Source organism: Vigna angularis, chromosome 2, assembly GCF_016808095.1.
Source record: "Vigna angularis cultivar LongXiaoDou No.4 chromosome 2, ASM1680809v1, whole genome shotgun sequence".
NCBI classification, from domain to species: domain Eukaryota; kingdom Viridiplantae; phylum Streptophyta; class Magnoliopsida; order Fabales; family Fabaceae; genus Vigna; species Vigna angularis.
The window spans coordinates 40690448-40751395 of record NC_068971.1 but is presented as its reverse complement, the minus strand read 5'-3'; the positions used below and the strand labels follow the sequence as shown (position 1 = coordinate 40751395).

Below are 60948 nucleotides of genomic sequence, written 5' to 3'. Positions count from 1 at the left end.
TATTTTTATAATTAAAAAAATTATATTAATTTTAATTATAATCGATATAAAAATAACTTTTTATTTTTAAAAAACTAACTAAGTTAAATTTAATTTAATGTGGTTAACGGTATACCACGTATGATGCCAACTTATTTTCCTAATGTGTGCTACGTTTGTGTCAAGTTTGATACCAGCACGCTACACTTAAAAACTTTCATTCTTTCCACAATCACCACCACCACAACGTCGTTAAACCACCATCTTCCTCTATCATCGTTTTCATCTTCGTCACCGCAAGACCTTCGTATTGTCATGGTGAAGCAAACTTGCAAACTCAAACCACCATTAAAGTCAAATCGAAGTTCATAAACTTTCATCGCGCATCAGTTCGTCTTCCTCCACCACCATAGAGACCAAATCAGAACCTAGAAACACCAAAATCACATAATCCTAAATCTCCAATTTTCAAAAACCTTAACATCATGCGTCTTCCTTCTCATCGCAATCATCAAATCTAGAAATGCGAAAACAAACCTCGGCGCACCAATCTTCAAACCGCAACACCATCTTCCATTGCGCCACAAACAGCCAGGAGGGAGAACCCCCAAATCGCGAAACCCCCTTTTGCGCAGCCATGGGAACCTGCAGAAAACCAGACAAATCTCTAATTCAGGAACCTAGAGAACACACTAACCCTTTGTTCACTTGAATAGATTTGGAGGAGAGTGATTGAGTGGATTTAAGAGAATTTGAAGATAAAATTTTTTGTTGTTTATTTGAGTGAATTTGTAGGTAAGTGAGAGTGAATTTGGAAGCATCGTTTCTGATAATTAGTGTAGGATTTGATTGATGTGATAGATTAAAAAAATTTACTTCCAAATCCACTCTCACCTACTTCTAAATTGACTCAAATAAACAACAAAAAAATTTATTTTCAAATCCTCTCAAATCCATTCAATTATTCTCCCCCAAATCCATTTAAGTGGACAAAGCCTAAGTGAAACAAGTATCAAAAGTGGCACACAGTGGGCATGTAAGTTGACATCATACGTGGTACACCGTTAGCCACATCAGATTAAATTTAACATCGTTCGTTTTCAAAGATTAAAAGTTAGAATTTCTTAAGGTAAAGGATCAAAGCGAACTAAAATTTGGAAGAATAACGAAATCCAAAAATGCTTTATACTTGAGAAACTAAAAACATATTTAATCTTTTTCTTTAATTTGTAAACATAAACACACACTCATCCTCCAATTTTTTTTTCATTCTTCCTACACTTAACATCAAATCCCTAAATATATCATCATTTCTTCCAACCCACTCTATACTCCCCTCTCTTTTCATTCCCTCCCATAGTCTTTGCTAGAGAGGCTTGCAACCCGGAGGAGCACCCAGCAAACGCACGTGGTGGTGGCTCGATTTGCTTTGGTATGTATCAACGAAGGTGAAATAACTAGTTGCCAACATTGTCATTGTGCGTACATGGCACGATTTGTGTTGCACGTGTCTTTCGTGACATTTTTTTTCCGATTTCGTTTCAAATCTATTTGTTTTGTGGTTGGTGTCGGTCGGAATCAAAATGTAACACTAGCACCCGAAGAGGAAGAGAAGCCAAAATGAGAGGAGAAGAAAGAGAAGGTTTATTACTAAATTCATTGTTTTTCTCTTACATGTTAGCGAAAACACATGAATTATTACGCTTGTTTGTATATAATTTTTAAATATTTATAAATTATTTAAAGTTCAAATTAATAATTAAAAGAGTAAAATTGAAAAAGTGTATACAATCATAAATATAGTTATAAATAAAATAAATTTTAGATATTGAAATAAAAAATATTATAAGTAATATTATATAAATAATATTATGAGTAATTATTTAAATTTGAAAAAAGTTACTAAAATAATTAAAGAGTAAATAATTCTGTTATATTTGGAAACATGGTTACTAAATGATAATAAAGTAAATAATTCTTTTATAATGAAATAATTACTTCAATTAAAAAAAATATTTATTATAAAATGATAAAATTGAAAAATATTTTTTAATTGTGAATAATTATTTAAATTAAAAAAAGTAGTAATTAAAAAGACCTCTTTATATATAGTAATAAATTTTTATGCTTTTCAATTTTTTTCTCATTCAAGTTATCTATGTAACCTGAGGTTGCAACAATGACTTTGAAAGTGCACCTGTAATGTGAAGCTTGCTCTAGGAAATCAAGAAACACATCAAGAAAATGAAAGGTTTGTTCTGTTGTGTAAAAATAGAGGAATATACAAAAAAAAATTAATTTTATGAACAGTTAAAATATGTTAATAATGCTTAAAATCTATTAATATAAAAAATTTATCAATGACTAAAAAATCATTGATAAAATCTTTATATATAAACTTTATCGACAAAACAAAACTTATCAATAATTAACTTTTGACGAACCTATTGATAAAATCCGTTAATACATATTGAAATTTTTTTCCTATAATAACGTTAAGATATCTTAATAATTCATCTCCATAAGAGAATACGACAACAAAGTATCTAATATATAGACAATGTCCTTGAACATATTAATAATAATAAAATGTTATATATTAAACTTATTTTTTTTATTTCTATTATATGTAAGAATGTAAATTACTTAAGATTTGATTACTAAATATTTTATACCATTAAGTGTTATATTGCTATCAATTGTTACATTACAGATAATATATTATTTAGATTATTTTTACATGGTAATTTAAGGCATAAAAGTTGTATTTATCAGTCTCCATAGGATGGACGTTTCTCTTCCATTAATAAGAAAGTATTTCTCTTGTATATTGTTTCTTTTATTATCTTCAGTTCAACCACTTTCTTCAACATGAAAGGAAGTCATGTATCAATGTAAATACAAAATAATTATTCAAAGCATATCTTGAATGTTTAGCACTGCTTGACAGTTTAGACGACATTATTATTTAGAATCTACCTTTAAAAAGCAACAAGTAAATTATCATTTATAATCTTTTTATTTCAATATATGTGAAACAAACATCCAACAATATTAATTAATTAGTGTTAATTTATATGACTGTCAATGTTTAGTTCTAATGGATGTTAAATATTATTTTAGTGTACAGCATAATGATATACACATAACTTTATAAATTAAGTTTATAATTTGCCAAGATTTTAGCTAAATTAGAATTATAAACGAATTATACTAAATAAGTTAGAATTATGAACAAAACTACATTAATAAATTTATATTTCTGCATTTCCTTATTTTTTTTAGAATCAATTCCTTAGGAACTCAAACAAAATGTTTTTCTACTTCCCTTTAGAAAATTAAGTTTTTATCACTTCTCATGAGATTATATTAAAAATTTTCATAAAATGTTGAGAATACATAATAAATTTTCAATAAGAAAGGATATTATATGTTAATAAATCTCTTTAAATAAACTTTTATCACGTTGAGAAATAAATTTTAAGTTGAACTGAATTTCACAATATTGACTTATAAAATAAAGTTTATATTTATATACTACAAACTTTTATTATCATTAATCGACGTAAAGATCTCTAACATTAAAAAAGAAAATATACATTATATTTCTAACCGGAATCTCTGTGCTTTTTTTTTTATTTACTGTAGATAAATAATCATTACATGGAGAGCTTCTATATATTGAGCATAACAGCAGCAGAAGGAATGTAATAACAGCCGGATTTATGATTGGATTTTGTTTCTAACTCAGAGCATGCAAAGCATTTACAATATGATCTCGTTTTGTGTGTTTTTGGGTTGCATTAAGCAAATGAAGATCCAGTTAGTATGTCCATTCCTTTGGAAGAAATATATCAGGAGAACAACTTTGACTCTGAGAAATAACACTGCATTGCTTCATACCCTCTTTTTCATAATTTTTCTTCTTTGTTGACTCACTTCTGTACACTTGTCCGTTTCTTTCGCCATATTTGGGACCTGCATGTCATTATGGAACTTTCCTTTTATATATGGTATAAAATTTAGAGAATAAATTTCATGTAACGAAAATATTGTTTTTAACTTAAGATATTAGAATATGATATGTATAATGATATATGTTTTTTCTTAAATAAGGGTTAGATGTGAGACCTTGAGAAGGTGAAATCTGCATGCCTAATTGGTGTACTTTTAGATTTAGAGCTTGAACTACTCGAGCTGGAAGGAGGACTGGAGCACATGCTGCAAAACATTAGTGAGGTTTATTATTTTAATGTAAATTCCAATTATGTGGATGTTCACCAAAACCTAGACAAATTCCATGGCAAAATTAAAATCTAAATTTTAGCTTTACTCAAAAAACGGCCTGCTGAAAATTATTTTATAACTAAATAGCCATATCGGATTTATTCATATTAAATTTTTCTGTTCAAATTAATTTTAAAAATAATATACACCCAAGAGAGAAGAGAAATCAAGGGTGCGTATATAATTATTATTATTCTTTTATAAATAGCTTATTTCTTCCCTAAAAATGTGAATGTCTATCTAATTCTTCAATATTATAAAAAAAATGTTCCAATTTGGTCGTACTCATCCTTAGCATTTTCGTGACAATTGATGTGTACACAAATGACATTCTAGTTGAATGGAAAGTTGATTTCTTTTTTCTTTTACGATACTTGTGATGTTAACTTATTATTTTCAATTCAGTTTTTTTTTAAAATTAACCACTTTTTATCATTTTGATATGTGAAACTACTTTAAAATTTTAATTAAATATCAGATTGTATATATTAATAAAACATCATTGTCTTTCTCTATTTTCATATTCTTTTTTCTTTTTTAGTTTTTTACATTTGTTTTATTATTCATCTTGACTTTAGTCTTGTCCATATTTTCATCAAGTTGATTATTTAAAATTTAAATAAATTTCAAGGCGTGTTGAGTCCCGTGCTCAAGGTTTAATATTGAGTTTGAGAAACTCTTTTAAATATTTTTTTATCCCTTTGATAATATATATATATATATATATATATATATATATATATATATATATATATATATATATATATGAAAGTGATTGTAATGATATTTTTTGTTATGCTTAAGAAATTATTATATTTTGTTCATTCAAAGTTAAAATTTTAAAAAGTCATACAATAGATGTTAAAGTCGTATGGCGTGTATATTATAAACTATTAGCACTTACATATAGTAGCAATTATTGATTAAATCCAATACGTCAATTAGTAAGATTTCAAACCAAAATATATATTCTAAATCAAATAATTAACTTATATGTTATAAAAATTTTAGAACATATCCTTAAGCGCTTGTGATATATAAAAACATAACTTAAAATTTATATTTAATTATGTGAGTATTTTAAATTTTATATAGTGAACTTAGTATGAAGATGAATGATAGAAAATTAAGATGAATCCATAAAGAGTGTTAAAGAAAAAACAAGAAGCAAAATGATAATGCTTTTACCAATAATTTATATATAATGCGAGACTTAATTGAAATTTTGAAAGCATTTTCAAGGATTAATATGAAATTAAATGATTAAATTTAAAGACTCTAGATTAATAAAAAAAATAACATGTCACGAGTATTTAAAAAGTAAAAATAAAGTTAACTTTCACTTCGGACCACTAGACTAAACTCTCACGTGTCATTTATGTATACGAAGTCAACTACCACGTAGACCCACAATATTTCAGATAAGTATCAAATTAACAAGAGGAGTAAATTGAAACATATGTTGAACTTTTTAACGTTATTTTTAAATTTTTTTTGTTTTGTTTGTTTTACTTTCAGGAGTTGAAAACTATCTATTTATCCTCTCTTTGTTTTTATCCCACCCAAGTTTTACTTTCTTTATTTGAAAAATAAACCCTAAAAAACTTAAACCAAACATCATTCCCAACATAAATTTAAACTTCGATTAGTTATGTTATTAACAACTAGATATTTTCCCTAGACTAAACCCTTTTATTTATGGAATTTTTGCTCCAGATATGACAGTCTACAAACACAAGCTTCAAACTACAGTTAAATTTCAACTGCAAACCTGGTTTTCTTGTTGATTTTGTGCCTGCTTTTTGGGGTAAGAACACACCAGTACCACCACATGATCCTTGTCCCGAAACTAAGAAAACAGCTTGCATTCCAGGCCCACCTGTGGCATGTTTAGGCCTTTGATACGATGATCTTGCAGTAAATTTTGAGCGCTGAAGTGAACATAACATATTTTAATTTCAGATACATTGAAACGGTGAATAATTAAACAAGATAAAGTCTCTGTCCATAAGCAACTACATTAAATACATAACAATAATATTTCACTCTGCCTCCGCCGTATTCATTAACTGCTATATGCCTATTTATAGCAGAATTCCCGATATAGCACACATTGACACAGTGGAAGTTACAATTAAACACTCCACCATTTTTTTAAGGCAATTGGGAGTTAAACAATTAAAATATACAGGTTTGAATGAATAACAGATGAAAGTTTCAACGCCTTCGACATATCAGTTTATTTTTTTCAAAAAATCCTATTCCAGATTGCTTCTCAAACTGCCTCTGTCAAGAACTGAGAAACCCTGACCTTACACCCTCTTTATTTAAACCATCAATCCAAATTCTTTCTTATGTCACTGCAGCTTGGTTATGTATGGATGTGAGTAACGAGGCATGCGTCATGACATGTCTAATTTCATATTGCAAGCTTTGCAACTTTTCTAACAAGCCACTAAATGTTATCTACTTTAGCACAGTTTGTTTAATATAGTATATATAGATGCTTCACCTTTTCAATTTTTAAAATAAAACCAGACTCACTAGCTAGATTGACACTGTTTTCAATTGACACGTTAACTTTCATCCCTTTATTGCTGAGTTTTGAGCCATGCCATCTGCCACTTAATTAAAACTAGGATCTGCTTTATTTCTGGTCTTTTGCTGTTCTCAACTCAAAAGAATGTTACCCACAAAGTAAAAAGATCAGGAATATATATCAGAAGCATGCATCTAAAAAGACCCTTTTGTTCTTAAAGAAAACTGTGTGCAGCAAAGGGTCTAACAGTTCAAGTGCAAAAGCATATCTTTTTTATTCCCACTAACACCTAGCTAAATTTCCTTATACAAAAGTGAAAGTCACAGATATGCCAAATTCAAATCTTAACAAGACGAGCCCATGATGATTACATAAAACTACTTTTACATTCTCATTTGGTAGTTTCACTTATTAATAACGTGCCTAACTCATTTTTGGAATTTCTGTCATCTCATATATCTATCTTTAAAGTGCGTATTACTAAAACTACACCCTGATTAATACCTAAACCTAACTAAAACGATATATTTATATTCCACCTACCACAAATACGCAAATATTGCACCTTTTTGTTGGTGACCACAACAGAGGCAGAGAGAGTGAATAAAAGAATTACATAGAACAGTACCTGTGATTGTGTTTCCCTTTGATATCTGTGATAACCTGGTTGCTGATATTTCTGGTGACTCCTCTTATGAATCTGTATGAACGTTCAGATAACACTAATTAGCTGAAGAATAGTATGTTGTTATTTGTAAAAACTATTGCATCACAGAAGCCAAATGCACTATATCAGTTCAATCAAACATTATGTGAACCCTGAAATGTGGAGAGAAATGAATCTCAAATTATAATGAAGCGGCCCAGTTGTTTGTTTGGAATTGAAACAGGTAGAAAAGGTGGTGTTGAAGGAAACAAAGTGATGAAAGAAAGAAGAGAGACTAAGGTATTAGTACTAATTAACCTTGTTGCTGGAGTCACATGCCTCGTCCAGAACATTAGAGGGTAGCAAGAGCTTTCCTTCTTCGAAACCAACTTCACCATCATCATGAAGAGAAGCCATGAGAGGAATAGAGAAAAGATTACAGTGATAATGATTTTGATGAATCTTACTCTGGAATGTGAGAGAGGGAGAGAGAAGCTTTTTAAACTCCAACTTCCAACCTGCAACTCAACTAAAATAACTTGCGTGTCAGTGACCGCAGAAAAAAATAATCATCTTTCACAAAATGTTGTCAATTGATTAGTTTTCATCCATATTTATTTTGCAGGGCCCACATCGATCACAAATACATATTAGGCATTTTAAAAAAGAATTATCTTTTAAATAGAAATTTTTTGTCATTGAAAAATAGTTTTCATCCACAAAATATTTTAGGCATTATAGAAAATAACGATCTTTTTTAGGTTTTTATTACTTTTTTATTCTCCGTCAGTATAATATCTTGCCCTGAATATTGGCTAATTAATCAACATTCGCTAATTAGTGAATGTTTATATTAACTTCGTTTAAAGAAATAACTGATTACTAATCACACTACTGGAAGAAACTTTAGAAAAACATGATTGTTTCTTGGAAAAGTAATTCTCCCAAACATGTGCTCCAGTAATTATTCTTTATGTTGCTTTTGGCACTCTTTTTTGTTTACTTTATGTTATCTTTTGAAATCATTTGATCTGGTACTCTAGAAATGAGAGTCATGTGTATAAAGTGTTGAGTATAAATTAAGAAGTGTATATGCATCAATATACATGAACTTTTCCTAATTTAATTAATTATTTTTAATTTAAGTTATTATAATCTTAAATACTTAAAAATATTATTTAGAATGACTTTATATCAAATTCAAATAATAAAAAAAATATTCGAGACCTGCAAAGAGTCCACATAAACAGAGAAAAATACATTTACTCTCTCAAAAGTTATTCTAAATTATATCTCAGTATCCTCTAATTCACTTTTAAGTATTTTCTTAGTTAAAATAAATAGCAACTTCTTTTAAATTTGTAATAAGATGTAAACAATAAATTTTTGTATTTTTTTAAATAAATATTTATATCTCTTATTTTAAGATTAGAATTAGATGAAAGAAAACCAAGTACAAATAGAAACCATGGTGTAGGACTTAGGTTGGGTTCGGTAAACCCCTTCATCTGTTTTGGTGTTGTTGAAACTTTGATTGCGGTTAATAACACTCTCCTAGTTGCTCCATGCTCTTGTGTTTATTTATTTTGGTCAAAACCTTAATTTGAATATTATTTTTTTTAAAATGATGTGAAATTGTTCTAATATATATTTATAGTAATGTAATAATTATTGTCAAAATTTCGTTTAATCAATTATCTAAACCTAAATTTTCAAAATGAGAATATAACCTTATTATATCTACATTACATATGTGGAAGCTATAATTGTAGCAACTATTCTTAACCACCTTACCAAACCCTTCCAACCTTTTTGAAAGAGTAGGAATAGAAACAATCTTCACCACTTCATCAATACACTGTTTACTATTTTAGGAAGTGAATGGATCAATTTATTCAATCAAATTTAAAAAAAAATGAAATAGGGTTTTGTACAAGTCAAAATTAATTATATACAAGTTAATTTGTAAAAAAAAAATCATGTAGTTTCCTTCTAAAAGGGTTTGTTTTACCCTTGAGTTTATTTTAATCTCCCAAATTTCAAAAAGGTTCTTTTAGTCCAAAAAATAGAAAAATAAAAAGCTATTTTGGTATATGAACATCTAATATGAATGACTAAAATTAATTTCAAATTTTAAGCTTCAAAACTCATCTTAATTTCTCAAATTTATTGTTTGAAGTCTAAAATTTTTGTTTGATTAAAACATTTTATTTTGAAACTAAAAATAAGAATTATAACCAAATTTGAGATTTTTCTAGAGGATACACACACAAATTTTAACCTTAATAATTCATAGGTAAATTATACAAAATCTTAAAATTAAAATTTATTTTTAAATCAAAATTTTAATATAAAAACATGATAACTTTTTGTTATAAAGACCGCACACAATTTTTAAACAATTAACTAAAATAATATAAAATTAGGTAACAATATTGTCTTCTGTTAACTTTTTATAAAAAAATAAAAAGGAAAAATAAGTTGTGAGAGGGAAAAAATAAAATATCTGGAGTTTTATATCACTGTATACTATGGATTGCCATGGATGACGAAAACTGTCATCTAAAGTAAGGGAACCATATTTTAAGATTTATGGATTACAATGATTGAGGATGATACATGTGGGACTGATGCTTCCGATACAAACTAACATACAATACTTATTCAAACAAAAGTCAATCTTAATGTTTTTGTTGTTTATTATTTCAACTTTGTTTAATGTGCAGGATTTGTTGTTTGAAGCAGGTTATGAATGCGATTAATGAGCAGTTGAGAAGAGACCAGAGAAAATAAACAAAAACAAAAAGGTGTAACATGTTTTATAAATTTATAAGACATGTTGTATTTAATGTGGCAGATTATGGTTGGTGAAGCAAGGTTCTTAGTTTTTCTGGTGAAGAATGTTGAGAAAACTAGAGACATATGGAGACTAGATTGCATCTATCCAAACTCAAGTGATTTAGGTCACCAAAACTCTAATCTTATCATGAGTTGACACCGATCATCAAAATTCAACACTACACAAAAGCAGGTATATCGCAACCAAACTTTGCAAAACCAAAACTATATAAATAAATTATAACTAACCTACAAAATTAGGTTTAATGTGGAGGATTAGTCTTTCCTAACATGGCAAATCAACGATGTTTGATTTTTTTTTTTTAAAAGTGCCCTCATTTAATATTAACCCTACATAGAACACGATGGTCAATTATACAAATACTTCTTAGAAACAATATATATATTTTAATCTTATATGTAATAAAGTGTTTGATTGTAAAAATTACACAATAAAAAATAAGTTGTCATCTAAGTTACAGGAAACATATTATTCACCTAAATGAAGATTTTAACATTATATTTTTAGTGTATAATACGAGCTTTGATTATTTTTGTCTAACATACATTTATATATATATATATATATATATATATATATATATATATATATATATATATATATATATATATATATATATATATATATATATATGAGTTTGTCTAACACACATATGTATATTTTTAGCAATGTATCGAGTTTTAGTAGACAAAAATATTCTCATATATTATGAATTATAAGTTTTAAGGTCAAGGACGTTTGAATAATTTTCATTCTCAACACTAAAAAAAATAAAAAAAAAACCCAAACTCTTCTCGTTCCTCTCAATCCTTTCTTTTTCATCTCTCTCACTCTCCAACATTTTCTCTGTTATGTCTACTATAACCCCAACTGAAACACTCGCTTAACCTTAATAATTCACCTTCCTAACTTATCTAATTTGTTTATCTCTCATCTCCATACTCCCTCTCAACCACACACAGTAGCCCGCACTGCAATTTGTTGCTCATGCTCTATTCGTTCATTTGTTTTCCACTTTAATAACAAAATAATTGATGATGTTGATGTTGATTTTTGATTTGAGGGTCGTGTTATATCTTTTCCCTTCTGATTGTTATTAAATTTCGTTTTGGAATTTTAGAATTAGTAGTTTATCTTCAAAGAGATTTGATATTTTGACTATTAAGTTGTCCGGAAACATTTTCCAAAAGAGAAAAATCGTTATAAGGAAAGGAGATTCCGGAAGTGGTAAGTTATTGTCCAGAAAATGAATTTTTGAAATAATAATTTTTAAAAACATATTTTCCACTGAAACAATATTTGAAAATATACTTTTCATCTTCCTACATATAACCAACGTCAAAACATAACAAAAAAAAGTGAGGAAAACAAACGAATGAACAGAGCAAGAGCAACAAATTGTGCTGTCACGGACTGCTATGTGTGGGTGAGAGAGAGTATAGAGATGACAAAGAAACAAATTGGATAATTGAAGAAGGTGAATTAGGGTTAGGTGGAGATGACAGAGAAAAATGATTGTTTTTTTAGTTTTGAGAATGAAAATTATTCAAATATCATTGACCTTGAAATTTATAATCCATAATATAAGAGAGTATTTTTGTCTACTAAAATCTAATACACATTGCTAAAATGTATCAACTGAAAAAAGAAGGTACGTAATTTAGCAAACCCCATGTATAATCAATTCTAAATTGTAATATTACAAGGAAAAATAAATTGTCGCATGATTGGTGGGAAATGTTCTTCATCCACGGCTTGTTTGATTATCAATGGAAAGATAAGTTGCCACCACTACACCTCCCTCTAAGAGCAAAAGCACCGCTCTAGTCTTGAGTTAATTCCTTCTCAGTTTTACGTTCTTGACATTGTTTATATCAATCCATATGAAAAAGATTCCTTTAGCCTTTTGTTTTTATAGGATTGAAATGTACTTATTTAGGAGGATCTTGATGGTTATAAACACTTAAAGTAATTGAAATCATTTCGGTCTTATCAAATTGTGGCGGTTAGAATTAATTAAGTAAACATTAAAATGTATCAATACATCATTAACCATGTTAATTAGGATGATTATTCACATTAACCATATCCATCAAGTAAAATCCATATTGTATAAATAGCAAAATTTTTGAGATAAACAATTACTATTCATTATTACTACTTTTATTACTCTAGCTGATATGTGACATTATTAAACGTAAGTTTGAGCTGTTTCACAACAAAAATATTTGATAAATTTTATTGGACTGTACTATTTATATTGAGCCAAATATGAACAAAGTGTAATAGATATATTTTTTCACTAATAATCATAAAATAAAAAAAAATAGTTGACGAAGAAGTTATTATTGAAAGACATAAGAACATGCTATTGTTCCGAAGATAGTAAAAAAGAAGTTAGATTTACTAATAGACCAATATGAAAGAACGCAGGAGTTATGAAGAAATAAAAACTTCTACAAAATAAAAATATCTCTTATTGTTATAAAGAAATAGTTATATTTTATAAATAACAATTGAATATATAATTTTTAGATGTTAAAAATTAGCATAAAACACAGCAATTATGTAATGTTTTTACAAAAAGGAGAAATAAATCTCCGACAAAATAAGAATATGATAAATATCTCATTGTTATAAAGAAATAGTTATATTTTAGTAACAAGAGTGAAATATAATATATTTTTATGTTAAAAGATAGGCATAAAACATAACAATTTGCAATGCCAAATGTAAAAGTCATATTGATGTCTTGTCCAAAAGATTACATCAACTTCTCAAATTCTCATAATCGATTATTTTTCTCTTTTAAGTTTTAATTTAATTATTTGTAGTCCTTTCTTCAGTGTTACATATTTGATTGATTATTTACTATTTTTTATTTATTTTTATACTGTTCATTTCCCTTCGAATTTCAATAGTTAAAATTACAAGTTCAATAACTCTTCAAAAACTTTATTTTTGAGAAATTGAATTTTGTATTCTTTAAGCGATTACTTCATTTTTGAATGATTTAATTAAAATATTCACCGCACGCCACGTATCGAGAATGCACACGCACTGTGTCATGGTCCAATGAAAACATCCTTAATATCGTCTTACCTTAGTTCGCGAAGCAGAGGATCTAGGTCAAGGTGAGGGTTTAATTGTGTATTTTTAAACCACAAAAACCCCTCTTCCTCTCCCTCTTTTCCACACTCACTAGTGTTGTTCCAATTCCAACCATGGAAGCAACGCGATTCTCCGCTAATCACTTCCTCCCACACTTCTTCCAAACCAAACACAACGCTTCCAGAGGTAAGTTTCCCTCTGTCAACGCTGAAAAGGAAAAAAGAAGATGCTATTTATATAAAGCACTGTAGTCTCTTCTTGAACGCTAATTATGCAGTATGCGTTAAACCTTTTCTATCTCGCAGAAAGAAGATACGTAAAATGCATCAACGGAATTGGTACTAGGGTTTCGCTTTTCACAATCCCCGCGTTCAGCACAAGGATTTCTCCTTCGCGGAACCGGACTCTTTCTGTTAACTTCTCCGACAGGCTCCGGAGTGATTATGCACGCGTCGACGCTCTGAAGGATGAGCTTCCCAACGAGGAGGTTGTTCCCGCGATTCGAGGAGGGGAAGCGGCTGTTGCGTTGTCTCCGGAGTTTGATAAGTCGGTAACCTCGCAATTGAAACCTGTAATGTTCAGAAACAGGTTTCTGAACTTCGTGCGGTTGGGTTCCGTGGTAAACGGTGCGGCTGAATCCTTTTTCAAGAGCGAGATTAGGAGGAGGTTGTTCGTGACGGCGGTGCTGATTGTGATTAGTCGCGTTGGTTATTTTATTCCTCTTCCAGGGTTTGACAGAAGGTTGATACCGGAAGACTACCTGAGCTTTGTGTCAGGATCATCTGTTGGTAAGTTGCATTGTGTTGCATTGTAGGCTGCTCACATGTAGAGATTGAGTTTAACTTTGTACCTCTTACAACATAAGACACGTTTTTGATTCTCATTGGTGAATGTTGATTGGATTTGAAGCTTCTGTGAATGTAAAGGGACTATAGTTGAATGTAAGAAAATCAATTGAGGAGAAATGTTTGGTTTAAGTTGCTAATGGCCCCAAAACTCAAATTTGGCACATTTGATCTCAGATTGAATGTTAGCTCAGGTAGCTTGTGAGTGTGAAGTGGTAAATAAAATTTGGACCATTATGTTAGTGCTTTTTATTTATCTTTTTTTTTCTTTTTCTGTAGAAAGTAGTGGAAGGGTGATAGTTTAATTCCAAAATTGATTGTAGTTGTGCATGAGATATACATAATGTCCTAAACCAAGATATCTACAATTTGACTTTATCTAAATCTATGATAATATATATGAAAATCTTAAAATAAGATAAGATATGTACTAGTTGAATTGAAATAAATCCTATTATAAGATATAAACCGTTGGATTACAGAATTGGGTCAATAGTCCAATATTTTTTAGAGTAATTTTTTGCTTGAGTATTTTTCTGAGTTTATACATGTGAACAGTCATTCATGTAGCTTCTGGCAGATGAACTTGGTGATTTCTCCGCTGAGCTCAAGCTATCTATTTTCCAGCTTGGTATTAGTCCTCAGATAATAGCGTCCATTATTATGCAGGTATTCCCCGTTTGTTTTTTGAGTTTGTTAGACTTTGTTGCAAAAGTTTACTTTTTGTTACTTTGTCAAAGGATGTTCAACTACCTTCTATTATATATATGCCTTTTATTTGTTTGGTATTTTACTATTTTGTCCTTGGAAGTTTGTGATATATATGGACCAGTGGTGTTCCTATTTTAAAACAAAATAAATCTTTGGAAAAGTTTCTCTCTGTACTTCAGATTTTGTAAGGAAATAAGTCTTTTGTAAATAAGTATATTTTTCAAGGAGAATGAGTTTTCTTATTACTTTTACTGTGAAGTACTTGATTGTAAAGACTCGAGAACACTGAGGTTCTCAACCAGATACCCATTTTTCTTGAGTATTGTTGATTTTTATTTTTTTGTGTTTTTGCCTGTTATGAAATGCATTTGTACAATATATTTATGTGCAGGTACTCTGTCATGTTGTCCCTTCGCTAGTAAAGCTACGAAAAGAAGGTCTGGATGGGCATGAAAAGATTAAGAGTTATATGTGGGTCTATTTATCGATCTTGAGAAGTGAACTAATTTCTTGTTTCACATTGTTTTTCCATCTTCCTTTGTCTTATATGTGTTTTTACGAATCTCAACTGATTAACTGTTCATTTTGTTCCGCACATTGCAGATGGTGGATGTCATTTGGCTTTGCAATTTTGGAAGCTTTAATAGTTTCTTGCTACTCACTTCCATATTCAATTTATGCTGCCAGTTACAGGTAATCTGCATTTTTTTTTGCCTCCCAAGATTTTAATAATCCAACAAATAATTGAACTACCAATGTTTTTTCGCAAATTGATATCATGAATATGGGTTACATAGACAATTCTTTATATATTGTAATTCCAACTGATGTCTTTAGAAGTAGATAATCTTAATCATTGGTGGACATAGAAGTGCCGTTTGCCTTCATAAGTTAGCATTATGACATTGCCCTTTTTTATATGCACATTACAAAATTTCTATTATAAATTTGTCTTAAGCTTTATACTATGGTTCTCATTCTCTTGTTATCATAATTCTACCGACTTAAAGATATTGTGGGACGTCTTGCCTCAAATTCCTTGTTTACATTTTAGATAAAATATTTGGTACTTTTGCAGGGTCAAACATGTAATGCTGACATCAGTTTTATTGGTTTGTGGTGCAATGACTATTACATGGATATGTGATACTATATCAGAATCTGGATTTGGTATTTTTCTTACTACAAAGCTATTAATTTATCTCCTTTGATTGGAACTGTGGAAATTAAAATTTAAAATATAACCAGAGCATATGGTAGGGAATGTTATGGATGAATATCAACTTCGTATTTGTAAGAACTATGCAAATAATCAGTGGATGATCCTCAATTAACTTGTCTTATTTATTAGTTAGGCATCATATGTAACCTTGAACCATAAAAGATGACAATGAACACCATTTTATGGCTTTGATTTTGCCATTCTTTTTTTGAATTTGTCATTCTCTGCTTTGTAACTTCGTAAGTATGTAATCTGCTCTGCAATGGAGGTAAGATTCTTTAACTTGGCATACAATACTGCCTTTTTGAAAGCCTAGTATTTTGTTTTTTATAATTGCTTGGAAGGAAAAACTTGTCTTTCCAAATTGTTGGCTTAGATCTGCATCTTTCACTCACTTCTTACTTTGAAGTTTTTGTTTAATTATATTTGCAAATGACATTTTTAAAGTCAGTTTTTATTCAAAAACTGTAGATCTGTTGGAAAGAACACAAGAATCATAATTACTTTGTCAATTTCGTCTGATATTGTTGACTTCATTGTTATCACTTTGCCACACTAGAAAGAAGCCGGGATGTTGATTATTCCCTATACTTAAAGTTATGTGATTTGAAAGACTCACCAGAAATTGAATGTCTGTGTAATTGTTCAATCTGCTGCTTCTAATAATACCATCTTCAGGTCAAGGCTCGTCTTTAATCATATGTGTGGGAATCCTTACGGGGTATATGGAAACATTATACAAGATGCTTACTCAGCTTTCAGGTACATGTCTGGATGTGGATGAAGGCTTTTGAAATTTTACCTCATCTCCCTTCCCTATGTTCCTCATTCTCAAGCTTATTTCCACATATTAAACTAACATGTCTGACGTCAAGGAAGTTGATTTTCCCACTCTACTAATGTTTTGACTGAGCATTTTTGGTAACATTGTTTAAGGGGATAAGGCACTGTTTTGTTTGAGAAAATGTTATTTTTTGTTTGTTTCATTTTTTAACTTTTAATTGCTAAAATGTTTGTTACGTTGTTTCTATTTTGTTTTTCATTTTCAAAAGTTTGTATATGAAACTTGAAAATAAGTTATTTCCACTTACATAAATTTTTTGAAAACCATACACAAAAACTAAACAACGTGATATTTTTGCAATTAAAAGTTAAAATGTTTTCTCAATGTAAATAATCCTTCAATGTATATAATCCTTCACTGTAAATAATTCATTATTTTTGAAAAAAATTCTCAGGAAGCAGCAAAAGAGAAGCAATTATTCTTCTAAAATATGCTGAGCCAAAGACACTTGACTTTCTTGAAATGTATTTTCATTTAATTTTACTTTAGTGATAACGAGTATATCTTAGACATGCTTTTGCATGCCCAAAAATAAAAGAAAAGGAGGACCATAAAGACAGGTAGATTGTTTCAGAGGATTCTTTATATTGCCCACTGATTTGATTAGCATATCAATGAGCAAGCTTGTAGTTGAAATATAGAATATACTTACTGTTGAATTGGTTTTGCTCGTAAGAGCATTATACATAAAATGAATATTACAAAAGTGCTTTTACGAATATAATATCTGAGTATTATACAAATTTGATAAGGTGAAAAACTAAGGCAATATTATTATATTTATATCATTGAATCCTTTGTAACTTTAGCGATTTGTATTTATTAATATTGCAGTGAGTGCTGTGAGCTGGTGGCCATATGTGCTTGCCGTATTGGGTATCTTCACCGTTGTCACTATGTGGGCAGTTGTAGTAACAGAAGGTTGTAGGAAAGTAAAGCTGCAGTACTATGGTTTTAAACTTGCTTCTGCAGCAAGGTAAATGACGTTGTCTTTGTTCAGTCGTTTGAAACTTGTTCTCTTTAAAATCTAGATGTTAATAGAGTTTTGATATTCTAAAGCATTGTACTTGACATTTTCCATTATGGATTTTTTGAGGAAAGTTGTTTGTACCACTGGTTGAGAAAATAGTACATTTGACTGTGCTATGCTCTACCTCTGCCTTGAATATTGACTTATATGGGACCTAGCTTATATGTTTATTAGACTTTATTGCCCTTGTTAATTTTATGCAGATCCAGATAATTTATACTTCCTGTCTTGATGGAATTAAATGATATTTTTGTGTGAACTGATGCTTTTGACAATTGATACTTTCATTCATTTGAATCAGAGAGCAATCGCCTATTACAGAAGTGGAGCCCTATATTCCTTTCAATATTAATCCAGCAGGGATGCAGCCTATTCTTACCACCTCTTACCTCTTGGCACTTCCGAGCATTCTTGCAAGGTTTGTATACAGTCCTTTTCAATATTCAATTGGTATTCTTTGTTCAACCTTATATTAAGTTTCATGCTCTTTTCTCAGTTTGCTAGGTAACACATTTGCCCCATTCTTGTCAACTTGTGCTGTCTAGAAAGTCCTTTTTATTTAATTCTAAATTGGTATTATTGGCAGTCTGCTGAGTTCACCTTTTTGGGAGCACGTCAAGGAAATATTGAACCCTGAAAATTCTGTCGGTGCTGAGCCATGGGTTTACTATTCCATATATGCTTTTTTTGTCTTCCTGTTCAATATATTTGACATTGTAAGTTTTTCTTTACTGTTACTGTATATTCTATTTGATGTAAAGAGTTTCTAATTTGTATTTTGAGTTTCATTTTGATATAAGCTGTTAATTTACTTTACGAGAATATTTGAAAAAATAGTTGATGGATAAATTTAAGGCCGAATTTGCTTTCAACTGAGAATTTGGAATTGGAACAAGAGAAACAGTGTCAAAGCTGTTCCTTACTAATCTACACAATTATCTGATTCCGAGCTGCTTATTTTGATTGTTTTCAACACCATTGAAATTTATGTATTGTAAATCAGTTGAATTGTTGCTCATTAAAAGTTTTTCTAGGTTAAAATATCGAAATGACCTATGTATATTTTGTAAATGGTCTTACACGTGGATTGTGCACAGGCTAACATGCCAAAGGAAATTGCGGATTATTTAAATAAGATGGGTGCGAGAATACCAAACATAAAGCCTGGGAAGGCTACCATAGAATACCTCACCAAGGTTCAGGCATCCACACGATTTTGGGGTATGCTACTGGTGAATGGCTGCAATTTTAGAGTTATATTTTTATTTCTTTATCAAATATATTTCTAGTTATTGTTAATTCACTACCTTGTGGAAAATTTGTAGGGGGGCTACTGTTAAGTGTTCTGGCCACTACATCAAGTGTTCTTGACCACTATTTGCGGCGTGTCAATGCTGGGTTTGCCATTGGTTTTACATCAGTTCTAATCATTGTAAGTGCACGAAAGATTCTTGTAATTGTACTCTGCATGCAAACTCATTGGTAATATCAAATTATCAGGCAAGAAATTCATGCCAGCTGAACGTCCCTGGCTTGAATTGCTTTTTACGCAATTCCAATATGGGAGCACAAAATTGGCCTGCTAAGTTATCCTTTCTACTAATTTCATCATTCCAAAAAAAATGAATCATTTGTATTGTGCATACGGGGATTTAGTCGAACACTATTTCTTGTACAAAATGATAATGGATTTGGTTCAAATGTCATACTTATATTACCGTATTGAAATCTGAAATAGTATTTCTTCAAACGTAATACATAAACCATGGAATGCTTTGTTCAACTTCCTTGTCTGTTGTACAGATCAACTGAATAGTCCTTGGTTTTGTTGATCCAGGTCGGTTCCATTATTGAACTCAGAAGATCATATCAAGCATATAATGTGATGCCAAGCTTAAGTAATGCCTTGAGACGATATGGTGTATAACTTATGGAAAAGCTATGCTGTCACTCCCCTGTGCCAATTTGATTTGGACCTCTGGGGTAACATTGGCCACCGTTGTATTTGATGAGTAGCCTAATTTTTCTGTGTAGGGTTTTACAAATTCCGATACGGATGATAATTGATCAGGTCTACCAATTGCTGAAAATATTTCGAGAAAGCTTGGTTTTCCGGGGACATCACAGATTTAGAGTTTAGTTTGGCGGTTTAAGAATATCGAGGTTGGAGTGTTGTGTTGGTAGTAAGGGGATGCTATATTCGGCGTGTCGATACATGATAGTAGCTGATTCAAAACCCTCATCTTCTGGATTCTTTGGTGGAATTTTTATGAATTTAGGAAACTATTTAGTTAGGGTATAGTTGTAGTGGCAGATGAAATATGTACAGGAATTTATCGCGTTTTAGAGACGTGCCATGTAATATAAAAACGAGTTGTTTGGACGTAGGAGGTTAAATGCCTTTGATAGTGGGTTGGAGTGTTTCTTTCTACACAATATTTGAAGCACCTCTCATCTATTCAGGAATTGATTTTTTCAGAATGTATACTCTGAAAGTACATGTCAGAATATATGAGAATTGCCCAGATTTTTATGGGGTACAGGAAGTTAAATTAGTGGGTTGATATCCCAAAGGACTGGCCAAAGTGGTGGGCATTGTTGCACTAACAATGTTGTAACAAGAGATTCAAACTTCTGCGTTTTGAGATTACTTTTTTCTATATCCCCACGGTTCGTTTGACATCTGGAATTGATACTTACGTGTTTCTGGAACTACTTTGTAAGTAAAAATGAAACAAACCAATTCTTGGATTTGGTAGTTTCAAAAGTATATTTCTGATTTGAACGATTTTGTAATTCTAAAACTCCTAAGTTGATGAATTGTTTTCTTTTCCCTCCAAGGAAGATTAACTTTAACATTAAATAAAAAATTTCAATGTTATGAATCGTAAAATAATTTTAGAATTGTAAAATAATATGGATGCATTTACACTCTTGGAACTTGAATGTTATGAATTTAAGTCTAAAAAATCGAAACGTTCATCACAGGAGTAAGGAAAACGTTTTAGATTTAGGAAAATTAACGGAGAATGGGAGTGAAAAAAAGGATTGCGGAAATTTTGGCTTATGGCAAGGTGATATATATTAAATTTCAGAAAAAAGAATGCTTTACTTATGAAAAGAAATAATCGAGGTCTTGAAAAAGCAAACAATAGAGCACAGTATTTTTTTGCCGTTCAAAAAGCCTTAGGATGCCATACAACAAGTTTAATGATCCATGAAAGACTTCTGAGCAGGATGCATTTGAGTTTGAGATCCATTGTTTCCTTTTCGTTGAAAAAAATATTTGGAAATGAAAGAAAACATGAAAAACAATGTCTATTTTTTTAAAATTGGCTGGAAAGAAAGTGAAAAGATTTTTTTTTCTTTCCTTCAAATTCAAATTTCAAAATTTTCTCCATCTTTATTTTCCATGAAACAACCAGACCAGAAATTATATTGGGCCTGTATGAGTAGGTAGCTGAGTCCACCGTTTGGCGGGTCTTCTGATTTTGATTTTTGACATTTGAATCGAGCAAGAGAATAACCACAGATTTTAGAACGTAAACTATGGCGAACTCAGAACCGAAGACGGATTACGCAGAAATCTATACAGCATTAGATGCCTTGGACGCCTCCTCCATCTTTCACACCTTCTACGACGTCGTAGGGTTTGTTCTTTACATGCACCAGCAAATCCCCTCGTATGTCTTTTCCCTTCATTTCGAAACGCCCGAACCGTTTTTTCATTATTTTTCAAAAAAATTGCAAACACGTTGAATATTTTTCTTCAATTTCGGTTTCTAGATTTGATAACATTCAATTTATGCAGCACTGTGCAGGATATGGCCATCGAATTTGAAGCGATGCATTCGGAGTACAAGGAGCTGGTATGTCATAATTATGAGTGGAAATTTTGAATTTTGAGTCGTTATTGTGTCATCGATTTGCATGAACCCGAATTCGTTAACATCAGGAAACGGAGTTGGGAACTGAGGTGAAGCCATCGTTTCGGAGAAAGCATGTTAGCAAAATGAGGGATATCAAGGTAGGAATTAAGAGATTGGATAAGTTGATGAATTCACTTTTGAATTTGCAAACCGCGTTTAAAATCGTGATCGACGAGGTTCCTACCATAGACGGTGTCGTTTTGGCGCTTGGAGCTAGCCCACTTCGACCTCAGCATATTTATGAGTTGAATTTTTCCCATTCGATTGGTGTTTCCAAGGGTGCTAATGATTTTGCTAGGAGTAAAGCGGCTGAGAGTCTTTCGAGAAAGGTTCCTTATTGTTATTCCTTTTATGCTCGTAGTTAAAAATTTATGTGCTCTGTGCGAGGTTGGAGTGTTTGAGATTATGTTTCGTTTTTTCTTTGACAGGCGATTCGGACACTGATATCGAAAGGTGCTGGCTCTGTGACCTATCCCGGTAGTTATTCACTTCTCTAGTAGATAAATAATAAGGTCAATTTTGCTCTGTTGGCTATTTTAGGTGAACTAAATAAGAATATAAAGTGAATTGAACTTCTATTTGTAGGATCTAAATAGAAGAACTTCTTTAAATTTTAACTTACGGAAAAAGTTTATTTCATTTTTTCTTATTTTCTTCTGCTGCAAGTGTTTTCCCAAAATATTATCTAAACAAGGCCTAGGGAGATTAAATACTCAAATTGTTCCTTTAAAGATCCATGGTCTTAAAGATGGCCAGTTTTGGTATTTCATTGTGTGATAGAAGGATCAAAGGTGGAACCAAATTAGTGTTCAGTGGCAATTTGACGGACTAAATTGATATTTGTTCAAGCGTAAGGTATCAGATTGATATCCAAAATCTTTGTTGGATCAATTTGATGTGCCGTGTATTTTTGAAAGATCAATTTTAACATTATCTCTTAATTTGAATGAATTTTCTTTATGTAATCGCATTTTTATATTTTCTTTTAATGCCACTCTTCTGTTTTGTAGGCCCTATCAGATTGTTTGTGTTGATAAAGGCCCCATCTTCTTTCAATCAGCCTTTGCATTTTCTGCCTAAACGCGATTTTAGGTATAACAGAAAGGTAAAATACACTACGAGGACATATTATGGTTGCCTTTTTACATGTTGTAAATGCGTGATCGTTTTTGACTGCATAGGGCACCGTGTGCTGTATTTGTTAGTGGAGCCTTTCTGATTCTCACTATTTCTTTATTTGGTGAAATAGCAAGTGGTATTTATATTTGTTTCTTCCTGAATTCAAATATGGCGCACATTCTGTTTCATCAGAACCTTGTGAAACTTGTGTTAATTTTCTGCTCGAACTGTTTGCAAGACTGCTGTCATTTCATCATAAAGATCATCATTGACATTTCATCATAAAAGTAATCATTATCCAATGGAAGTGATTCAATTTAAACTAAACACCAGATTATCTCATTTCTACTAGTCTATTCATATGATTGTTGCTGTTGTATCCACTGAATGGAAGACCCAAGACCAGGGGGAGCAATTGATTTAAAAAATAAAAATGATAAGTATTAAACGTTCTTATATTAATATACAAGCATTTCACTTGATAAGGGATCAATATATAAATTTAGAGGATACAAAAATTAAAAACTAATATAATTTTTTTGCAATTTTGGACAAAAGAGGTGGTGCAAATGCCCACCCTCATACAAGCAGGTTTGCCATGGCCTGATTTCCTATGAAACTGGAAGAATTTTTTTTCCTGGCACTGTGATAGGCCACAGATGTTTTAGACAGTAATCTAAATCTTCCAGTATTTGTTAGTGGGTGTTTCTCAACTTCAAATCTAGCCAAGAGGGTGCTAAATAGGACCAACTATATGAACTTTTGTGACAAAGAACCTACTGATACTCAAATTAAATTGAATCTGGTTCAAAACTAGTTTATAACTGGTTTTAATACAATGTTGTTTCTCTTAAAATTAGAAAACAAAATAATTTTGGTTTCACAGAATTGAGATAGCAAGTTTCTTTTAAGTTCCCATAACAAAATAAATTATGTCAGGGGAGGGGGCTCAAGAACGGTTGGACCAGGAAAGTGTTTTGGAGTTAGTCCTTTTGAAAACTCTTAATTTAGTAAGCATCCCCACGGTACATACAAGGATATATTTCTTTTCTTTTGAAGCTACCAAACTCACTGTATGATTTGTGTTTAATGTAATTCATAAATTTTTTATGTCAATGATTTTAGATTGGCTTATATTTGTTATAAATATTGTTTACATTGTTTAATCTAGTAGCAGCTTAGTAGGATCACATGCACTATATATCTTAATAAAATGATTTTTTTGGGTGGGATGAGTTTCTGCTAACAAAATTGCGTTTCCACCATAGGTTGTGCCTCTCGGGCTACTGTTTAAGTGCAGAAATCAGAATCAGGAAGTGGACGCTACTGCTTCAGAAGATTTAATCTGGTATCTTTCACAATTTATGACTGGGCATCTCGTGTATAACTTAGTTTTCTGTTTAGATGAGTTGCCTTGGTGCTGCTTACCAAATTTCCTGTATTTTCACTATTCTTAACTGAGGTTTTTTGATTGGAAGGGGACAAATCCAGCAAACACCTCCCGTCCATTCTTCATTTGACACATTATAGCTTTTGCAGTCAATTCTTTCATTGTTTTTTTATTTATTTATTTTTACATTTGGAGTATAGTCAGGCTTTTTATGTCTGAGCTGATCATTACTGTTTGTCAGGTCAGGGGACTGTTAATTTTCATTGCTGATTGATATTTGTGGCCTCCCTAAATAGCAGTACATTTTATATAACTATTTATATAGTTTCCTCTCTCATGATGCAGACTCTAGTCTTTTCCTGTCCATTGTATTCCCTTGTATTTTTCTTTGTTGCTTACTTTTCATCCTTCTGTTTGTTACAGGTTTCAATGTCGACATGTGATAAAAGGCCTTGCAATGAACACATTGCCAGAAGAATAAAATCCTCCACTTTACAGTAAGATAGGAAAAACATGTAAATATGTTATAGTCACCCGTAGTTATTTATTTTCCGCTGTTCTTTCTCGTTTTGGTTTTCCTAAAGGGTTTTAAAATTCTCATCGAAAGGGGTTCCTTTCTACAACTTCAACTAGAATGGAGCATTAGGACTGTGATCATCACAATTTAACTAGTTTTAGTAACTAAAACGTTAGCACATCACACTTTTTTTTTTCAATTCTAAGTTTGACACCATTTTAGTTTTTAGATATTATTTTAGGAATTTCGACTTATTGTGGAGTATAATTTTTTGCTTACAAACTTTATGCATGTTGCATTACATCTGTTATATGTTTCTATAAGCATGTTAAAATTATCACGAAAGAGATTAAGTAAACTGAAGATTATATATTGAATTATATTTATTTGACCAAAAGTATATAAGAACTCACGATGATATCAATATGCAATACAACAAACATGGCACATATATAGCCAATGTCCATGGTAATTTTGCTTACAAAATGACTAGCCCAGTGGTGAAAGTATACTAAATGCAGAGGCTAATTAAGGAGGAGAGTGATGGGTATGGCAGAATCCCCCACCCCCATGGAAGTCCATGATATTTTACATGATCAATTCACGTACTGAGTTAAGGAAATATAGAATGAATTAAATTTGTACACAAACTTATTCACCCCATTGAAGTGGAAATCCATGGTTAAAAATGATCATTGGAAGGCAATGTGTATGGGTCATGGTGGGGTATATGACGGGGTATAATCTGGTTTAGGGCATTCTTGACTTCCACAATACTAGCCTTTTCCCCGTTCCCATTTTCCTTGATTTTGGCCCTCATCTCTGCGACAAAGATTCCATCATCCCTAACCCAGGATTGCACCATCATCACTTCAACCCCTAACTCCCTCAACAATGTCATCACATCCAGCAACAACCCTTCCCTATGTACACACTCCAACTCCAACAGTGCATCGCTCTCTATGATCGAAACCTCCACCTCCCTCATCCTCCTCTTCCCCGCGTGCCGCTCACGTGCCTCCAGGCTCTCAATCTTCTCCCTCAGCTGTTTTATGTATTCGATGGTGTCTCCCAGAATCGATGCCTTGTCCATTCTCGTTACAAAAGGTACCATTGAACGCAAAATCAGAAACCTCTCATTCAGCTTCTCTCTCCGACGCCGCTCCGCCATCACATGGCTTGTCTCGTATGACGGGGCGCTCTTCCCCTTTACCCGGTTGGCGTGCAGGTAAGGAACACTGAAGAGAATGTACTTGAGGAGCCACTGCGATGTTACGTCTGCCACCGTCATCTGGAAGTGGCCGCGGTACTCGTCGGTGCCGGAGTTCCATTTGTTGAAAGCTGATTGGAAGGAATCGGTGAGGTGGTTGACGGAGGGTGAGTCCGGCCACCACCCGGAGTTCTTTTGGAGGATGCTGGACACTGTCTGCGAGTAGTGAGTGTCTGTGTCTCCTTGTGCTTTGTTTTCTGAGGGAGGGTGTTCTGCAAAACAAAAAAAACAAAACGTTATAAATATCACTTTGAAATAAGGTTCCGTATAGTTTTTAAAATAGTTATTAATTATATGATAATTTATGTCATATAACATATTTCAATTGAATTTGTTAAAGAGTTTATTAACAAAGAAATGGTTTTAGTTTCTCTTTTAATAAAATGATGCGCACAGTAATAAATTCTTCCAAAATTTATAGCTTAAACAATGCTCACAAAAGCGGGTAATTTTATATAGCCCTTCAAAGTATGATAGAGAATAGAAAGTTTATTTGAACTTTGCAGCTAAATAAAATGCAATTTTTTGTAAATTCATCTCCACCTTTTAGCTTTTCCATATACAAAGAACTAAATTTTTCTCTTTTAGCTTTTTTGTAAATATTTTGTTCTTTATACTACTTATCTTGGTGTGTAAGTTATTAACCAAGGTGATCGATGTGTTTCTTATTATTAGGTTTCACAAGAAATAGTAAAACATTTTATATGATTTAAGATCTTATGTGTGTATATTTTCTTTGGAGTCTTGTAAAATTTTGAACTATTAGAAGATTATTTAATCACGATGATTAGACAAAGTAGATATAAGTATCTTGTGAGATTGAACCACTATAATTTATTTGTGTTAATTTGTTTCTCTAATTATACCTGCATATTAAATTTGAGTTAAATTATTTCTTGTTAAAATTGCTAAAATGGAAAGTTAAAATATTATCTTGCATTTCTTTGTGTTTAAAACAACATTTTGTAAAAACTATCTTTGATTAAAAAGAAAAACTAGTCCTTTTCTTAAAAATTTAAGTTCAATAACCTCATCTCTTAACATCAACCCTCATTTTTAACACTACCTCCTATGACACAATCCTTTGGCATAAGTCAAATTGTCTCACTCATTAATTTTCATGACGTTATTTCTTTCCTAATCCGTTGTCTTGATTTTTCTTGGCATCAATGATGAGTCATTGTTAGAATCTTAATTTTGATATTTAACAAAATTAAACATTATTTTAATAAATTGACAATGACTTCGTATGGATCAATGAAACGTTTCATCTAATATATTTCACATGATGTTACGTAGAGATTATTGATATATCATCTATAAAAGACAAATGCAGTGTGTTTTTTTTCTACAGTTATATACCTTGTCCTATGTTTTGAAAATAAGAACTTCGAATTCTCTTCGGATTTATGGAACAAGAAACCTACTTGTTTTTTGTTTTTTTTTTTTATTATTAAAGTACCATATAAAGACATACACACAAAGTAAAACATGTAAGAGCTACTCTATCGGTACATGGCATGTTAAATCTACATCAAATATTACAAACCTTGGGAAGATAATTAGTATGTTTTATCATATTAGAAGATCAATAAGTTCATGAAATGCATTAAATGACATTTAATGTTATGCAATGACTTTCTCATGAAGTTTTGAATAATGTTTATAGAAGATTTCTCAAGGCACTTCCACATTATAATCGATATTACAATAAGAAAATAACTCATATCATCCATAAGTTTTGACATCACATCATTGTCAAATTCCTCCTTCTCTTATATGTATACATATACTCGCTTATATACACTCATTACCTAATCAACTAGTCACTTTACTTAACTGCTATTTATAAAAAAATGTTCTACATTTATGCTTATTTAAATTATTGTTTTATGACATTATTAGACTAAAATCAATCAAAATTGACTAATGCTTATTATATTCAATATATATAAAAGGATTATATAAATAACATTATAAAATGACTTTTCGTGAGAAGTCAATATCTCATTTCTATTAAGGACAAGCTAATTTAGGACAGGACAATGATAAGATTCCAAATTACTCTAAGAAATCCTTTATTTAAATTAAATGAAATATTTTATTTTGATATTACAATTATTTTTTATCAGCAATTTATGGTTTTACAATTAATATAAAAAAAATGATTCTTTGACACACCTAAATATTTTATATTTATTTGATATTATCCTTATTTACTTTTTACTTTCTTCTTTCTTGAAAAAATACAAAACTTTACACTTTTATAACCATTTTACCTTGTACTCTGTATCAAATGAATGTAAAAGTGTGTCATGATATCATTACTCTCAATATAAATCCCACTTATGTAAACTATAAAGACTTTCTATAATTATAGTGTAATAGGAGGGCTTTTTATAAAACTCATTTGAAGCCAAAAAAATAAATATAAACAATAAAAATCAAGTATAAAACATTTCTCCTTTTTGTATCGATTCAAAATGTAATTAAAATAAAAGTTATTTATTTATTAATTAAAATTGATATAAAAGTGTTATTTGAAATTAAAAAGATATTAACACGTTATTTTTAATATAAAGTATTAAATCATTGATGTGTAAGTTGTGTTGACTATTAGACTAAATTCGTAGTAGGTAGGGAAAGAAAAGCCTTAATATTTAAACTCAGAAGAATAAAAGGACAATTGACATGAGAGGATAGTACGAGCTGAGATAACTAGGGCAAAATAATGTTTGATAAACATCAATTTTTTATATTTATTTGATATTATATATATATATATATTTGTTTTTTTATACTTTTCTTTTTAATAAATTTATTTTTTATAATTATTTTATTTTTATAATATATGTCAAATAAATATAAATATATGTCACCGTATCATTATTCTAAAATAAATGTTTAATCATTTAAATACATCCTTTTCTCAAAATATAACTTATCAAATTAGTGATCTTAAAAAATTACAAATTATCTTGATAAATTAGTAAGAAAATATCAAACTACATATATACAAGTGAAATAAAGAGAAAAAAAAAACTAATAAATATGATAAAAGCAATGATGAAGAATGATATGATAGAAGTTCTAAAAGAAAGTAAATGTTTGAGTTGAATAGATACCTGGAGGTTGTGGTGGTAGTTGAAGTTGAAGAAGTTCCAAACCTGCAGAACACAGTGCCATGGACGCCTCTGTGGGGAACGAATCCAAGTGATTGGATCCATCTCCGGGTGACCCGACCCGAAACCCTTCCAACGTGTCCAGCTCCATTAGTTCGGTCGGTATGAAACTGTTGTTACGAACTGCTAATCCTGCTTCAGAATTCAACTTAACTTCTTTTCCTTTATCAACGACGTTCATGTCGTTTTGGTTGGGAATATTGTTGGGTGGTGCAGTAGTGGCAGTGACGACAACTGGGTATGAAGAAGATGTGGGATTGGAGGTGGAGTGCTCTGACAGTGCAGGGTTTGCCGTCGGAGGGTGCTGATCTATGAAGAAACTCTTTATGTGTTGGATGAAATTTAGGTCTTCTTCCATCTAATTGGTTAATATCATGAAACATGCATGCATTAAATTTTAGGTCATGTTTTTGTTGAATAAATAGCAGTGCAATACGTGAATCTTTGTTTCTTCATTACCTTGTCGGTTGTGCCCAGCTCAACCACGCCCTCCAACACAGGAATGCACACCACTGTCTGCAGTTTGCATGGCACGAACTTTAACGTATCATCAAATGCTCACTATGTTTTAAGTACTGTTAAGAATTGTTCACTTTTTATTTTTTTCTATCTCTAAATTTTTAAGGGAAATAATTAAATAAGAAAACAAAATTTAATCATCTGTTTAATTATTTTAAAAGTCGGGTGAACTCTATTTCTTGTCCATATTGTTTGATTTTCTCTAGTGAGTATATGTGAGAGGATATTAGGTTATTTCATGTCGAAATAAATTTGTCAAACTAATTGCTTAATGGAGTTTATTTTGTGTGGTTTAATTAAATTGTATGTCAAATGTATATTATAAAGGCCATAATAAACAAATAATTGTCAAGAAACAAAAGTGTTGCTATTGTTTTGGTTTTAGCTTCTTTGTTGCTATCGTTTTTCTTTTTTGTGGAAGCTTTATATATGCCTGTGTACGCTGTGAATCATGGTCTTTCTCATGTAATTGTTTACCTCTTTTCTTTTAGTTTAATGAATTCCAGTTAACTGATCAAAATGTATTTTTTAAGAAACAAAAACATGTTTAAACTATGTCTACCAGAAATGGACAAGCTGTTGGAAAAAAAAATCACCTGAATGTGAGCACTCTGGTCGTGGAAGATTTGGCCATCATTGAAAAAGGAGAGAGAAGAAGATAGTTAGTAAGTGAAGCTTCTTATATGCATAGTTTTAAGTAATGAAAAATCAATGATTTATTTAGAAAAAAAGGACATATTGATTTTTCCTTCTTCTCTTCTGAGTACATGTCTGCAGTGGCTGGGAATTGTGCCCAAAAGTGATGAATAAAATGATGATTGTGAGTTGCTATTTTATTTTGTACGTACCTTGGCAAGAATAGCTCTGGAAAATGCTTTGCTCTCTACTTCGTTTGCACCAGTTAGCCATATATGCTGCCTCCTGGCATATGCTGTTCCCGGCAACCTTAATTATATTGTACACCATCATCAATCACTTCTATGTCAAACTAATGCTTTATGTAAACAGAACCAGGATTATAATCCAACCAAAAAATTCAGAAAAAATGTAGACAGGTATATATTAATGTAATAGTCAATAAAATACCACCAATGTTGCATCATTTTCCAGACAACAATTTCACCTAATACTACATGTGTATTAGATTAAGTGTATTGTTGCAACTTGACAATTTTTCAGTCTTATTCAATGGTAAAAGAAATGAGGGAATGTTGTTTTGAAATGATATGTTATCACAATTGGTTGAATATTAAAGTTTTGCAGACAATTCTTCTCCTTTTGGTTTCAGTGGCAGGAACCGTATCTTTTCTAAGGGAAGTGCTGGAGCCTCGAGCTGTGTTTCTGACCTTTGCCTTTTGGGAATTTCATTTACTTTGGAAAAAAGGGAAAAAAAAGTAATATGTATTTTCTTCCAAAGATTGAATGCATAAATTATAGCAATTCCCTTTTTCAATTGGCTTTAACGAAAGCTAGGGCTAAACAACAGTTTCTGGTCTGGCTTTGTAATTCACCGTTGGTAATAACTTTATTTTCTGTGGAAAAAGAAAATAAAGCGAGAAGAAAGAAAAAATTTTCGTTTACTTCGAATGCTTCAAACAATCATTGCAATTTTCTTTATGTATTAGCTTTACTAAAGTTGCGTCTCCACCGACTTTCATGCATTAAATCTTGACCGACTTTTTAAAATATCCAAAATGTATTTAAAATTAAAAGAATGATTTATAACATGGATAAAACATCAATCCACTACCCTTGAAAACAATTAATATTTAATATGTGTGTATGATATTGATAGTACGTAATTAATTTACGTATACAATTGAGTTTCAAGGAAGTGAATGATATTTGGATTAAAAAGTAATTATGTTAGTAATTTATTCAAAAATGAAGAAAACAAAGTGTTCCATAAATCACGCCTGATCTACATTAAGAAAGATACATAATTTAATAAAATATTAACTGATTATTCTGAAAAGCGAGAAGTTCTTTCTAATTTACAGCTGAATAATATGAGAGTCTTTAAAATGAGTGAAGAAGAAGTTTTGCACTAGCAAACTTATCAAATCCTGTTTCTTTTTTTCTTAAAATAAACCCAACAAAAATCATTTCAGTACAAAATTTGAGCATTTCATTATACTAGAAAAAGGATGAAACAATTTTCAACGGTCAAATTTGATATCGTGAAAAGAAAGTAGAGTGAAAAATAATCTCATTCCCAAAAGTAGTAACTCAAATCTGTAACAATTAGAACCTTTTTGGACTTTATCGATAGCATTATACGATCAAGTGGGAAAGAGAGAGAGAGAGAGAGAGAGAGAGAGAGAGTTTGATCTGAAAAGTGAAAGCTAACTATAGCAAGTTTGTTTGTGCTGTTTATACTGCGCTTTAGATCTATCTACCACCAATCACGCTCTCGTAAAAATAACAGAAAAAAGTAAAAGATGAAGAACGAACTCGACAGAAAGTTGAAGGATTGATGAAGAAAAGAAAGGTAATAAAGTGTTGAGAAATCAAAGGACATGACTTACCCGACACCAGGATGAAAGGAGAAAGAGACACACAACAGATAGAACCATTCTGATTCCGTTAGATCCTCAGGAGACAAAGCAGCACATGGTCTTCGTGTTTGCGAGTTCGCTTCTCCAGCAGACAAAGATTCATATAACTCTCGAAGCTGCTCGCTTCTTTGCAGAGAAGCTTCCTCGGTGCTAACTTCCATTGCTTGAACCGTCTTCCTAGTCTTAATTGCTCCGTTGTAGTATCCATCACCCCACGTCAAAATCCTATCAAAATTCTCCAATTCAACCTCTTTAATCATCATCAATTAACAACACACATATATACTTAGATTGGTTATCAAAAGCATTGTTTTTTTTTTCGATGATTGGATCTGCGTTGTGGCAAGAAAATCGATGTAAACAGTTATTCTAATACAGATCAAACCTTAAATAAGAAAAGGGTTAGTGTAAGTATGATTTGAAGAAGCAGAAAATGGAGAAAGTTGGAAGGTAGGTACCCTTGTTGGGGACAAAGTTGCCAGAAGAGGCTGTAAGTCCATTGAACTGATTGCACTGCAGCCCTTAACATGTTTTGAATGCTATTTGGCGGTGCAGCCATTGTTCCTTCCCAGCAGCTACCACTCCCTCGATTCTTTATCTTCCTATACGTACTAATCTCAAATGACAGAAAGTTTTGGTATGGGGTTTCCGAAATAAGGGAATGGGCGATGATGATGGATCATTGAACTTTGTCGTTATTGATGAGTTCAAAATCGAAACATGTTTACACCAGCAACAGCAACAACATAATACTAAGGGGAACTATGTTAAGGACAAGGTTAAAGCTATGGTAATTACACTTTCGTATAAATGAGGTGGTTTCTTCTGCGTGCATTAAGAAGAAGAAAAGAGGATTTAGAAAAGTATGACTTTGAGGTGAGAATATATATATATATATATATATATATATATATATATATATAAGATAAAGATTAAATTAACGGTGCGATTTTTTTATGTTATCATGTAAATTGCAAATTTCCATTCACACCTATGCACATTTTTCAACAGTGCCAAAAATAGCTTTTCCTTTTCCCTTCCAACAGATTTTCAAAGAATTTTATCTTAATCATGTCCCTAAGATAAGTTTCGAGTCTATTACCTACAAGGAGACTGGGATATTATATATATATATATATATATATATATATATATATATATATATATATATATATATATATATATATATTAAAATATAACAATGTAATTGCTCTTTCTTTTTATAACGAATTAGTTTTTGTTTACCGAGACTAGTCAACTTTTTTCTCCAATCATTGAATCTGATGAGATAGTACGTTTTTTCCACTGAATTTCATAATTTAAAAGATTAAATATTACATAAAATTAAGTTGATTTTAGGTAAAACAAAAATGTAAAAGTTAATTACTATCATCCAAATATATAATAAATCTTGGAGTTAGTTATTGTTCATCTCAAACACATTTAATAATGAGATTAAAGGTTTCTGGGACAACTAATCACCAAGTTCTCCCAATTAATGAGCACTTAAACGAAATCTTTGATGTAAGGGAGAAACGGAAGATGAGGTGCTTTAATTAATGAAAAATGGGACACAAAATATACAAAATAAGAGAGTAAACAAAGTTGGAGAAAAGTATTTCAATTTCATTATTTTCTGTTCTTTGTTTAATTAAATAAGAGTTTTTTCATTAAAATGCCTCTACTTTTTTTCCCTTTTTTTGTATGTACATATGTAACAAATAATATATTTCTGTATTAAGCATCCTTTTGCAATAAAATACCAAAACTCTTTCTTAAATTAAAAAAAAAAAATCTGAAGAGAAATTTAAGAGAAGGAATATAGATAGAGCGATGAAGTGGCGAATAAGTTAGTTCTAACGAGGTAAATGGGTAAATGAGGCAGTGAATATATATTGTGTGTAAGAAGGCTCCATAGTTTTGTGGTCATATATGTTGACTGGTTGCTCTACCAGACAGTTCTGATCCATTGTACGTACCAATTTCTAAGCAATTTTTTCTAGATAATTCTAGCTTTCATCGTGCTTATCATTCTAAAAACTTCAGTTATTTCTATAAATTTGTATTTTTAGGTGCAAAAGTATTTTAAAATTATCATCAGAATCATTTTTAAACAGTATAATAAAATATTATAGCTTATAATTAAAGGAGAGTGTGAATCAATGTTTAATTATTCATAATTTATTTCCCGTGGAAAGTATTTTTATACGGTTGTTTGTAATGATGTGATATATCGACTTTATGATATATTTTTATTACAAGTGTAAACAATGCTTGTAATTATCTGAGAAGTACATATATTATATTCAAAATCATTCATAATTTAATGAAAATAACGATACTTTCTCAATACGTAATGATTGCGTATCATGTATTGTGTGTAGTTTAAATCAAGTTCATGTATAAATATTTATTCTTCATAAAAAAAAAAGTTATGCATGTTCAATTATTTATTACTCGAATGAAAATAACCATAATTCATCCGTAACATAATGATGACATATCATGTGTTATGTATATTTTAAATTAAGTTCAAGCATATGTTTAACTAAAATGTTTTATTTACATAAATTAATCTATTAAAAGGTAAAATTCTTTCAAACTCGTAGATAATTTTATTTAATACGGAGTGTCAAGGGCGAGGTTATATCTTCTAATCATAAAAATCATAAAAATTATTTTTAAGGATTAAATTATGTATTAATTAATTCATTTGAATATGAACTATATATCATATGATAAATTTAAACTGAATCTGCTACACCGATTAAAAAATTAAAATTAAATATACTGCTTGACAGAGAAACAAGAGAATTAGGTGGCAGCAACTTGACTATTCCTGGATTAGAAATACATTGCATGTTAGTTCTTTGCATTTTGTGTTATATGACTTCTTATATTTCACATCAAATATTAAATCATTAATTTTTTAATTGATTATTCCAATGTTATATATATATATATATATATATATATATATATATATATATATATATATATATATATATATATATATATCTTTTAAACGTATCTTTACTTTAAAACTATGCATCTATATATTAATCAAATATTTATTTTACAATCCTAAACATTTTTAATTATTTTTTAGTTTGATTGAAAATTGAAATTGGATCTAGTACAGGAGATACTAATTAGTTTTATTGATTTGAGTATTTTTTAAAAACTTGGTATTTATATATATATATATATATATATATATATATATATATATATATATATATATATATATATATATATATATATATATATATATATATATATATGTTAAAATTTAAATATTTTAAAATATATTCAAAAATTATAAATAAGATGTTTGGAGTTTTTTTTTTTTTTACTACTCTCCCACTTTGTTGAATTTGACGATTTTCTTTTAGGATTTATGAGCTTTCTCCTTTCTTTTCAGAATGGAGATAATCATGTATGGGTAGATTGATATGGAAAAGAAAAAGAGAAGATAATATATATATATATATATATATATATATATATATATATATATATATATATATATATATATATATATATATATATATATATATATAAAATAAGTAATGTTATAAAAAAAGAAAAAAAAAGACAAATGTAATGAAAATAAGATGAAAGAAAAAGCAAATATAAATTTAATTGTAATTTTATTCTTCTCGCAGCCGACAGAATGAATGTGTAAATCTATTATTGTTTTTGTGGACCACCGTGGATCTTCTATTATAAGGTACGAATCATATACTTATTATTGCTCTTTTTTCTTATAAACTTATTCATATATCCATTGTTAAATATTTATTTACTTCAAAACTACCATTTTATTTTAGTTTACCTTTTCTTTATAAACAATGAAATATTTATCGCTTAGTTTATTTATTTTAAAGCTACCTTCTTGTATAGACTTTTAGGATTTATAAAAGAATATATTCTTTTATTATTATTATTAAGGATGTATTTAAATTTTAACTAGAAGCTCTATAAGCTTTATACTCATCACGCTGATATAAGCATGTTCATGTAATTAAAATATTAAGTTTATTCTGTACTATTAAAAAAATTATAATTAAAATCTATTTGTCAGTCTTTTTGGCAATGGAAGACAACAACATTATGACTGTTGAGTTCTATGCTTTATCTGTATGAAATTATAACAGTCTTCTTGAACACTAAATAAAAGCAAAAGATGTTGCAGTCTTTGGTTGAATATCTTTTTGAAGGGCCCTTTTTCCCCATTCCATTGCCTCAGCTTCCAATCATTATTTTCTCATCTTTTTGACCATTATATTACGAAGGCTCTGTTGTGCGTTGTGCTTCACGATGAGTGCAGTGTTAATTTCAAAGTACAACATATGATTATAAAGTGGAGATTTATCAAAGTTTTGCTTTCAACACTGATCATGGCATAATTATTGAATTCTATACCTTAATTTTCTAATAATTTACACAATATAGAATTCTAAATGTAAATTTTGTGTAAACTTATGGAAGTTCTAGTATTATATGTTATAATTTCTATTGTAAAAGGATAAATTTAATAAATGGTTGTGCAGAAACAATATTAATATCGATTTTAATGAACATAAATTCAATGAATCTATCAGTAAAATCGGTTAGTAATTAGATATTTTAATACCTTTCGATCAATTTTATCGATCATTTTGTTTTAACCAATTTTATAGTAAAATTTGTTAATAAAATTTGTTGGTAATTAAATCATTTTTAAAATCTGGATGTTAAATTTTATGTAAAAATATATTTTTAAATTCATTAGAGATGTGAAAAGAAGAAAAAATGAGGAGGAGATTGTAGAAGTAAAAAAAAGAGAAAGAAGAGATATACTAACAAATTTCTACTGATATACTATGATTATCGGTTATTATTGATAAATAATTATTAACAAATATATGATTGTGGATAAATAGTAACAAATTTTATACTATCACTTTTTCGTAAGAAAAAAATTTATTGATAAGATTTCACTAATATCAACAAATTTTGCATGTTAGAAAGTCCATTTCTTTCTTGTAGTAAATCCAAAGGAGAAGATACTCCAAGGTAGTAAATTCTATTATTGAGATCCAATTACATATCAAACGATCCAATTACAGTTGTCAAAACGGATAATCCGACTCAATCCACCACGGCTTGGTCACTTAGTGAACCAACCCAACCCGACTCATTCATTAGCGAGCTGAAAAATTTAAACCCTACCCACCACGGGTTAGTGGGTTAAACGGGTTGACTCACTAGCTCATTTAATTATAAGTTTTTTTTAAATAATTTTTTTAATTCAAATCTAAATAAATTTCAGCCTAAAATGATGTTAAACTCCAAAGACAATTCAAAATAAAAAAAAATATCATACAATCCAAGCATAATCCAAAAACAAGCACAAAAGGCGAACAAATAAGTTTTTAATATTGATGATTTTTGTATCACTTGTCCATCTATAATATTAGAGTCTTGAATAAATAAATCTATAATATTTTTTTTCTCTTGAAACATCTTTTTTTATCCCATCTACAATATAATAAAAAAATATTAACTAATAATATTGAAACATAAAATAATAAATAATTAAATTAAATTAGGTGGGTTGGTGAACCAATCCGGCTCACCACGCGTTCAACCCGGGTGAGCCGGATTGAAAACTAACCCGTATAAAAAAAATACATTTTTTTCCAACCCAACCCGGCTCAAACCCGTGGTGGACCGGGTTGGCTAGCGGGTTACAACCCATTTTGACAGCACTAGATCCAATCATGCACACAATAGACACCTTAGTGTTCCATACAATAGACAAGTCTCTAGTACAATTCTCAGACGAGGTTGTGGTCCACACATAGCTTTACAAAGTAAACACCTTAGTAGTTTACCGATTAAATGTCTACTGGTTTCAAAGATTACACAACTAATTTATTCAACTTAGCATGAATTAACTTAACTTTTCAATAGTCAAAACACGTAGTCACTAGTAAATTACCAAATCAATTTGCTAACTTCATCCAGAGGTCCTTTAGAGCATCTATCACTATATAAGCACTATAAGAAAAATTGTGTATCATTGATGAACACAATTCGTCAATAATAGAAAAAATCCATTTATAATTTGAGTTTATCGACAAATTCCTGATAACTATAATCTCATCGGTAAAATTATGTTAACTCATTGGTAAATATACCAAAATTGTACCAAGTAGTAAAGATGGTAGGTCAAACTATTGTTTCCTAAGGGATTTGTGTTTGTTTAGCTAACTATGATTACTTACTAATTTAGGCGGTGAATATGAACATTGATTGATTCAAACAAGTTAAAAACATATAAAGTTCTAAATATGAAAGTTATAAAATGATCTGGATAAAGACTTACTGGGGTTGGACTTCATGACCCAAAGTTTATGCAATCATGTACACAATATATCTATAACACACCCAAGCATTCACATCATAAGTATATAAACCCTAATAATCCCTTAGAGACAAGTTTTAAATCCTTATATGAACATATTAATCCCTTAGATATTCAAACACAAGATTTGCATTAAGAAAAGATGTCTAGAATGACAAAAAGCTTTGATATATGTCTAGAACCAAACATTTTGGATGTTCTATCTAGGTCTAGGTTCAAAAACATTTTCATTGATTAGACATCACCCAAATAACATAGATATTTTGTGAATAATAAAGATAGAACACAAGAATATTGAAAGATATTCTATTGCATAGAAAAAGCTACAAACAGCTTACGTACATTACATTCAACCCTAATGAAATAGAGTTTACCTACTCTTATACATCTAAAACACAAGAAGGGATTAAAATGGTGAAATAGATGAAGAAAGATGGAGTCCTCGAGCCCTAGAAGTGTCTCAACATGTGTCTTGAGTTTGAGTTGCATTCCCACATAAAAAACTACTCTTTTCTTCAACTCTCGACACTTGTAATTGTTCTCCAAAAAGTGTTTTCCCACTGGGAGAGAATACCCTCTCGTTGGGCAAGACATAGCTTATCTGACACGTTGGATTGTTATGCTCGCTAGGTCACAAGGCTCATTTGCTAGACAGGTGTTCAATGTCTCGTTAGGTGAGGGATTCTTGTGGCTTGGCGAGAGACTACTAGTTGCAACTCTCCATTCTTCTCCAAACTCTTTATGCTTGTATATGGGTAAAAATGAATTCTTTATATAAATATGGTACAAAAAGGCGATACCAAAAATAATGTTACTTATATGGAGAACTAACAATTAATGTGAGAATTACAACTAAGGACGACTTATTAAAAAGATGTGCCCAAGTGAGATGTAAAAGTTATGTATTGTGTGGAAAATATAAGGAGACAATTAGGCACCTCTTCTTTGAATGATATAATAGTCAAAGTAGCATTTTTCGCTAGTAATTGCAATTAGAGTATCTCTTCGCTTCTACCACCTTTAGGTAGTGTTTAGATTAGAGAGATGATTTGATGAAGAGTAAATGGATGAACTTGAAGAGATGGAGATGAGATTGTAGTGTTGTTTGGATCAAAGGATAAATGAAGGAATTTGAAAGAAAAGTTTGTGAATGATGTGATGGGTATAATATATTAAAAATATTTTAATTGATAAAAATATATGAAAAATAATTTAGCCTTCTGGAGAAATGTGATATAAATTTAAATATAAGTAGTGTAAATTATATTAAAATGAAATTGAATTTTTTATTTATAAGAAAAAAATTGAAAAAAATAAAATTAAAAATTTTAAAAGGATTTGTAGAAATAGATTTAAAATACATTTTCTTAACTAATAATTTATATATTATTATTTAAATTATTGTTAACCAAAAATATATCAAATAATTATTATGTTGACAATTTATACATATATTAAATAAATTATAATAAAATTTTACAATAATATTATTTTATTATTCTAATTATTATTTATTGTATTAATATTAGATTTATTAATAATAATAATTATTATCATTATTATTAAAAAGCATAACTTTTTTTACCATCTTATTATAAAACAGTAGTACGTGGGTTTCTTTTAACTTAATTGCACTACCCTTGATTCTCTATAAATTTTGTTCTTTATTTTGGTGTTCCTGGAAGCACCTTTAAATGTAATTCTATCCTCATTCTTGTAGTATTAGAACCTAAGGGTATCAGACATAATATGATTTTTCACATTGGTGAAGTGACCCTTGCATTAAAAAACAAGATTATTTAAATCAACTAAAGTCGTAGATCCATCATTGGTATCTATCGAGCATTAGGAAATTTGATTGGATTTAAACACTAAATCAGTTCCTACTCCATTTAGGTTAATGAAGTATGATGATTGGCTAAGTCATCAAAACAATAAAAGCAAATCAAATATCCAACACAAAACAAGAACATAATATATATGAATCAAGTGCAGTACATAGTTTAAGAGAAGTTACATTCAATCCCAACTATAGGAAGAAGTTAGTTGCTCATAATGATGTTTACAACAAGTACATGGAGTAGTTTTTCTCCATGCATTTTAAAGATGTTCTAATGTATGCCTAAACACTATACTGAAATTCTCTCTAAATGATGAACAAAATTAGCATTCAAATAACAAAGGTATGCTCTCTTTTTATAGAGAAATAATGTTCAACTCCCAAAGGGTTTTCTTCCATTCTTGAGCTTCCAACTTAGTGATTAACAATGGAGTTTTCCTTTCCAGGTGAGTTTCTCTTGAAGCTCAACTGTCATTTTGGAGCTTGAGATTTTGTTGCAGTGAAAGTTTCTTCATGTGTGGTTACGTGACTCAATGATAACTTTGGAGCTCAACACAAACTTCTTAATTTCCTTCATTTTACTTGCAATAACAGAACAAACATATTAATTTTCACTTTTTATACTCCTCATTTTGTAATTAAAGGCAAATGAGATTATTTTTTCTATGATTTATATTTATATAGAAAAAATGTCTAAATAATATGTAATTTTACTTAAACTAAACACCTGTCAACGAACCATACTTCATTTTCTTTTACTCATTTCAACAACTTTGTATTTTGGTAAAATGAATGTTATTTTTGTCTTTCATTCAATTATAGAGTATATGGTCGCATATCTTTTCATTAAAAGCTGCATTGAAATTATTGCAAATCCACACAAATAAATGTCTAACAAACTCACATGTTCATCTTTACACAAGAGCATTAAGAGTGTATCATCATTTAATACAAACACAATCTTAACCTTGACATTCCATTACATTTACCAATCCAAATATGAAAAAAATGTGAATATTTATTATCTTATCCAAACCTAGGTTTTCATTAGTCTCAAACAAGACATTTCTTCTACATCAAGTATCTTGTCCCTAAAAGCTAAGACAAATTAGATAAAATTAGAATATTCTAATTGAAAATTTTCGCTTAAGACTTAAATTAGAATCAAGGGTGTAAATGTACTTAATTAGTAGTGTGAAAAATCAAAACACTCTGTAAATATAGATTAAATAAAAAATAGGCCTTAACCTTCCATTGATAAAATAGAGTTTTCCTTCATAAAATATTGATAATCTATTCTATTATATTTTTAACAATAGTACTTCTCTCTCTTTATTTTCAGTTGTATACTCTTTGCCAGTATTTTAATTTTGAACCTTTATATGTTGATACCCTGCTCCTTTTTTAACTCACTTAACAATCCACAATATTATTATTTTTAATATTTTGTATAAAATTTAATTACAAATTTACCTTTATTATATATTTCTTTTGTTAAAAACAATGTGTTTTATAAATTACGGATTGTCAACATTTTCTTATATTTTACTGTTGGCTTAAAGAATAGTATATACTTTAACTTTAATGTTTATCACATTTTGGAATAATGTTAGCTTAACGATTACTTTAAATTCAATAAAATAAAAGTAAATCCAATGTCTCTTTTTTCCAATGTCTTTATAGCCTAAAAAGTATTCAAAACATTCTTTTAATTATAGGTGTTATTCAATTAGGTGTGGAGAGGTGACAGAACATAGAATTTGACATGTGATATCGACCCAGATTCTGTTCAAATCAATAAAGAATGAATAAAAGGTTATTTGATTTAATTTGTCTGATAACAGAGAAATCACCTTCTCTGTCATAGCTCCTAAAGCATGCATAATTCTATTGTATGTCTCCTTTGGACTTAACATAGCCATATGAAATTTATAAAGTGGTAATATGTGGACACTGGTAAATAAAAAATTTCACTTAACAATTTAAAATAGTAATATATTTTAACTATAATTTTATTTTTTAGTATAAATTTTAATTTAGTATTATAGAAAAATTGGTTAAATATGTTTTTGATCCCTTAACTTTTAGTGAAAATTGGAATTAGTCCCTCTTCAAAACTTTGGACTAATTTAGTCCCCAAACTTTAGAAATGTGTGAATTTAATCCTTTTAACCAAATTTTGTTAACTTTATTTGATGTTTCAAACGCATTTCTCAATTAACATTGAAGCAAAAATGTGTCAAATGGTATAAACAACTCAAATGCTATCATGAAACGCACTTGAAACATTAAATAAATCTAACAAAATTTAGTTCAAAGGACTAAATTCACACATTTTTAAAGTTTGGGGACTAAATTAGGCCAAAGTTTTGAAGAGGGACTAATTCCAAATTTCACTAAAAGTTAAGGGATCAAAAACATATTTAACCCTAAAAAAATTGATATTATTAACAATTAAAATATAGATAAATTAAAATTACTTATCTAACAAAATGTTATCTTGTGGATAAATTTTGCCAATAAATCATTTTGTTTGTAAATTTTATTCGTTAATTACAGACAAAAAATATTTAATAAATATTTTTCGATAAATATTATTTAAATAAATTATTAAATGAGTGTTATTTATTTGTTATTGTTAATATATTAACCTGATATAATAATGTAATTAAATTTTAAGTTAAAAAATGAATATAATTAAATATTACTATATTTTGAATTGTTGAATATTTTTTTTATCTAATGATGTCAACATATCACCATTCTTATAATTGTTTTGATCCTGACCGAGGTATCTATATATAGATTATTTGACTTTATAATTAGGATTTGTAAAAGGGTCAAAATAAAAGAAAATAGTGGTAATATATTATTGGATATCTCCTTCTATCAAGTTTGATTTTTTTTTTTTTACTATCTTATTTGGGGTGCAAATGATGTAAGTAAAATATAGAGTAAAACGTATATTATATAACCTTATTTCCTCATCATATAGATCATTACTGCCTCTTCAAGTTTTCTTCCAGCCGTTTTCTTTTTCTTTCATGTAATCATTTAGATTAACTAGTTTTAGAACTTATAATTTATATATATTTTGATCATGACTTTTGACATCACATTGGAATTTAAAAATAAACACCTGTTTTGTGTCTACCCTTTCATCCATAAATAAAATTCTATTTCTTTCCTTCCAAACACTTCAAATGACACCCTTCCATATACACTTTCCTATCCTATTCCCTTTTCTATTAAGTCATAACCGAAAATATTAAGTTTGATGAAATAAATACATAAAGCAGCCACAAAAAGAATAAAAAAACGTATCCAAGTTATAAAGCAAAAGCAAAAGTGATAAATTACCTGGGTAGATTAGACAATAACTAAGAAAGTAAAAAGAATAGAAATGAGAAAGAATATTAATTATAGTTACCGAATAAGATTAAGAAATTGAAAAAAGAGATAAATAAATAAATAAAACATTGAAAACGAAAAAGAAACATCCTTAAAGGTAAGGGATTATACAAAACAGACCCCACAGATAAATGATTATGTCTAAAATTGGAGTTAACGACAAACAAATCCTAGTTTTTACTTTCTGCACCCCACGATTTCTTTGTACACCGTACAAATTTTTAAAATATATTCTGAAAATTGTCCGAAATAAATTTTCTGAAACTTTCAAAATAAAACTTCTGAAAAGAAATTTTTGAAATAAAATTTCAGGAACAAAAATTCCAAAATTAGATTTTCAGTACACATGAAACCTATTCTGGAAGTAATAGCCTGAAATAAGGTGTGCTTGAGTCTTTTTTTTCTATTGTGGAAATGTAGTTAGTAATTGTCTGAGTGCAGAAAGCAATAGCCAGTTGAGCATCGGGTGTTGCTTCCTCCACCACCTTGAAGGACTTCTGCACTTTTCTACTATTTTCTTTTATTCCAAAAATATTTTATATTTCTCTAATATTTTCTTTTATTTCAAAAATACCCTATATCTCCCCACTATCCTCATTAATGTGGAGAGAGAAAGAGAAAGATTATTGAATATAGTAGGGAAGTGTAGGATAATCTTGGAATAAAAGAAAATAGTGAAGAATTATAGAGTATTTTTGGAATAAAAAAAAATAGTAAAGAGGTGCAAGAGCACTTGGGGTGGTGGAGGGAGCAACACCCATGACTAACTCATCATGGATAACTAGGGAAAGCCCGGTAGAAAACAAAGTATCAACTTAGTGGAGAGACGATGGGATATTGCTTCCTGCATCACCATAATTACTAATTGCATTTCATAATAATAAATAAAAAAATAAACACCTTTATTTGAGGCCCAGAATGTATTTCATGTGTTCTGGAAGCCTAATTTCTAAACTTGTATTCCTAAAATCTGATTCTGGAAATTCTGTTCTGGAAATTTTATACCGAAAATTTTGGAAAACCTATTTGGGAAATATCTTTACATTAGTCGCTTTGTATATGTTCTAAGTTAATTAGCATGTCTAATCACGTATTCACTTAACATATTGATTATGGTTAGACTGTTTATCTTACAACGATTTGCGTTTAGTAATTAGCAAATAAAGTTTTTGAGTTTGAAACAACGGTTCCTAAGTTAAGTAATAATGATAATGGCTTTCTAGTTTGAGTCCAATAAATATCTCTCAAATATATAATCACTTAAAAAGTAATCTTACCTTTTAAAACTGATAGCTGATGATAATATTTCTACAAAAAAAAACTACCATGGTCATATATTCAAATTAATTTGCACAAATATTCTAAATTCTAATAAATTTTATTTTGAAATTAATTACTGTGAAACCCTGATTAATTAACGCACCCAAATCCACACTCTGATCACCCTTTTAATGCATCGTGCCACGTCAAACAGCACTCACACCCACTCTGCATGTATCTGCCATGTGTCACGGCTGGAACCTTTGAAAAACGTTAGTGGAAGACAAGTGGCGTGTGGAGAATGGGCGTTCGTCCTGCGTGAGAAGGGAAATCACCCTCTGCATGCGCTGACGCCGTCTGTCACATTAGAAGCTTCTAAAATCGGTAGTGGGAACCAGGTGGCAGTACAGGAGTGCATGTCCGTTTGACGTGGGGGAGAAAAATGATTTCTCTGAAAACACTTTCCATCATTCCCTGCATTCATCTTCTTCCTCACGAAACCCTTACTCTTCTTCTTCTCCAACTTCTCTCTAAAACTCCTTCATCTTCTCTCTAAGATAACTCACCATCATCTCCTCCGATCCCATTTCAGATACCGTAGAAACATTCCCTGCACCGTGAGCATCGTTCTGAACCGAACAGAACTGAGATCTGAACTGGTAAGTTCTCGTCTCTGAATATTCGTCCCTTTGGTTTTTGCGAACCAAATTCGGGTTGCATGCGTGGGTTATAGGTCTGAACTGTTTATGATTTTTGGTGTGTTAGATTAAGTGGAAGTTGTGGAGTGATTCTCTGGGTAGAAAGCTGTGAGAGAACGAACGAAACCCTTGCATTTGGAAGTGCACTACTGAACCAGGTAAGGGAAGCTTTAGTAATTTAATTGATACTGTATAATGTGTGTGAAAGCATGAATTGTACTGAATATATGAAATGCATGATGTGTACTGTGGTTGAACGAACCCTGTTGTACTGGTTGTGTATGGATGATATTGTATGAACTGTATGTTGATGCTGAACCATATGAATTGGAAAATGGATGATTTCTGTAAGTCAGGTATGATAATATGAATTCTGTAATGTATGAGATTTATGGTGGGAATAAATTATAAGATAAGAATCGTATGTAAAATGTAAAGTTATGGTAGATGAAAAATCTGTAAAATATAAGAGTCCTTACTTTGATAATGTACGCTCATCATCGAACGGTCTTCTACCGTTCGGCTTTTTCCTGGAAATTGATTTAGAATAAGAGTTCTTTCATTTGGAAAGGATTCGGCTTAAGAACGAGCGTCCTCTTGTGAAAGTATAGGTTTGAGCGTTCGGCTCATCCTAATGGTGTCCAGCCATTTTTAAATAATTGAACTCAGATTTGTAACGCTCGGTCTTATATCGAGCGTTCGCTTTACTTAGTGTTCGGTCATCTACTGAGCGTTCGTCCAAACGGGCTCTCGGTCTTGTATCGAGCGTTCGTCCTAAGTGGCGTTCGGTCTCAGACCGAACGTTCGTCCTTTCCGTAAACTACAACGAGCGATAGTAGCGTTCGTCCTGAATTTAAATAGCGTTCGCCCTGAATTTAAATAGCGTTCGTCCTGAATTAAAATAGCGTTCGCCCATAAAGCTAAATAGCATTCGTCCAAACAGTAACTTTATATCCGCTATCGCGTTCGGTTATTGACTGGCGGGTAGTACCTTTTATAAATTCGTGTCCGTTTTAATATCTAAAAGTCTTATGACGTCTTATTCACTTGGATTCGATCTAATGTCCTTGAAAGTAAATTATTCTAAGTATCAGTTAAATCGTTCTAGAGTCAGTCCATGTAGTTGATTCAAGTGATCACAACGTTCGTCCTCGGAAAGACGTTCGTTTTTCTTCTGTCAGAAACGAGTGTCTCTCGGTATCATGATGACGTTCGTCCTCATTATGAAGGGGTCTGAACGCTCGTCTTTTTAGGGAAGTGGAACTAAGAATGAAAATGTGATGTTGAGGGAAATATATAATGTGCGAACCATATATGAGATGAATCTATGAGTTTGGAATTTGAACGAGTGTTCCAAGGAGGAACGTCTCTCTGATTTGAATATGATGAGTTGTATAGTATGACCATGGTAAAATTACTGATGGTTGTTCATCCTGATATTCCGTGAGTGCTCGTCCTCAAGTAGAGGGGAGTAGGTCATGTGTGGGAATGGCAGGAGGCCCTAGTCCTCTTGAGTACTTTGGACTGATAGGGTTAACCTCGGGTGGCAGCTGATAAGTGTTTCCAGTTACCACACCACCTGAGTGCAAGAACGCCTGTAGTTACATGGATTCATACAGTCCGGACGGTCGGTCTTATGAGAGTTTGGATGAATTATATTATGCTTTGATGTATTGTTGTATGTCTCGTATGTTAATTGCTTATGTGAAATTGTTATATGAGTTGTATGAATTAAACTACCTAAGCTTACCCTTGCAATTCCTTGTGTTGTCTACTGGTTATGTACGTCCGTCTTGTCAATGCAATGATCATCCGTCTGGATGTGAGCAGATGGTGAGGCGCCACTTGAAGAAATGCTGGAAGAAGAAAATTTGGAAGACGCCAACCTTGTCGAAGTAGAGGTTAAAGCCGAGCCCTAGAGCGCTCGTTAGTTGTAGCTTTCGTTTTAGGTTAGCTTTTGGACGTTCGGTTAAAGTTTGTAAAACCGTTCGTCTATTAACTTTGAATTACTGTTGCATGGAATTTTACCCTGTACGTAAGAACGTTCGGCTTTGTTTTAATTTTTCGTGAATAGTGTAAGACTGAAATGTTTAACTGTTAATTGTAATTAATTCTAATCTATGGTAATTACTATATTTTGGGATGTTACAATTACACATAAAAAAAAAACATTCCATAGTTTTTTGTTTTTGTTTTTCTTTCTGAAATATTCATAGCATAATACGTCCAATCAGATTCTAAGACAACAAAATTTCCCTTAAATTATTTTGTAATTTGAAAAAATTGTCTTTAAACTTATATTAGTGAGAGGATGATGGTTTTGTATCAAATTTATGGAGGAAATGTTGATATTAAAATTATTTAGATTAAGATAAAATAACTTTTTCTAAAAAATTAATTTTAAGTTTAAAGTCAATTCTATAAAATTGATTTTAAATTTTAGTATAAGTTTCGTTTTCTTTAAAAAAAAAATCTTCAAATAACTTTAATCTTAAAAGTAAACTTCAAACTTAACTCAATTTTAAAATACTAACTTACAAAATAAAATATATATTTATCTTTTTATATACTATAAATTTATTTTATTTTTAATTAAAGTTTTTATTTATTTTTTAAATAATAAATTAAAATAAAATCCATGTCTTTAACATTTATTTTATAAGTAATGAATGGATAAAGAATATTAAAAAAAGTTGTATTTCTTAGGTGTGTTCACATCTATGAATGGAACTGTTTACGCAGACTAGGATGGACAGAATTTGAAATTAAAATTGTGTTCACATTAACGAATTAGAGAGGATGGAAGAGGAACGATTTGCGGGATAGAGCATTTTCTTCATCTATGACATGCGATTTGAGAGAGATTGGAGTAAAATTCTATTTTTACCCCTTTAAACATTTTATTCAAAAAACAATTAAAAAAACATACACCTTCGGGATGTGAGAACATATACTTGAGAGAGGTGTGATATTGGAGAGGGATTTGCTTGTGTGAATATAATAATAAACATATAATAATAATACTAAATAATAGTAATAATAATAATAATAATATAATTTATTTTCATGTTAAAATTAATTTTTATTTTTATTTTCTTCTTATAATAATTTTTATAATTATATATAATATTAATAATTATCATTTTATATTATTTTAATAATTAGGGATATTTTGATAATTTTAAATTTTTACTCGTTAAATAATTTTTTTTATCTATCACATCAATCAAATCTTACACTAATTCTGAAAAACTTTACTTCTAAATGGACTCTCATTTATTTCCAAATCCACTCAACAAATAATAATTAATTCATTCTCAAATCTCTTCGTATTCATGTCTTCAGTCTCCGTAATTTCTCTCCCCCGAGTACACACCCTAAAGATTTTTTAGTTATGTTTTGTGGGTGGGTGGAATTTGAAGACAGAGGAAATTCCATTCCACCATGGTATTCATCTGATGGCAATTTAATTGGGTCAAACACTAACACACAGAGGCTGAAGCGTATAACATCACATCAATTAAACCACTGAATCGATCTTTCTCTTTTCTTTTACAACTTTTATTTCTTATTTTTTTCAAAAAGTTTGCGGCCAACAAGGCTAACGCGTGCACGAATCTCATTCTGTGTCCACCCCAGCATGCTCGTACATTTGTCGTACACATTATGACACACTTAATATACACTCAATGCTTTTCTCCATCTAATTATAAACCACACCACCCACACAACACATCTCACTGTTTTTTTTTTCTTTAATAAGCATTCAAAAATATATTAATTTTAGAGTACTTAAACTATTCCAATACTTTTATACATGTAGATAAAAAATATGTTAATTCATGCTGAAAGTAGTTTTTGTGTGTCTTTAAGAAGAAAACAAAGACCACCTTTTGGTAGTGCAAAAACACTGGATAAGTCCTAATGGAGAGAGTAAAATGTTGTAAGGAACTTTGAGAAACATGATAACCTTTCTGTCAATTAGAGGTAACGTTTTTTCTTCTTCTTACTCCAACTTCTTCCTCTCCATTTTCTTTATCTTTTCCTTTTTCACTTTACCTTTTAATAGACAATGAATACAATACAACAATTCACGACTTGTTCCTTTTCAGTACCTTGTCTTAAACATGTTTGTAATTTTTATACTTACATTATATTGAATGGTAATTTATCACTGTTTCAAATTTTGATATGGTTTAATTTTTAAATTTGATAAATAAATTAATATAGAGTTCTAATTAGGAGTGGACAAATAGAACTGAACTGTACTGAACTAAAAACTAATTTGTCTAAACTGAATTGAACTGTAAAACAGTTCAGACAAACTGAACTGAACTGTTTTTTGTTTTATCAACTGAACTATACTAAATTGTACTAAATTATAATATAAACTAAACTGAACTATTAACTATACTAATTTTAAACTGAATTATACTAATTTTAAATTGAATTGTACTATTTTTCAAAATGAATAGTATAACAAGTTCTTTTTAATTGAAATTTATTTTAATACTTATTTTATTTTATTCATAAGTGTCTTACAAATTAACTTTTTAATTATTTGATATTATTATTTTCTATTTTATTTATACTTCTTTTATTATTATATGTGTATGAAAATTATTTTATTATTTATTTTATTTTATTTTATTTTTTATTTTTCTATTTATATTTATTTTGTCATGAATATTATTTTACTTTTATATTTATTTTTTTATTTTTTTATTTGTATTTTTTTGTTTTATATGTGTATATAATTTATTTTATCTTTTTATCTACTTATTTTATTTTAAAATAATTTTTTATTTATATTTATTTTGTTGCCTCATAAAATTGTTTTATTAATCAATTATTTATTATTTATATTTTATTATGTAAAAATTAAACTAATATTTATTAATTATTATAATATAATAAAAGATGATACTAGAAAAGTTAACGTTTGTTAATTTTTTTGTCATTTGGTATTTCTATAATATTAATTATTTTTGCTATATTACTATTTTTTTGTGATATTTAATAAAATTTAACGTTAAAAAATATATTTTAGTTTTAGTCTGTAAAATAATATCATTTAAAAATAATAATATTGATATTTATTTTAAAGTAAGTGAATTTTTAAAATAAATAGTTATTTTAGTGTGTGCTATGCACATTTTAATATCATTAAAAGTTTTTTTAACATATTTTTACATATTTAATAATATGTTAAAGAATATAATATATTTAAAGTATTATTTTTTTTATATAGTCTTTTTTTCTTTTATGATTTCTATTTCCTAATCATTTAATAAAATTAAATTTTAAAAAATATATTTTACTTTTATTACTTAAAATAATATTATTTAAAAAGTAATATATGTTTATTGATAAAAAGGATATAAAAATTTTTGTGATAAAAAAAATTTTGTTTTAAAAAATTTATTATTAATTTTTTATGTGAATGATTTCTTTTATTAATATTTTATTATTAAATAACGTTTTCTTAGCCAGACGAAACAGTTGAACGGGAACTAGAGAAGAGAAAAGAGTAGATACAGTTCTCACAGTTAACTGAACCGAAACTGTTATAAGTTCAGTTTTTAAAAACTAAACCATAAAATAATATACTGAACTTTTAGTAAAAGTGGATCAGTTTTTTTCAAGTATAATATAATATAGTTAACTATAGTACAGTACAGATCAGTTAGTTTTGCCCAACCCTAGTTCTAAGGTAAGAATTCTTAATGGTTGTATCAAAGTGTTGTTAGTACGAATGCATAAAGCTCATTCTTGAGGGTTATTCTGGCACTGTGATGATCATTTATTTTTAAGTAAAGAAGATTGATACTTGTGATGAGAGTAGCTGGAGGTCATAGTCTAGGTGTTTTCAGTATGACCTAAGATGTAATACAGACTAACATTGTAAGTGTGGTAGGGTGAAACTCATTGCCAATGACTTTTCAAAAACAGTAGAGGTCACCACAAGTGCACAACCCACCATAACTCCACATTCATACTAAATCCGGAGACTTCAGTCTAGGTCTTTGCATGTTTAAGATGCTTGGATTGCTTTGTATGAAATGTGATTCATGTGTGAAATGATGAATTATTTTGTATCACTAGCTTACCTTTTTGTTTATTTCTTGTTGGTATGTTCTTGTGTTTGATTGTCTTGGCTATGATCATCTGGTGGGTGTGAGCAGAGAGTGATAAGGTGACCATAGAGCAAGCGTTAGGTTGAGACATCCGGATGCTTAGCGATTTTAGTAGTTATACCTATAATGGTATTGTTTTCTTTTGGTGGTTTAGATGATCATTCATGTTTATAGTTTTGATCTTAGCATCTTGTTTTATGATTATATTAAATGACTGCAAATTAACTTTATAATCATGTTAGCTGATCTATTTTATTAATTATGTGATATTTCCATTTATAATTTTAATCCTATAGTTTTGGGATGTTACTATATATACGAATTTAATGATATTCAATCTATAAATTGTTAATAAATTATATTTAAATATTTTTCCAAAAACTAAGTAATTAAAGTAAAATTGATAATAAAAATGTTAACTATTGATAAAAATTTTAGAATTTAATTTTATATATTTATATTTTCCATTTAAACTAATGAAATTAAAATTATTTTTGAACGGATCAATTTTGTAAAACTTATATTTGAGTAAAACTCATTTAAATTTGTATTTTAGAAATATAAAAATTATATATATCAATATTTTAATGAATTATTTTATTAAATTGTACTTTAGAAATTTATTATTACTTAAATTTATAATTTTTAAAAAACATTGTTGACGTAGGCGGAAAAAAAAAATTCGCAAAAGCTTTTCCTAGATATTAAGATAGGTTATGGGGTAAATATTTCTAGACCAATCCCAAACTATTGTGATCCCTTATGAGTCATAAATTAGTAATGCAACAGAATATTTCTTTAATTAGGAAGAGTTACGATTCTATAATTAAACTACTTAAAAAAGTATTGACTAGATAATGATGTGTTATTTATACTCACCGATTAATTCATCACACGTCCAGCTACATTACAATTAAAAAATAAGCTACTAACAAACTCCTATTGTAGCCCACACATATCTGCCCTTTATTTAATTATAAAACCAATAATCAATAAAAATATTAATTAAAAAAGTTATTGTAAAATTTCACTCTTAAATGATTGTGCTTACATTGTTTACCATCTTTTTTTATGTTTTGAGAATATATTAGTTATGTTTAATTAATTGTGATTAAGATTTATTTTATTATTAGACTAAAATTCATTGTATGATTTCCTTTTTTCTTTCTCGTTGATTAATTTTTGTATTAATTATCTTTGTTGAGATTTGACGTACGTGTATCAAATTGATATTTTAATAAAAAAAATCACTCCTAAATCATCCATAATCTTTAAATGTCATTCAATTTTTTTTATCAAACAATAAAAAATATATTATTAGGAATTCTTAGAATATTCCAGCTCTTGTGAGAAAAAAAAATTGATTACAAAATGACACAGAAATAAAGATTCAAGCATATATTTTACAACTAAAGTCATTGTAAGCATAAATTTTATAGCATAATTACTCTTAAATTGAAATTATATAATAATTTTCATTATATATATTCCTTAATAAATTCAATCAATTATTACAGTAAATTTTTAATTTCACAATTACTTATCTCATTATCTTTTATATATATATATATATATATTTATAAGTTTCAAAATGAATTTTCAATTAAAATTGGACGATAGTTCATATGCATATTTTTTTTTCCTTAAACATGTTGAATTTATGATTATAATTTTAATACGTATTACCGATATATTTTCTATAGATACGTTAGCTGATCAATCTTAATTTGAGTAAATGTTTATTTTTTTTTTAAGAATTGACCGTTCAGTGAATAAAAGAGTGTGTTAATAAAAAAAATTATACGGTGCAAGATATAATTTGAGTATATTGATAATAGAAAAGTTGCAGAAAACGTGATAAGCTCCCACCCTAAGTTTAATTTGTAGGTAGTGTGATGACAGGTCAACCCCAAAATGAATTAAGTGGAAGTGGAATGGTTTGATAAAGATTCCTCTTTACAACTATAGCTGCTAACTTTACGGTCAACTGACCAAAAATTGTTAATCAATATACTAAGATAACTTTTATTAACTTACTCAAAATATATAGAATTAACGTGTGAGCAAAGTAGACCTTCGTGTTCATTGCATCTTTGCAAATTCCTCATGATAGACATTCTTGACCTCCACGAAGGTCGCCTAAACTATGATAATATTTTTAACTTGGTACGTACATGTGACAAATATCTTACAGAACCACCATGTTCACAAAAAACATGCAATACACATATTGAAACTTGTTGTGTCGGGTCATGCTCTTTCTATCAGCAACATCTATTACACTGCATGTCTTAGTGGGGATCATTTTAGGGCTACATCTTTTGCTATTAGGTCATTGGATAAGTATATATCTACTATACGGAATTCCCCACCATCAAAAGATAAGGGTCCTCAACAAAGATTTTCATGCCTTCTTCTGTTTTTGTTTTCATCTAATTAATTGGAAAAAAAATGTTTGGTCATGATAATTTTTTTCTTAATTAATAATTATGAAAGTGTTGTAGAAATAGGAAATTAAATAAGAGTAATTTGGTGGAGAAAGATTAGAAGTGAGTGGTGTTTGTTTGCAAACGTGTTCCACTATAAGGTCACTAAAAAAGGACGTCCTATACGAATTCCAAAGGAAGGCAATGTGCATAAAAGATATGACAGTCCTTGTTTCATTTCATTCTCTTATAGTCATGTCTTCAGTTCGGGTTGGACGTCCACTAACTTTCTACTACATACAATTCAACACCAATACTCATTCATTTCCTCACATACCTTTTAGCCATAAAATCAACCAAGTTTAGTCAAACTTTGAGGCCCTAGATAAATAATTCACTATTTCTTACTAATAATACTCATCAATTTTGCTTAGTTCCATGTTATTCAATGATAAACTTACAAAATTATTCTTTATTTTAACATTTTAATTTTAAAAGAAATCTAATATGAAACAAGCCAAAACAAACAAATGGATTAAAAGAATAATGATTCTTTGACACATCAAAATTTTTTACATTGATTTGACACTATCCTTACTTTTTACTTTCTTCTTTCTTAAAATAAGTTTACACTTTTATGACAATTTTACCCTTATAAACTGTGTCAAATGAATGTAAAGTGTGTCATGGTACCATTATTCTGGATTAAAAACTTGAATTTATCTTATCAAATTAGGTAATGATAGGTTGACACACCTACACTCATTTGACATAATTTTTATAATAAGAGAATAATAAATAATATGTCAAATGAACGTAGATGTGTGTCCAAATATATTTTTTCTACCAAATTTTGAATATTGACAACCACTTGATGAACCATCACTTAATTTTAATAATTCAAAAAATTTACAAAATAACCATTACTGAAAAAAAAAAAAAGAGCCTAACAACAATCAAGTTTACAAATTAGTATCAATTAGAAGACTATTATTCCATAACACTAAAATAGTTTCACAAGACTCAGTTTTAATCTTAAAAGTAACTCACAAATACCATTTATAGATATAAGACTACTCGTATCAATACCAAGATAGAGAATAATTAATATATTGGCTCGTAATACATGTTTTGTTTGAAGTGAGATCAAATGAAACGAACGTAAACTGTAAATTTACATCTAAGTTGAAATTAATTTAAATAACTTCCAAACTTCATATTCTGAGAGACTAACTTTGTATACATAAGGTGATAATATAATATTAAGTTAATGAGTTAGTTTTATTTTGAAGGCGACTCTTAAACTTTTGGATGGGTCAAGAACAAAAGCAAATTATATCATTTAACTATTTAAGGTAAACTAATAAAGTATAGTGTTGACATTTCATGTACTCTTTAGAATTTGATCTTCCATCACCATCAGTCCCCACTTACATGCCTTAGTATAAACTGGATCTGTGTCCAAATTGAGCTTCTCAAGAGAATAAGTTATAAAATTCGTAGAGAGAAAAGGGAAAGGAATCGAGAGAGTGAAGACAAAATGGAATCAACTCACGTAATAGCCATTACAAATAGAGAAGAAGATAATTTACCACATACAACCAAGGAGAGCAAAACATTCCAATTTTCCCATCTTGGGAAAAATGAAGTCCACTGTGTTTCCATTACCTTCAGTGCCAGACACAAGCAGATGCAGAGAGACCAAGACACAAGGAAGATGATTCACTGCATCAAAGTAGGAATCTCCTTGGTTTTGGTTTCACTTCTGTACCTCTTGAACCCTGTCTTTAAGCAACTTGGAGAAAATGCAATGTGGGCTATCATGACAGTTGTGGTCATGTTTGAATTCTCTGCAGGTACTTTCATCACCATTCAACTCTAACATAACTCATTGCAAATATGAATATCTAATTTACATATACATATTTGATAAACATGTCAGGGGCCACACTAGGAAAGGGCTTCAACCGTGGACTAGGAACTATTATAGGAGGAGGACTAGGTTGCTTAGCAGCACTTTTTGCACAAAGCATTGGGATTGGCAGGGTTGGCAACTCCATCATAATCGCTGCTTCTGTATTTATACTTGGTAAGTTTCTCATAGTTATATTCTCTAACAAACATTACTAATGCTCATGGCTTCCGGCTACTGGGTGGTCTCAACATTATGCATAACTTAATAAACTTTTGGTGTTGATTTCAGGATCATTTGCCACATATCTTCGACTGGTTCCAAGCATAAAGAAAAGATACGATTATGGAGTGATGATATTCTTGCTGACTTTCAATCTAGTTGTGGTTTCTGTCACACGAGTGAATGTGAAAGTGTGGGAATTAGCCGGCGAACGTCTCTTGAATATACTGATGGGCTTCATCGTATGCGTCTGTGTGAACTTGCTCGTCTTTCCTTTGTGGGCCAGTGATGAACTTCACGATTCCATCGTCTCCAGATTCCTTGACCTTGCCAATACAATTCAAGGTATCTATATAAGGCAATGCCATTTACGATCTCATCTTAATAATTTCTTCAACATAAACACGAATGAAAGAACGTTGTTTGATTTCAACTTGTTTATTCCTGAGATGTGGTTGTGTTTTTACTGATAACTTGGTTTCCAGAAAAGCAATTAAAAGCTTGGTGGTATCACTTCAGATAAAAAGTGTTTTTTTCCTTACAGTAACAGCGAACAACGTACAAAAATATTTTTCGTGAATATATAAAGACAGACCGAAGTTTACACTTGAATTAGTGTTTTTACACTGTTTATTGTATTTTTTATTAAATGTTAACAAACAAGATTCAATTATAAATGTGTATTTAAATAACTATATCAGGCTCATGACAGTAGATTAAGACCCAAGTGTGACAGGGATTCAATTATAATTTATTAATTCTCTGTGATTGTAGGTTGTTTAGGCAAATGTACCAAAATGATTAACGAAAAGGAAAATCAACCCTGTTCTAGCTTCAACGTTTGCAAGTCAGTATTGAACTCCAAGTCAAAGGATGAATCACTGGTAAGGTAGATTCTTGTGTTTCTTGAAATTGAATGAAAAAGTGTACATAACTAAGTGTGGAGAATAAGTTTGTGTTTTATTTTTCAGGCAAATTTCGCAAACTGGGAACCCTGGCATGGAAAATTTGGATTTTCCTACCCTTGGGAAAGGTACTTAAAGATTGGGGAGATTCTTCGCGAACTGGCTGCATTTATTCTTGCAATGCATCGTTGCCTCGAAGCATCAAAAGAGGTAGGTGCATATTTTCTTTCTTTTTTAAGGTTCTTATATTATACGGTTTGCAAAACGACAAAACCAGATTTTCGATAGGCTGAATGAAATGAACCTTTTATGTCAGCCCATGGCCACATTGAGAGAATCACAATGGGTCTATTTAGAAACATGCGAAGCACTTGAGTCAAAGGTTGCATGCGTTCTGCAAGAACTAGGAGACAGCATGAAGCAAATGATGAAATGTAATGCAAAGGGTTGTGTTTCGGAGCAGTTGAAAGCCGCCAGAGAAGATTTAAGCTTCATAATTTCCACGTTCAAAATGGCACAACTTGAGGATGATCAAGTGCTATCCATTGCTAGCTTCGTCTTCTTGCACATGGAAGTGATGCGGAAGGTTGAGGAACTGGTGAAAGAGGTGGAAGAACTTGGAGAAATCGCAGGTTTTCGCACCCCAATAACTGCATTGTCTTCGTAGACCCCATATTTTAACAGTGATTTATCTATCTATGTATGTATATAAACCATTCCCGATTTTAGGTCATAGATTATTATTACAAATATGTGTTCTCTTGGTGCCAAAGAAACACATGAATATATGTATTTGAGTGTAACATCCAATAATTGAAGTTAGAAGATATGCTAATTAATAATAATTAATAACCCTTTTTCAAACACATATCTTCTAAAATTTTTCCGTTGGTTAATCTTAATAGCTTTCATCTCTTATGAATAAACCCAGAAAAGAAAATCGGTATGAACAGTACTCATCAAGTTAGATAACGAAACAGCTTATGAATATTCATTGTGGGCTTGACCTAAAATAAGTTAAAAGTAAAAACAGGTACTTTATTTGTAAGAATACTAAATAGTTCATCAAACAGGTTCTTGTATTTCATCATGCTTACGCTATCACTGGCGCAATAGTTCTTGAAAAATATCTGAAAAAAAAATTAGCAAAATGAATGGAGGGGTTGAGGAAACTAAGCTTCTTTCAAATTTGATTAAGCAAATTTGGGTTGAATGATACGTCACAAGTCCGTTCATAAACGCAAAAGAACAAAAATTAAATGGCCGGCAATGCACAGCACATATCCACTTGAAACCTCCGCTACACCTCTGTCATATCACTAATTCCCATCATTCAATCACCTTCCATTTCCTTCTTTTATGGAAACTTCATTTTTAAAATTATAGATATGAGTAGTTTCATTGATTTATAAAGTGATGTTAGCATTTTTAGAGTAAAAGGCTAGAGTTCGATCAAAGACTAGAAGAAGAAGAAGATGGGTGTAGCAACAAAATTTGTAATAATTGATATTGGTTTGTTGTGGCTGTTGAGTGTTGCTGAGAGTATTCCCAACACGAGCATCATCAACGTTCTCTGCAACAGTGGTGTGTACACCTCAGGGGACCCTTTTGCAATCAGTTTAAGTTATGTGTTGGAAGACTTAGAGAAGGAAACAGCAAAGAAAAAGAATTATGAGTACCACAACATTTCACCATATCCTAATGCCTATGCCTATGGGCATGCTACTTGTAACATTAATCTGACATCCTCTGATTGTAAAACATGTCTTGGTGCTGCTAAAATGGCCTTGTTTACCACATGCCAGGCACCACGGATAGGGGCTCGTTCAGTGCTCCATGATTGTACAATCAGGTACGAGCAATACCCATTTGACGATTAGAGATAGAAAATTGGAGTTTCGCTGTTCAACTTTCCATCATCATTTCCAACATAGCATTGCAAAGTTTTTAGACAGTTTGTAATTGTAATGCAAATGTATACCATATACTTTGTTCACGTTTCTACACCTTTTTTTCTCAAAGTAATCCAAGATATTTCTTGTTGATGTTATGTGTATCCCACTGAGAAACTATCTTCTTTTTTCTACCAACTATGATTATTTTTCTGTGGAGAAATAGTCTTTCATTTCTGAAGTCTGATTTCTTTCTTCTTTTGTTTGTATAGAAAAAAAAAAGTTTAGATTTGAGGTTTGATTCTTTTCACGTTTTTATAATTTTGTTCCCCTTTTTCATGGTACATAACATGTACGCGATTCTTCTGCATGTTGAGTAAGAAATCAGTTGCGTGACATTAAAACTTAAGGGAAAGATGATGCATTAAAAAAAGGGGAAAAGGTACAAAAATATATACGATGCCTCGTTTGCCTCCATAAATTGTTGGGAATTTAAAAAAGTAATATTTTCCTAACTGTTTACGTGGTATTTTGAAAGGAAAATGGTTTTTCTTTCTGGGAACACCAATGTTCTGGTATTAATCTTACGAATTGAACCAGTCCAGATGAAATTGAATAAGATTTATTGACAACAAAACTCTCCTTTGTTTTCAAAACCTAGTATCATCGAATGTAATCACTTTTTAAGTATAATTTTAAAACTAATTCACTTTCTGTATTTACTGGTCCAAACACTTCAACACGAAATGACATAAGATCCCCGTTGTGTTAGAATCAAACGCGATTAACCAAAGGAATAGCCGAGTATAATTCACGTTAAGTGCAGAATGCCAATTTCAAGAAAAACTAGTCTAATTTATATGATTCGTGTGTATTATTCAAAGAAAATTAAAATACAAATAAATCTTGAAACTTGAACCAAATTGCATGCATGAATCTTGTTATATACAATGTACAACCAGCAACATCATGGATCATATGAAATTTACAAAAACAAAATCTGTATGCCTTCTAATCAATCAGGTTTTAATCTCAGCTGTTATTTTTTCTTTTTTGTACAAGATATCCCTGAAACTCACCATCCAAAATTCAGTTCCCATCCCATCTAGATATGTTCACCTACAATGGCAGACCACTACAAAGAGGGTCAAACAATCACTTTGCAGGAAATTAAAACATTTAAATTTCTTTGGTCGCTAAGAATGAAATTCTGACATCAAGCGAACTAACAAAAAGTTAGGTGCACCAACGCCAAATCCAACTTGCAGCTTC

At 30.1% G+C, this 60948-nt stretch overlaps 7 protein-coding genes across 9 annotated transcripts in view; 4 read left to right on the top strand and 3 right to left on the bottom strand.

The window, feature by feature from the left end:
• Positions 1 to 3570: 3570 nt before the first annotated feature.
• LOC108323201 (uncharacterized) lies at positions 3571 to 8008 on the bottom strand. 2 transcript variants are annotated; one of them, XM_017555570.2, is made up of 5 exons: positions 7770 to 8001; positions 7434 to 7505; positions 6038 to 6197; positions 4111 to 4200; positions 3574 to 3957 (listed from the first exon to the last, which is right to left on the bottom strand). In XM_017555570.2, exons 1-5 carry the CDS (start codon positions 7866 to 7868, stop codon positions 3803 to 3805), a joined length of 576 nt encoding a protein of 191 aa, XP_017411059.1. In that variant the 5' UTR covers positions 7869 to 8001; the 3' UTR covers positions 3574 to 3802. The 2 variants fall into 2 exon arrangements, with proteins under 2 accessions (XP_017411060.1, XP_017411059.1); XM_017555571.2 differs by lacking the exon at positions 4111 to 4200 and having other exon boundaries at positions 3571 to 3957; positions 7770 to 8008.
• Positions 8009 to 13459: 5451 nt separating this feature from the next.
• Positions 13460 to 20754, top strand: LOC108323205 (preprotein translocase subunit SCY2, chloroplastic). Its single transcript, XM_017555574.2, has 13 exons — positions 13460 to 13608; positions 13728 to 14210; positions 14848 to 14936; positions 15370 to 15449; positions 15582 to 15671; positions 16057 to 16148; positions 16879 to 16962; positions 17879 to 18020; positions 18376 to 18492; positions 18661 to 18790; positions 19172 to 19295; positions 19400 to 19506; positions 19912 to 20754. Exons 1-13 carry the CDS (start codon positions 13536 to 13538, stop codon positions 19999 to 20001), a joined length of 1701 nt encoding a protein of 566 aa, XP_017411063.1. The 5' UTR covers positions 13460 to 13535; the 3' UTR covers positions 20002 to 20754.
• Positions 20755 to 21165: 411 nt separating this feature from the next.
• Positions 21166 to 25294, top strand: LOC108323200 (uncharacterized). Of its 2 annotated transcripts, none has more exons than XM_017555568.2 (7): positions 21166 to 21757; positions 21886 to 21943; positions 22030 to 22332; positions 22432 to 22480; positions 23014 to 23108; positions 24391 to 24470; positions 24936 to 25294. In XM_017555568.2, the coding sequence occupies exons 1-7, from the start codon at positions 21624 to 21626 to the stop codon at positions 24991 to 24993; spliced, it is 777 nt and encodes a 258-aa protein (XP_017411057.1). In that variant the 5' UTR covers positions 21166 to 21623; the 3' UTR covers positions 24994 to 25294. The 2 variants fall into 2 exon arrangements, with proteins under 2 accessions (XP_017411057.1, XP_052728201.1); XM_052872241.1 differs by having other exon boundaries at positions 21634 to 21757; positions 21896 to 21943.
• Positions 25295 to 25383: 89 nt separating this feature from the next.
• On the bottom strand, positions 25384 to 33411 carry LOC108323198 (basic helix-loop-helix protein A). Its single transcript, XM_017555566.2, has 7 exons — positions 33017 to 33411; positions 32529 to 32783; positions 30849 to 30945; positions 30597 to 30611; positions 29941 to 29997; positions 29425 to 29839; positions 25384 to 26511 (listed from the first exon to the last, which is right to left on the bottom strand). The coding sequence occupies exons 1-7, from the start codon at positions 33115 to 33117 to the stop codon at positions 25712 to 25714; spliced, it is 1740 nt and encodes a 579-aa protein (XP_017411055.1). The 5' UTR covers positions 33118 to 33411; the 3' UTR covers positions 25384 to 25711.
• Positions 33412 to 56207: 22796 nt separating this feature from the next.
• Positions 56208 to 58573, top strand: LOC108323195 (aluminum-activated malate transporter 14). The gene is made up of 6 exons (XM_017555562.2): positions 56208 to 56601; positions 56688 to 56834; positions 56949 to 57224; positions 57654 to 57763; positions 57851 to 57994; positions 58101 to 58573. Exons 1-6 carry the CDS (start codon positions 56286 to 56288, stop codon positions 58449 to 58451), a joined length of 1344 nt encoding a protein of 447 aa, XP_017411051.1. The 5' UTR covers positions 56208 to 56285; the 3' UTR covers positions 58452 to 58573.
• A 686-nt stretch (positions 58574 to 59259) lies between these two features.
• On the top strand, positions 59260 to 59664 carry LOC108323196 (antifungal protein ginkbilobin-like protein). The gene has a single exon (XM_017555564.1). It carries the CDS (start codon positions 59260 to 59262, stop codon positions 59662 to 59664), a length of 405 nt encoding a protein of 134 aa, XP_017411053.1.
• Positions 59665 to 60585: 921 nt separating this feature from the next.
• LOC108323203 (protein trichome birefringence-like 10) overlaps positions 60586 to 60948 on the bottom strand; it is a 4288-nt gene continuing 3925 nt past the window's right edge. Inside the window, exon 4 of the mRNA XM_017555572.2 lies at positions 60586 to 60948. This exon is cut by the window's right edge and continues 445 nt beyond it. The gene's annotated coding sequence lies outside the window, so the exon portion shown is untranslated.

Excerpts from the sequence above, each read along its gene's own strand:
- LOC108323201 (XM_017555570.2), bottom strand. The coding sequence starts at position 7,868 with ATGGCTTCTCTTCATGATGATGGTGAAGTTGGTTTCGAAGAAGGAAAG. Across the intron at positions 6,198-7,433 it reads AAAGGGAAACACAATCACAG|CGCTCAAAATTTACTGCAAG; the intron begins GTACTGTTCTAT and ends TGTTCACTTCAG. Across the intron at positions 4,201-6,037 it reads AAAATCAACAAGAAAACCAG|CATGTGCTCCAGTCCTCCTT; the intron begins GTTTGCAGTTGA and ends AATGTTTTGCAG.
- LOC108323205 (XM_017555574.2), top strand. The coding sequence starts at position 13,536 with ATGGAAGCAACGCGATTCTCCGCTAATCACTTCCTCCCACACTTCTTC. Across the intron at positions 13,609-13,727 it reads CAAACACAACGCTTCCAGAG|AAAGAAGATACGTAAAATGC; the intron begins GTAAGTTTCCCT and ends TCTATCTCGCAG. Across the intron at positions 15,450-15,581 it reads GAAAAGATTAAGAGTTATAT|ATGGTGGATGTCATTTGGCT; the intron begins GTGGGTCTATTT and ends CGCACATTGCAG.
- LOC108323200 (XM_017555568.2), top strand. The coding sequence starts at position 21,624 with ATGGCGAACTCAGAACCGAAGACGGATTACGCAGAAATCTATACAGCA. Across the intron at positions 21,944-22,029 it reads ATTCGGAGTACAAGGAGCTG|GAAACGGAGTTGGGAACTGA; the intron begins GTATGTCATAAT and ends CGTTAACATCAG. Across the intron at positions 22,333-22,431 it reads CTGAGAGTCTTTCGAGAAAG|GCGATTCGGACACTGATATC; the intron begins GTTCCTTATTGT and ends TTTCTTTGACAG.
- LOC108323198 (XM_017555566.2), bottom strand. The coding sequence starts at position 33,117 with ATGGCTGCACCGCCAAATAGCATTCAAAACATGTTAAGGGCTGCAGTG. Across the intron at positions 29,840-29,940 it reads AGCTGGGCACAACCGACAAG|ATGGAAGAAGACCTAAATTT; the intron begins GTAATGAAGAAA and ends TTAACCAATTAG. Across the intron at positions 26,512-29,424 it reads ACTACCACCACAACCTCCAG|AACACCCTCCCTCAGAAAAC; the intron begins GTATCTATTCAA and ends TTTGTTTTGCAG.
- LOC108323195 (XM_017555562.2), top strand. The coding sequence starts at position 56,286 with ATGGAATCAACTCACGTAATAGCCATTACAAATAGAGAAGAAGATAAT. Across the intron at positions 57,225-57,653 it reads CCTTGCCAATACAATTCAAG|GTTGTTTAGGCAAATGTACC; the intron begins GTATCTATATAA and ends CTGTGATTGTAG. Across the intron at positions 57,995-58,100 it reads GCCTCGAAGCATCAAAAGAG|CCCATGGCCACATTGAGAGA; the intron begins GTAGGTGCATAT and ends CTTTTATGTCAG.
- LOC108323196 (XM_017555564.1), top strand. The coding sequence starts at position 59,260 with ATGGGTGTAGCAACAAAATTTGTAATAATTGATATTGGTTTGTTGTGG.